Source organism: Triticum aestivum, chromosome 3D (genome assembly GCF_018294505.1).
Source record: "Triticum aestivum cultivar Chinese Spring chromosome 3D, IWGSC CS RefSeq v2.1, whole genome shotgun sequence".
In the NCBI taxonomy this organism is placed as follows: Eukaryota; Viridiplantae; Streptophyta; class Magnoliopsida; order Poales; family Poaceae; genus Triticum; species Triticum aestivum.
This window is the reverse complement of record NC_057802.1, coordinates 37,616,040-37,688,128: the sequence shown is the minus strand read 5'-3', so window position 1 is coordinate 37,688,128 and position 72,089 is coordinate 37,616,040. Positions and strand designations below refer to the sequence as shown.

At 49.3% G+C, this 72,089-nt stretch overlaps 1 protein-coding gene across 1 annotated transcript; it reads left to right on the top strand.

The window, feature by feature from the left end:
• The first annotated feature begins 40,892 nt into the window (after positions 1-40,892).
• On the top strand, positions 40,893-56,146 carry LOC123073987 (polyadenylate-binding protein 5-like). The gene is made up of 6 exons (XM_044496955.1): positions 40,893-41,019; positions 43,779-44,068; positions 44,169-44,552; positions 44,624-44,701; positions 56,001-56,090; positions 56,126-56,146. Exons 1-6 carry the CDS (start codon positions 40,893-40,895, stop codon positions 56,144-56,146), a joined length of 990 nt encoding a protein of 329 aa, XP_044352890.1.
• Positions 56,147-72,089: the final 15,943 nt, after the last annotated feature.

Genomic DNA, 72,089 nt, shown 5'->3' with positions numbered 1-72,089 from the left:
TTCTTCTCTTAGTTTTGTCGCCGAGTTCCTTTTGGCCGACTCTAACTAGTCGGCACGTCTCAACAAAGCCCTCTCCTTCGGCCTGCAGGCGGGTCGGGGGCGGAGCGCCGATTCCTCCCCGACCGGATGGAGCACGACCTGGAGGACCCCGACTTGGGGGCAACCGCCATGGACGACAACACCGAGGTGGGTGGTGGCCAAGCCGGCGGCGAGGCAGGCGGCTCCGGGCTTGGAGTCAGCTTCGACGACTGGCCGGACGACGACGAGGCATAAGTCCTCCCACGCCGCCAGCCGGCGTCTGGCCACGGCGCGGGTTCCTCCGCCGCGCCGCGTGCTCGGGGCGGCGGGCAGAAGCGTCGTGCCGCGTCGGGCTTATTCGGCAGTCGGCCGAAGAAGCCCAAGGGCGGGGCAGCGGCGACCAAGCGGGAAGAGGCGGCCGCGAAGGCGGCCCGTACCGCAAGGCGGTGAAGCAACCACAGACGGTGTCGGCGTAAGTTTATACTCCTTCATTTATTCTTTCTTCTTTTCTCTGGTACTTCCTAAATCCTTGTCCTTTCTCAAAAAATCAGGGCTCCGCTGTTGCTCGAGTGGGTTGCTGCCGCCTCCGTCGTCGGATCGCCGGGAGGATCCGGGAGCACCACTCGCCGCGTGGACCCCCGTGCCGAGCTTCAGGCGCGACGGAGCGGAACGCGCGGGAGGCGTGGGAGGAGCGGGAGGCGGAGGAGTTGAGGGCGGCCGCCGCCAAGGCGGTGCAGGAGGAGGAGGCGGCGAAGGCGCGCGCCGACGCAGCGGCCAAGGCCCAAGTGGAGGCTGCGGCCGCGGCGATGGCAGAGGGGGCCTTGCTAGTCACCCCTCTTCGTGTCGCGGTACTTGAGGCCCCAGAACCCCCGCCAGAAGGAGCCGGCGGTGACCAGCCGGGATTGGGGACGGAGGACGACGTCGTCGTCCCGAAGAGGGAGGCAGCACCGGCCACGCCGACTGGGGCGACCCAAGGCGGCCGGCCTAACTTACTGCCTGTGCAATCAGCCGGGGGCGAGCCGGCCGCGAGGACTGATCTGGTGGTCCAGACGCCGTCGCGCGGGGAAGGCTGCATCAGAGCCGCAGAAGGCCGCATCGGAGCCGCAGAAGGCCGCATCGGAGCCGCAGAGGGCCGCGGGCTCCAGCTCGTCAGCCCAGGACATGGAGGCGGCCAGCGCCAGCTCGGGGTGGACGCCGGATGGAGGGACGGCAGTGATGAACGTGGCCGTGCAGGACGTCTGGAACTGGCTTCAAGCCCAGGCTACGGCGCTGAGGAAATATAATGACGAGTTCCTTGCAACGCCGGTGGCCATCCGGGTTAGTCTTCTTGTCTTTGCTTTTTTATCTTGATTTCTTCCGTGGGGGCGCATCAGCGCACCCACTGGGTGTAGTCCCCGAGTTCTGAGTCAGCTGCTGAGCAGGCGGCTTGGAACTTCCTAGCGGGCCTTGTTTTGCTATTCTTGTTCTCATTTGCTCCTCTGCCTGGCTTGCAGGACTACCACAACCTCCGCGCGGCTGCCTTTAACTCCCAGGCTCGGGAGCTGACCCAGAAGACTGCTGACCTATCTGAGAGCCGGGGTAAGTGCTTCGTCTTTTATCTCACGTGGGGGCGCGTCAGTGCACCCACTAGGTGTAGTCCCCGAGATTTGGGCCGACTGCTGAGCAGTCGGGTCGGATCTTCCTTGACGACTTTTTCTTTATTGCTTCTTTCTTTTCTGCCGTCCCTGCAGCGGCCAATGCCAGTCTAAGGGAGCAGCTGGGAGGGACTCAGGCCGCCCTTCGTGCTAAGGAGGCCGAGTTTGCCGCCTTGGCACAGGAGCGTGACCGCCTGGCCAAGAGGTTGGCCGACCAGGAGGAGAGCCACAAGGCGGCCCTGAAGGCGGTGTGGGACAGCGAGGCCACCCTCCAAGCCGAGTATGAGACAGAGGCGGCTAGCTGGGCCGAAGCGAGGCAGACGCTGATCAACGGCTATGGCCAGATCGAAGACTTGGTTGACGGTAGGCCGCCGTCCTCTTCGTCCTTTCTTGTCGCTTGCCGTTTTAGCTCGTTTTCTGACTTGGTGTTCTTCTCTTCTTTCTCTTTCTTCCTTGCGCAGAGTACTTCCCTGGCTACTCTACCGCCGCCAACCAGGTCGTCGAGGCCCACCGCGAGGCACAAAGGCAGGCTGGCGCCGAAATCGCACCAAACGCTCGCCGGTCGCTGGAGGAGCAGCTCTTGGCGATCCAGGCCCGCCTCCAGCCGGCTCATCGCCTGCTCCGCCGGCTTCAGCGTGTTGGGGCGCAGGTGTTGGCCGCTCTCTGGCCTGGTGAAGTGATTCCCCGCACCCCCAGTCGGACTGCCGACTGGCTGGAGGTGGCGGTCGGCCGCTTCGAGGCCTGGAAGGCTTCGGCGGCTCGGTCCGGCGCCAGGCGGGCGCTGGAGTTCGCCAAGGCCTGGTATCCCGAGCTGAGTCTGGACCAGCTGGCCACCTGGCGGCAGGAGGCCGACACGGAGCTGGAGCCGGCGCGGCCGGCTATCATCCAGCGGGCTTCGGCGATCGCCGACTACACCGACACCAGCGCCTTCGCTCCTGAGGTGGACGACAACGGTGTTGCCCAGCCGGAGGAGTGGTTCGGGCTGAACCCGGCAGACGGCGAGGACTCGGCGGAGGAGATCGACTCCAGCGACGAGGGCGAGGAGGAGGAGGGAGGGTGAAGACGCCGGGCCAGATGGTGGAGCGGCCGGTCAGCCTCAGCTTGACCGTGCCTCCAGCAACAAGGCACGCGCGGGTGCACCGCCTGCAGCCGGCGATGATCAAGCCGAGACCCGCCAGCCGGCCACTCCTCCAGCCGGTGGCGCCGTCTCCACCGACCAACCCGGCTCCCACACTGCGCCCTTAGTCTAGTCTGCTGCCTCTATTTTCCTGTTTTACCACTCTTGGAACAGTATTTTGTTAGGTTTGCACAATTCCACCCACTGGGGGTGTATTCGAACTATATTGATTACCGGCCTGTTGGGGGCCTTATGTGTAAATATGAATTATGCATGCGTTTGGCTTTCCCTTGTTCTTTGCTTTTCATCCTTCTGCTGTTTCCTTTGCCGCCCTCCCTTGGTTGCCGCCTCCCCAGTCGGACAGTTGCTCTGCAATCTGTGGCTGGAGAAGTGCTTGGCCAGTTGGGAGGGCAAGTACTCTAGCTTTGTTGGATTATAGCGAAGTGATTGGGAGGCCAGCCAGCCGGCTGTTTTGACAGCCGGCAAGCGTGGTTGGAGGCCGTCTTTTCGTTATACAAGTTCGTTAGTCCTTAGCCGTTTTTCGTGTGGGCATCCTTTCTGCCTTTGGCTCTTGCTAGTCGGACAGTCGGTTCTTCGAGCTGCGACTTTCAACAAGAGAGGGCTCGGGTGCCGGCACACTACTTGTCTGACTTCAGGTAGAACTTTAATATAACTTAAGGCGGCCAGTCCCCGGGCCGACTAGTCGAACCCGGTGCCAGACAGAAAATCAAATGTAATAATACATTCATGAATATGACACTCGTCATTCATAGATAAAGGAGGGCAGTCCCCGAGTGCTCCTCGGGGGGCCCGTTGTTTCGTACTTAATACAAAAGGGTAGCATGATACATACTGCTTTCAACTGTAAAATCTTCTCAGGAGGTTCGCGTTCCATGGTCGCTCCGACTCCTTGCCGGAATCATCCCTCTTGCGTGCTCTTGGTTTTTGTGCGTCGATCAGGTAGTAGGAGTCGTTGCCTAGTGCCTTGCTGATGACGAAAGGGCCTTCCCAAGGGGCCGAGAGCTTGTGCTGGCCGGCTGTTCGCTGGATCAGCCGAAGCACAAGGTCGCCCTCTTGGAAAGATCTTGGCTTGACCTTGCGGTTGTGGTAACGGCGCAAACCCTGCTGGTAGATGGCGGACCGGCTGAGTGCTAACAGCCGGCCTTCTTCCAGCAGGTCGACGCCGTCTTCTCGCGCTTCCTTGGCCTCCGCCTCCGTGTACATGGTGACCCGAGGCGAGTCGAACTCGATGTCGGTTGGGATGACAGCCTCGGCACCATATACAAGGAAGAACGGAGTGAAGCCGGTTGACTTGTTAGGGGTAGTACGCAGACTCCAGAGGACAGCCGGCAGCTCATCGAGCCAGCAGCCGGCCGATCGCTCCAGTGGTACGACCAGTCGGGGCTTGATGCCGGAGAGGATGAGTCCATTTGCTCGCTCGACCTGGCCGTTTGACTGCGGGTGGGCAACGGACGCTAAGTCCAGTCGGATACCCTGCGTCGCGCAGAAACGTGCCAGTGCTCCTTTGGCAAAGTTTGTGCCGTTGTCGGTGATGATGCTGTGCGGCACGCCGTACCGAGTAGTGATGTCGGCAATGAACGTCACGGCAGTCGGCCCGTTCAGCTTCTTGATCGGCTTTGCTTCGATCCACTTGGTAAATTTGTCCACGGCGACAAGCAGATGTGTCAGGCCGCCGCGGGCTGTCTTGAATGGGCCCACCATGTCCAGCCCCCAGACGGCAAAGGGCCAGGTGAGGGGGATGGTCTTGAGTGCAGAAGCCGGCAGGTGTTGCTTGGAACTGAAGACTTGGCATCCTTTGCAGCTTTTGACTATCTCTTTGGCATCTTCCAAAGCAGTCGGCCAAAAGAAACCGTGGCGGAAAGCTTTGGCCACAAGTGATCTTGAGGCTGCGTGGTGGCCGCATTCGCCTTGATGGATATCCTTGAGGATTGCCACACCTTTCTCTGGCTCGACGCAGCGCTGGAAGACTCCAGTGACGCTGCGCTTGACAAGTTCTCTGTTTATTATTGCATATGCTCCGGCTCGACGTTGCACTAGTCTTGCCGAGATCTCATCAGCCGGCAGCTCTCTATTGACTAGGAAGTTGAGAATGTGCTGGGCCCATGATGGAGCTATGACTTCTTCTACTGTCAGTACGGCCACTGTGACTCGGGTGGGCGGGTTGGGTGGTGGGGAGTTGGAGTCGGCCACCGCTTCTTGTGTCGCTGCAGTCCCCGGGCCGACTGCTGCAGTCCCCGGGCCGGGTTCTGAAGTCCCCGAGCCGGGTGCGACTACGGCAGTCCCCGGGCCGGTTGTCGAAGTCCCCGAGCCGCCTGCTGGGTTCCTCCAGTCGGATCCGGCTGCATCGGCGGCAGGCGGTATGAAGATAGAGTCCAACTCTGGAGACGGCTTGATGGACGGTCTGAGGAGGCGCTGGAGAGAGACACCGGTCGGTATAGCCTGTCGGGTGGAGCCGATCCGTGCCAGGGCATCTGCTTGGTCGTTGTCGGCCCGTGGCACGTGAAGGAACTCGCACCCTTCGAAGTACCCACTGATCTGCTGGACGAGGAATCGATAGCTCGCCATGTTTGCATCCTTGGCGTCCCAGTCGCCAGATGATGCTGGACCACCAAGTCTGAGTCGCCATAACACAGGATCCGGCGTATGCCGAGCTCTTTGGCTAGCCGGAGCCCGTGTATGAGTGCCTCGTACTCGGCCACGTTGTTGGAGGCGGCGAAGTGGATTTGCAGCGTGTATCTGAGTTTGTCGCCTTTGGGAGAGGTGAGGACGATGCCGGCTCCCAAGCCGGTGCGCATCTTGGACCCGTCGAAGTGCATCCGCCAATGGGTAGAGTCGGGAGCCGGCGGTAGGTACTGGGTCTCGGCCCAGTCGACGAGGAAGTCGGCCAATGCTTGGGACTTGATGGCGGTGCGGGGCTGGTAGAAGATTGTGTAAGGTGCCAGCGCAATGGCCCATTTAGCCACCCGGCCGGATGCATCCCGGCTGCCTATGATCTCGGCAAGCGGGGCGGTGCACACGACCGTGATGGGATGCTCTTGAAAGTAGGGCTTCAGCTTCTTGGCGGCGAAGTACACTCCATAGCACATCTTCTGGTAGTGCGGGTAGTTTTGCTTTGAGCTGGATAGTACTTCGCTTAGATAATACACCGGCCTCTGGACTAGCTGGGCTCGGCCTTCTTCCGGGCGCTGGACCACGACAACTGTACTGACCACTCGGCTAGTCGCGGCAATGTAGAGGAGCATGGGCTCCTTCTCAGTCGGCGCCGCCAGGACAGGTGGAGTAGTCAGCATCTTCTTCAACTCATGGAAGGCTTGGTCTGCTTGGTCATTCCACTCGAAATGAGTGGATTTCTTCATGAGTCGGTACAGGGGGAGAGCCTTCTCTCCTAGCCGGCTGATAAAGCGGTTTAAGGAGGCCAGGCACCCAGTGAACTTCTGCACGTCCCGCAACTTGGTGGGAATCTCCATTCTCTCAATGGCCTTGATCTTCACAGGGTTGCACTCAATGCCGCGTTCGGAGACCAGAAAGCCTAGAAGCTGGCCGGCTGGTACTCCGAACACGCATTTCTCGGGGTTGAGCTTGATCTGGAATCGGCGCAAGTTGGCAAATGTTTCTTTGAGGTCCTCCAGCAGGGTGCCGCGCTTCTCTGTCTTCACCACAATATCGTCTACGTAGACGTGGGCATTTCTGCCGAGTTGCTTGAGGAGGCATTTCTGCATGCAACGCTGAAAAGTGGCACCGGCATTCCTCAAGCCGAATGTCATAGTCAGGTAATAGAAAGCTCCGAATGGTGTGATGAAGGCAGTCTTCAGGCGGTCTGCTGGGTCCAACTTGATCTGGTGGTATCCTGAGTAGGCATCCAAAAAACTCAACAGCTCGCATCCGGCCGTGGAGTCTATCACTTGATCAATCCGTGGCAAAGCAAACGGATCTTTGGGGCAGGCCTTGTTGAGGCTGGTGTAGTCTATACACATACGCCATTTGTTGTTCTTCTTCAACACCAAGACTGGGTTGGCAAGCCACTCTGGGAAAAATACTTCCATAATAAAACCGGCGGCGAGGAGCCGGGCTATCTCTTCTCCTACGATTCTTCGCTTCTCTTCTGACAGTCTGTGGAGGGGCTGTTTGACCGGCTTCGCGTCGGCTCGGACATGCAATTTGTGCTCGGCGAAATCCTTCGGAACACCCGGCATGTCCTTTGGGGACCATGCAAAGATGTCTCGATTCTCACGGAGGAAGTCGACGAGCTCGCCTTCCTATTTACTGTCCAGGTTTGCACCAATGACTGCAAACCTTTCCGGGTTCTCCGGGTCCAGAGGTATCTTCTTCGTCTGCTTGGCCCGCTGGAAGGAGCCCTGCGCATCATAATCCTTGGGGTTGGGGGACAAGGCCGGCTGCTTGCCAGCCATGGCCACAACTCGCTCCAGCATCTTCTTCTCTTCTGCCACTACGAGGGACTCGGCCAGCCGACTGCTGGCTGCGGCGCACTCGATGGACTTCTTGTAGTCGCCGGTCACAGTGATGATCCCCTTCGAGCTCGGCATCTTCATCTTTAGGTAGGCGTAGTGAGGCACGGCCATGAACTTGGCTAGAGCAGGTCGGCCAAGGAAGGCGTGGTAAGGGATCTCGAGATCTACTACCTCGAACCAGATTGCTTCTCGGCGAAAGTGATCCTTGTCTCCGAAGAGAACATCCATCTTGATCTTGCCGATCGGGGAACAGGACAGGCCGGGTACAATGCCATGGAACACGGTCCGGCTTGGCATGAGCTGCTTTGCCTTGAGGTTCAGCTTCTCCATGGTATCACGGTACAGTATGTTGATACTGCTCCCGCCATCAATCAGAACGCGGGAGAATCGGGCAGCTCGCCTCTCCGTTGCGAGGGTGACATCCAATACCAATGCGTAGGAGCCAGGGGACGGCATCACCTCTGGGTGGTCAGCCTGGCTCCAGTTGATAGGCTTCTCGGACCAATGCATGAACTCAGGGTTGCTGGAGGCAACTGTGTTGACCTCTTGGTGCTGTCGGCGCCGGTTGCGCTTGTCTTCAACTTGGCTCGTGAAGACGACGTAGGCGGCGTGCTCTTCAGGGAACTTATCTTGAATGGCTCCGACTGCTGGTCGAGCAGCCGGCTGCTGGGGGGCTGGAGGCGGCGGGCCGGGAGGCAGAGGCGGCACCAGCCCCTCGCCCTTGGAGATCCGTGTGAGCCAGTGGCACTTTCGGGTCGTGTGGTTGGACGGCTTCGCGCCGCTGCGGAATTTGCAGGGGGCATCGAGAGTCTGCTCGTAGGAGAATGCCGGCTGCCAAGCCGTCTTGCCGCCCTTCTTCTTGGGAGCGGGCCATTCTTCGGGCTGCTCGTCTTCAACTGTGGCCACCTGCCGACTGGTGGAAGGCGGCATAGGGGCCTTGCGCTTGTGGTCGTTCTGGTAGGGGCGCCGATTGGGGTCGCCAGCCGGCATCTTGGGAGCCGGAGCGAGCACCTTCCCAGAGGCGTCCACTCGGAGCTCGGTCTTCATCGAGGAGTCGGCCGTGGCGTATTCGTCCGCGATGATCAGCAGCTCGTCGAGGGTAGCCGGCTCATCGCAGAGGAGTCGGTGCTTGAGGAGAGTGCCCTCTCGGCACCCGACGGTGAAGTATTCGATGGCCTGAACCTCGTGCACCCCCTCGCAGGAGTTGCGGAGCTCAACCCACCGCGTGAGATAGTTGCGGGTCGACTCGTTGGGCCCTTGGACGCACAGGGAGAGCTGGCGGGGCTTGGGAGGCCGCTTGTACGTGATGGTGAAGTTGCGGACGAAGACCTCCGTGAAGTCCAGCCAGCTGTTGACGCTGTAGGGCTTGAGGCTGTTGAGCCAAGTGCGTGTCGTGCCTTGCGGCATGAGGGGGACGTACTTCACGGCTACGCGCCTGTTGCCGTTCGCTATGCTGACAGCAGTAGAGTAGTCGATGAGCCATTCTTCCGGCTTCACAGAGCCGTTGTACTTGGGCGTGTCTCTGGGGAGCGAGAACCCTTTGGGGAAGGGCTCGTTGCGGATGCGGGGGCCGAAGCATGGCGGGCCGACATCGTCTTCTTCTTCTAGCGCCAGGGATCGAGCTAGGCGGTCGATCCGGTGGCGGGCGTCGTTCTCGCCGACTCCTTTGCGGTGTCCTAGTCGGCCACCAAGAGTCGGATGCGTGACAGGCGGCGGGGTGGGATATCTCTTCCCTCGAGGCGGGGGAGGAGGCGGATTTCCTTGGCACTCCACTGCTCGAGGGCGGCCTTCCGCGTCGCGCTCAATGGTGATCCGAGTCCGGCTACGGCTAGCTGCCGGCTCGTTGTCTTTCCTTGCGCGGGCGCCGCTCGCAGTCGGTGACTGGGATGTCGCGGCGTGCTCTCGGCGCGAGGGGGGGCTCTCAGCGCGGGCTCCGGATTCATGCCGTTCTGTGGCCGCGTCGATCAGCTGCTGGATTCGCCTTGTCATGTAGGGGAGCTCATCAGCCCCCAGCCCGTTCAGCTCTTCAGCGGCCGCCTGAACGGCTCGCAGATTCTCGAGCAGGGTGGGGTAGACGGGGCAGTCTGCCCCTAGCATGCTGGCGATGGCCGTGCCGCGCTTCTTGAAGAGGCCGGCTCGGCTTGGCCCGCCAGGGGGCGGCGTGCCAAAGGCAGCGCGGTCGACTTCGCGCTGGTGAGCCTCGGTGAGGCATCTCATGGAGGCTATCTTCTGGCCTTCCATGATGAGGGCGAGGCGGCGTGCCTCCAGGGTCTCGGCGTCGGCGTCGGCCGGGATGGGGACGGATAAGTCATGCATCGCCGCTTGCAGGGCGTCGTGGGCGTTCTCGGAGGCTGATGACCAGCACTTCAGTGACAGCGCTGCTGCCGCTGTCAGCTCGAGGGAGAGGGTCGTCGAAGACTACAACATCGGAGGGTAGGCGTCGAGCGATGCCGTGTCGGAGTCGACAAGCATCGGGTCGGTGGAACCGACTGACTCCAAGTCTACAGCAGGCTCGCTGGAGACATGAAGTTGGTCGAGGAGGCTGACGAGGTGGCTCTCGGGGTAGTCCGTGCCTGCGTCGGACACGGGCTCGTCGGAGATGCGAGTCTCGCCGAGCAGATCGGCGAGGCAGCTCGCTGTGCAGGCGTCGTCGACGCCTTGCAGCGCGTTGGGTCAAATGCCGTCGGGCGCAGCAGGCTGGCTGCGCTCGCAGGGGAGGAAAAGGGTTCCCGTCCAGAATAGGTCTCCGGACGACGGTGCACCTGGCCCCACGGTGGGCGCCAAATGTCGGGTGGTAGGTGCGACATATGCCAACGGGTGGCTTATCATTGTGGGAGCCAGTAAGACGTCGCCGGTGCCTGGAAACGGGATGAGGCGAAGACATGCACGCCGGTGAATCTTACCCAGGTTCGGGGCTCTCCGTGGAGATAACACCCCTGGTCCTGCTCTGCGGGGTCTCCGCATGATCACTAGATCAAAACAAGTAGCTACAAATGCTCCTTGAGCTGTTGGGTTAGAGGGAGAAGGAGGGCAAGGCTAGCTCTCCTTTTCTCTCTATGTGGTGTGTGTAATTCTATGAGACCAACCCTTTGCATGGGTGTCCCGGGGAATTTATATAGGCCTACCCCCCAGGGGTACAATGGTAATCCGGCTGGGCGCGGGTCCCAGCCGTCAGTGTCTGTGCTCGCCGGCTTCTCAGCCGGCTGTAGGGGCCCGCCGACTGGTGGGTCCCGCCGGCTGCCGGCCTCTTGGCCGATAGGCCGGCCCCACCGCCTGGGGACCTTGTCGGCGGCTGGTTACTGTTGCCTCGCCCCTGATGACGAGGGCTTTGTCGAGGTAAGCGTGGCTAAAGTGTCGCCGCCTTGCGGGCTCTCACTATAGCCTCACCTCGTCTTGTCTTCTTAATGATGCACCTATTTCGAGGGAGGGAGATAGCCAGCTATTGGGAGCCAGCTACGCCCCTGGCCGACTAGGGGAGGCCGGGCCGCCTTCGAGTGTCTCTTTGGCTAAAGGGGCCCGCCGACCGCGGGCCGTACGGGCACTTGTCGTGGGTGACATCGAGGTCAACATGGCTACAGTGCCGCGTCGGACGGGAGATGGCTGACCCGTACGGCGCCCTGTGGCCATGCCTGCTTCGGGATTCGGGGGTAGTGGGCTGTACTGCGGCCATGCCCCGTCTTATCACCGTTATGTGCATGCAGTCTTGGTGGGTGCAGTCTTTGGCCGGCTTCTGGGGTCGGCATTCTTCATGGCCGGCTTCTGGGAGTCGGTCCTCTTAGGGCCGGCTTCCTGGAGTCGGCCATCTCGTAGTTTTCTTGGGGAAGGTTTCTGAGACTGGGTCGCCTTCTGGGAGTCGGCCCTGGGGATAGTCGGTCAGGGGAAGGCGGCCCTACATTTTGTACGCTTGAAGGCTTGAATGGCCTGATAATTTTCGAAGAGCCAGGGGGAGTCGGTTAGGCTACCCGTGGCCATTTACTCTGACAGTTGGAAGCAAATCCATGTGGGAATCTCACCCGTGACAGGACCTCGCAGAATTCTTTTCTTTTTACCTTGTCCAAGACGTACACAGCTGGTGCCATATCTCATGGTTTACCTTCATCTTGCACCTGCAAATCCTTTCTGATACCCAGGTGTGTCAAATCAATCCTAGATTTTAAGGTATCTTTCGTCTTGCCTTCAATATTAAGAAGTGTGCTGATAATGCTGTCACATATATTTTTCTTGATGTGCATCACATCAAGATTATGCCGCAGATCCAAATCTTTCCAATACTCCAAGTCCCACAAAGTGGACCTGCGGGTAAACAATAATCTCTCTTCTACCCTGCCACGCTTCCTTTTCCGGCTACCATTACCAGGATGGTTTCCTGGTGTAATATGCCTGACCTTCTCTAATTCCACTTGCAACTTATTGGCGGTGAGCCTCTTTCGCGCATCACGGTTTTCATGCTTTGCATTGAACACATGTCTTCGGTATTTACTAGGACGCGGCTTGTCCTTGGCAAGGAAACGGCGGTGTCCAATGTAACAGATCTTGCTAAGTATTGCGTATGACAGCGGATTCCTGTCACAGCGAACACATGCATTGTAACCATGTGTCGTTCGCCCTGACATAGTGCCCAAAGCCGGATAATCATGGATGCACCAAATTATAACAGCACGCAGAAAGAAATCAGCTGGTGGGCTACTATATAGGTCTCGAGTGAGAACACCCTTCCATAGCTGTTGAAGTTCCTCCACAAGAGGCTCCGTGAACAAATCAAAATCCTTTCTAGGAGTTTTTGGATCTGGGATGAGCAAGGCCATCATGTAGTTTGATTCTTTGGTGCAGACATTTGGAGGCATGTTGTCAGGGATAACAAGCACTGGCCACATGCCATATGTGGCGCTCTGGTGGACAAATGGGTTAAATCCATCTGAAGCTAAGCCAAGTCTAATGTTTCTCGGGTCAGCAGCAAACTCTTTGTGTTTATCATTGAAGCTTTTCCACTCACTACCATGAGATGGATGGCTCATTACATTCTGATCTCTGTACTCCTGGTTCCTAGAATACCACAGTACATCCTCTCTTGTTTCAGCATCATGAAACAACCTCTGCAATCTTGGTGTAATTGGAAAATGTCTCAGAACATTATGAGGAATCCTCTTCACAGCATCGCCATTTTCCATCTTGATGATTTGAATTTCGGGCATTCACTTAAGTTGGCATAATCCTTCCGGAACAGAACACAATTATTCTTGCAAACGTGGATCATATCATATCCAATTCCAACTGCACGAAGGAAATTCTTCATTTTACTGTAGGTGTGTGGCAGCTCAGATGCATCTGGGAAAGATTTGCGGAAAGCAGCCAACATCGCATCGAATGATTTGTTGGTCATCCGCTCAGATATCTTCACCTGAAAAAAGGTGACCATAGCTGAGAATACTGACAGCTTATTTCCTGGGGTGACAGCAACATTGCTTTGTTCCAACATGCGGGCCCACCGTTTTTCTTCTGCAGGTGAAAGTTCACGGAATGCACGCGCATTTCGTAGCATTGTTTCAATGTTGGTCAAACTCACTGGCTCCACCACCACCTCCTCCTCCTCTTCCACCTGAGCATCAGGCAGATCAAGATGGTGATATGCTGCTTCCACGTAGTCAATAACATTGACGTTCACAGCTTCACCATGATGAACCCACCTAGTATATGTGACCGACATCCCATACAAGTGTAGATGATTTTGCACAGTTGACTGGGGTCTTGTAACTGAATTCATACAACTGCTACACGGGCAGAGCACATCTGATTTCGGACCACCGTACTCAGCTCTGATAAAGTTCATGAAGTTTTCAACCCCCTCGACATATGCAGCGGAGAATCTTTGAGCAGAAGTTATCCAAGTCCTGTCCATCTGTTAGACATACAAATTAGTTCTTCTACTAGATATTACAGGAAAAACATATATGCTTTTTTATGAAGTCCAGAAAAAAATACCTGGGTCGATGTCTAAAGCTATGGCAAGATATTTGGACGAGCAGATCTAAGTAACGAAATATATGTAAAGCTAATTCAGCAAACAGATTTGAGTGCCAAATTATGGCAGGCTATTTCAGCAGACAATGAGGCCGAGCACACAGCCATCAAACTATCGAAGGCCATCGCAGCAACAGATTGGCTACTAGACCATGGCAATCTACGTCACAATAAATATATGGCAGGATATTTTAGCAACTAATCGGCCTTGGCATGCCATCTCAGCTAAGCAGATTGAGTGCAGAACAGGGCAAGGAAGCTTCTTAAGCAGAGCATATTGACAGTAAACTACTTCGGCAAACAGTGAGATTAACAGCGTCTATCAGCTAACATTCAGCGCTACACCGACATGAACGGGGCCTCAGTCTAGAATGCGCGTACCGTGGGAGAAGTTGACCGTCGTGCGTCTCCACACGAACGTCGCCAGCGGTGGCGGCGCTGACCGCCGTGCGCCTCCACAAGAACGTAGCCAGAGGTGGCGGCGCGGCTAGAGGACGGCAGTCTACGAGAGCGTACTGTGGGAGCGAGAGGATCGCCGAACCGCGGCGCCGACGTATCGGCGCGGCGGGGAGGGCGGCTTTGGTGGAGCGAATGGAGTGGAGGGGGACAGGGGGGTTTGGGGAATATTATTGGCTAGTTGGCCGAAGGGCGGTTGAATCGGATTTGGGGGAATTTTTGGGTGTGGGGGGGAGGATTTTCGCGCGGTGGGCGGGGGGAGTTTGGCGCATGGTCGGTTTCTCCAAGTGCAGTCCCACGTGTCAGTGAAGAGGCAAGCCGAAGCGCGTTCCGTTTGCGTGAGCCGTGTGCAGGACCGTACGTGTGTGGGGTGCAATGCGACCGCGACAGGAGTGCTGTGAGTGTACCGCCTTTTTTCCTTTTAAACAAGGTGCTTCGCCCCCTCAAAAAAAATTGTTGCTTCGCGCGATCCATTGATACTACTACTAGTAATCCGGTAATCCCAACTAAAACGGCGCGGCCAGGTCTTTTCCTGCGCGATATGCTGGAGGTTGGCTTAGTTGGGTTTTTTAGGACGAGTAATGCTACACCTACGTAATCCCAGTTACGTAATTAACGTAATGTGAAACGTGTGAGCTGTTGATTGTAGATTGGGGGGAGGGAGGGGCCCACCACCATGAAAATCAGGGGAGGAGAGAGAGAGGCAATTTACGTTAACCCTTTCGTAGGTTCCCGTAGATGTAGAAAGATGTGAAATGCGTGAATGTGTAGTGGACGTACTATTGGAGTGCCTAAGATAATTTGTGTATGTATAGACCCTATGTGTTTATTTTACTTCGCATGTTAGATTTGTCTCGGTTCAATAAAAAGCAGAGTTGGTGATGATGGTGTGCCTGTCATCCTGCAATATAGGCCGTCCGATCTATATCTAACGGATAGGAAGGAAACTATGACAATTTACCCGCACTCCTCTCCACATTTGCAGATAAGGCTTTCCCTCGTTCATCCTTTTCTCCCACAAGATCTTGATCTTCCGTGCAACGCACGGGCATCTTGCTAGTACTCCTACAATATGTATATTATTGTGAAAGTTCATATACACCGGCCGAGATTAATGCAAACACGGCAGATTTTCATTACATTTCGAACTTTTATAGGACAGAAAAATAAAAGAAACCCGACCCTAAACCTATTCTACGGCGGCGACCGACGTCCTCCATCTGCGATCTCTATGTACGGGGGCGGGGTTCAAGACCCGTGAAGTGAAGGTGCGGTCTCCGGCGAGGAAGAGTAGAACACGGGATACGGACCGGCCAGTTGGCACACCATGCCCTGCCGCCTCCCATGCCCTACTCATCCTCGGAGGAGTCCCCGACCTCGGCGGTGCCGGACGTTGGACGGCGGCAAGTAGGACGCGTGGCTGACGGTGCTCCCGTCGTCGGCCGCCAGCGTGGCCACCGCTTGTGCGGTCGCGTCCGCGTCCGGCTACGCCGCTATTGCGTCGCGAGAGGCGACTTGAGCGAGGGCGGCGACCTCGAGCTTCATCCCCGAAGACAAGCTCTCCCGCAGAGCGTTCGCACTTGCGGTCATGGCGGATGTGGTGCCAGGTAGGAGGACGATGCGCTATGGTGTGGAGGTTAGCTGGGCGTTGCCGCTTTAAGTAGCGCATTCCGGTGAGGCCAAGCGTCCGGGTGCGTCATTAAGTCGCCGGAGTTGGTTCCTCGGGCACCGAGCCTCTTAACGACGACATACGAACGGACGGCATGAATGCGGGCAGCTGGCGCCGGCTGGGAACGCACCGCGCGACGGCGCGAGGGACGAGGGTTTTGGTGTGCCAGGGTAGTCAGCTGCGGTCGTGGCAACGTTGGAGATGCCCTTTGCTCACATGCGATCCCCGCATGTCATTGAAAAAGCAAGACGACCCGGCATGGTCTCAGGTCCAGAGGATGCAGTTGGCCGCGCTACACCACTCCGCGGACGCGTCGCGGCGCCCCGTGCATCCTCGACGAGCCGGGTGTTGGGGTGTGTTTGGATTGTGGCCAAAGTGCACCTTACCAAAATTTTGGTCATGACCCAAAGATTGGTCTTTGTTTGGATGGTTGCCATTTTTTTGGCATGCCAATGAACTCTAGCCAACTCTAGTTCATTTTTCTTGCCAATGTCGGCCAAATCATGGGCAACCAATACCTCAACCAAAATTTTGGTCATGACCCAAAGATTGGTCTTTGTTTGGATGGTTGCCATTTCTTTGGCATGCCAATGAACTCTAGCCAACTCTAGTTCATTTTTCTTGCCAATGTCGGCCAAATCATGGGCAACCAATACCTCAACCAAAATTTTGGCTACCCAATGCTTTGATGGGGCAACCTTGGGCACAAACCAAACATACCGTTGGTCGTGCCACAGCACTAACGCCACCCTCGGCACACTGAAACCGACCGTGTCTAGCGACGATATGAGCGTGTCGCTCACCGCGGTCGCCGTGTCCAGAGGCGGTGCTGGAGCTGCGCCCCGTTGTTGGCCCCAACGACCCACATGAACGGTTGTCGGTGGCGAGGAGGTCGTGGGCCAGCTCCTCCATTGGACTAGTCTGCGCTACGTCGTCCCGACGGGTGTGCCCCACATGTCGGTTTCCCTGTTTTCCCGGCCATATTCGAGCGTCAGTGCTCCGCGTTGCGCATTAGGCCTTTCACTATGTAGGCCAAGCGAGACAACTTATTGTTTATTTGAGCCGTTCAAGTATAATCATGTGGCGTTTGCTTATTTCTCATTCCTCTCCAACCCTCTTCTCCATCGATCATGTCGCCCTCCAGTCGAGTCCATCCTCCCGCATGCCTCATTTGAACATTCCGCCGAGTATCATTCGCATGTACCCACCCTAGTCCTCTTTCAATAGATCTCCGGACCCCGAGATGAAATCGAGAGGGAACGAGTGGGGGCACGTGATACCTAAGGCGGATTCAAAATTTTGAACCGGTGATCATAGCATCCGCAAATCATATATAAAGGGTATTCAATGTTCGTTTCGTTTTTGAACGTACAATATACTCCCCCTATCCTTTCTAGTTTACATATAAGTTTTATGTGTAGTCAAAGTATCTCTACTTTGATCAAAAAGGTATCAACATTCAACAACGCCCAATCAATATTGTTAGATTCGTACGTACTCCTAGATTTGTACTCGAGATGGTTTCCAATTTGACTATTGACAAGATTAATAGTACATGAGATGTATAATGTGAAAATTATATCATTGGAAACTCCTTTCACATACGAATTTGACCGTATGCTTTGTGTAAGTTGCATGTCATATATTATTACTCTAACATTTGGTCAAAGTTAGCCTCGAAAAACGCATTAGACCCTGTATGCTTTGTGTAAGTTGCATGTCATATATTATTACTCTAACATTTGTGTAAGTTGCATGTCATATATTATTACTCTAACATTTGGTCAAAGTAGTATAGTGGAAGTGGATCCTCTGACGTAGGTATCCCTGCCTTACCCTCCCTTTCGGTCACTTACTGGCGGACCCCATGCTTGCTAGGCCCCGCATGTCAGTTACTCAATGGGTTCGGCCACGTCAGGGGATCCTCATCCGTAGTATACTCCCTCTGTTTTTATTTACTCCGCATAAAACGGAGGGAGTGGTGGTATAATAAATGACGCGGGCGGGGGAGGGGGAGGGACGTCGGTTTGCTCTCAACTGCGGTCCCACAAGCGAGCGAAAACGCAAGACGAAGCGCGTTCCATTCGGTGAGCGACGTGGAGGGTCCAGCGTGCCGGGCTGCAACGCGAACGCGACAAGAGCGATGTACAGTCAAAACCGATTGACCGGTCGTCACCGGAACCACTATTCACACCAGAACCTTCGCTGCTCGGCCTACGCCAGCCACTGCCCTAAAACCACACCAAATCTCCAGCCCATTCCCCCACCTTTCGATCCCCTAGCCCGCATCAAGCGTCCCCTAGTTCGCCGGAAAGCCATGGTGCGCCGCAAGATCACTTACTACAAGATGCTGACGCCGGAGCGCCGCGCAGAAATCGCGGCGGCGGTCGGCGCCACAGACCTCCGTTCCCAAGCTCGCTTTGCGGCGGGCCAATCCCCGAGTTCTCTGGAGCCAAGCTACGAGGAGGAGGAAGCCGATCCAATGTTCATGGCGGAGGTCGCGGCGCAGAAGGCCCCCGATGGGTATGAGACGATGGACGTCGACTTCGTGCCGGCGTCCGAGTCCCCCATGGTGCAGGCGGACCAGCGGTTCAACATGGCGATACTAAAGGAGGACCGGGAGGCAGAGGCTCAACTCGACGCGGAGCGCGCGCATGCCGCTGCCATCGAGGCTCTCCTGCAGGCGGAACCGGATGTCGTGGATGTGAACCGGGCGGCGGAGGCTCAACTTGAGGCGGAGCGCGCGGATGCCGCTGCCATCGAGGCCCTCCTGCAGGCGGAACCGGACGTCCTGGACTTGAACCGGGCGGCAGAGGCTCGACTCGACGCAGAGCGCGCGGATGCCGCTCTCATCGACGCCCTCCTGCAGGCGGAACCGGACGTCCTGGACTTGAACCGGGCGGCGGAGGCTCGACTCGACGCGGAGCGCGCGGATGCCGCTGCCATCGAGGCCCTCCTGCAGGCGGAACCGGACGTCCTCGACTTGAACCGGGCTGTGCTCTCGTCCGTGCAGAGCGCCCGCACGCTCCGCTTGAACGAGTAGCTGGAGGCCGAGGACAACCACGGTGCGGAGACACACGTCGGCAGCGACGGCTGGTTCGCGCCGGCAGCCAAAGACGACGAGGCCGTCTCTTTCCGCGAGCAGTGATAGTTTTTCTTTATGTTGTTGTTTTTATGGATCTTTTGCTGTGTAAAAACATATATTTGTTATGCAAGTCGCCTGACTTGGGTCAGTCTACCATTTCAGGCGGTTGGATGAATATCCTACGTCTCCTAACCCTTCTTTCCTTCTTCCTCACCTCTTCTTCTTCCCCAACAGACCACCGCACGGGCCGTACGGATACTCCCCAACATGCGGTTGGATAAACATACTCTATGAACGAAAATTATGTGTCAGCGATAGGATGGCTGAGTTTGGTTTGTTCACATGCGACAGCACGTGTCAGTGAGGGTGCGTTCCCTTGGTTGGGTTTGCGGCGTGCAGGAGCGACTGTGTGAGGGTGCGGTGCGACCGCGGCGTGCAGGAGCGACCGTGTGAGGGTGCGGTGCGACCGCGACAGCCGTGCGCAAGTGTACCTCCTTCTCATTTTGAAAACTTTAGGCAAGCTTGGCAAAAATGTGTGGCGAAGTTTGGCAATGCAAGGCCTAGACCCAAACAGGATAAGTACGTACGTACTAGGAGTACTAGTGTTAAAAAAGAAAGGCGGGGTTTTCCTTCGCGGGATTTAATCGATACAAATCCTCGTTTCACGTGTCAATTAATGCGTATTTTTTCTCCAAAGACCAAAGAGCTAACCATCTCACTCCTCATCGCTTGATTAATGCAGCGCCATGCAAACCAACCTTCTCACTTCCGCATGCATGCAGGGGATATTAATGTCCTTGGTTGCTAACCCCATCAATTTTGCCTCGATTAGTGTTAGTGGCCCTTTGCAAATTGTAATTTTGATATACTGGCCTTGTGTACAAAAAAATGGAGGTAGTAACTATATTTGACTTCCTTCCCCATTGCGGTGACGTCGACGATATCTTTTTTTGGTGGTTTGGCGAAGTGCGTTCGACGGAGAACACCATTGAGGGAGACCACGGTAAGTCGTTCGCAAGTGCCGCCTGCAAGCCGAGACAACCGCCTTATTTGCATCCAGGAAGTCCTTTACTAGTACTACTAGGAGTACTAGTGCGGTGAGATGGTTTCTCGAAGAAGACGATGGAGAAGCGGAGTCAGCGAAGAGTGAAATGATGGTTGCTTCGTCCGTGCTTTTGTGATTTGACGCCTCACTGCTTTGTGATTTGTGATAGAAGGGACAGGGGAGTAGACTCTGTGCTCTATACTGTACTACATGCGTCCAAGCATGGGAGAAAGAGGAGAGACGTTGCATTTTTCTATTCCTTCAATCAATCAATCAGGGAGCTTCGGTTCCATCTTTTTGGCTTTGGCAACACCGTCCACAATGGTTCCCACGATGCCAAAAGCTATTTTCACATTTGGCTACACATTGTGGATGCCCTTAACCGTACCACTTGGTTTTGCTCCTGTGTGCTATCTATACAAATCTCAATTATATTGATCTAAAAAATTATAGAATCAAGATTAGTAAAAAGGAGGTGATTTTGCCGCGCGGATGGCGGGGGAGGTTTCTTATTTGAGCAATGCTACATCCACGTAATGGTTTACGTAAAGTTACGAACTGATGTGATGTGGGACTATTTGATTGGATTAAAGGAGAGGATTAGGCCCACCCCACCTGAAAATCAGGGGGGCATATATAGATTAGATGGAAAGTATACGTAGCAGCTACGTAGCCCTTTGTAAGTCTAGGATTAGGCTTCTTATTTTCGGAGGACGTTGTCCTGGCGGTTTGCTAACATGCGGTCCCACGTGTCAGTGCTTTACCAAGCCGATCCGCGTCCCACATGAGGCAGAACAACGGCAGAAGCAACACGTGGTTAAGTTGAAGAAGATGAGGGAGAAGCGGATTCAGCAACGAGTGAAATGATGTGATGGTTGCTTCGTCCCTCCAACTTAACTGCGGGAAAGGTGCAGCTTTGTGATTTGACGCCTCATTGCTCATTACTACGCCGGCGCCATGACTGGGGTGCTTCACCCCGGCTGCTCTGCACTGTATTCCGGTATGGCACGTGGACCCGGTAGCTTGATGTCCCACATGTCGGCGAAAGGGACTAGAAGATTTATGAAAGCGAGCGCTCCACTCTTACGACGGAGGAGTAGACGACACGACGGCCCAGTGAACTGTCACTTGTAGTACTGTATAGTACTATAGTTTTGCTGTTTCGCACGATCCATCGATACAAACCCGATTAAACAGGAAAGGGCGGGATTTTTCCCGCGCGGTAGATGATACTGGCCATACATTTCAAAGGCAATTTTAATGTATGCAAACTGAATAATTATAAGTAACAATATGATATCTAGTAAAACTAAAAACACATATGATTTATTGTGTTAGAGTGTAGTAGTAGTGCTGTATTGCATAGTTGTTAGATGTAACATGCGAGAACGTGTAGAGATGTAGTTTTGGAGGGCCTACAGAGAGAAAAGCGTAATACGGTCACCGAACTTCAGAATAAGCTGATTACGGTCACTATATACGTTTTGCGGTGATTATACGGTCACTTGCTCACAGTTCAGCATCGGATTGCACTCTGTTGACCGGCCAAATAGTCTGCGTGGCGCCATGTTGACTAGTTAAATTGACCACGTTCCTTGTGGGTCCCACCTGTCAGTTCGCATAGGCAAAAGGTCAGATAAACACAAATTTACGCAGGCGCGACAAGGCTCCAACCCGTGCGCGGGAATCACCTGGTTGTGTATGTGTCTGTCAGGGCCTGATGTGTGCGCATGCACGTGTAGGTTGAGCACTTGAGCGTGAGAGTGTGTGTTGGTCGTGTGGTGTACTGGTGTGTGCATGCATGCGTGCGTGTGTGCGTGTGAGTGTTGCGTGCGTGCGTGTGAGTGTTGCGTGCGTGCGTGGCTGCGTGTGTACGTGTGAGTGTTGCGTGCGTGCGTGGGTGCATGTGTTTGTGTGAGTGTTGCGTGGATGCAGTTCGTGTGCATGCGTGCGTGTGTGTATAATCACCACACCAGCTCCTGTGTGTTAAAACAGACGGCTCAGCATACCAATACAAGGCCACCTTGTCCGCTGTGCCCGCGGTCATGACTTCGAACCACCGTCCAAATATTTTTTTGTCGTTTGTTTTCATTCTTACTAGCAAGATGCCCGTGCGTTGCACGTAACATCAAGATGCATTTGTATGACTTGTTTATCTTGTGAGAGAAAAGGATGAACGAGGGAAGGCCTTATTTGCAAATGTGGAGAGGTGTGTGGGTACCTTTTTGCAAAATTGCCATAGTTTCTTTCCTATCCGTCAGATATAAATCGGACGGCCTATATTGCAGGATGGCAGGCACACCATCATCACCAACTCTGTTTTTTATAAGAGTGTATTTTATGTATTTTATAAGAGTGTAGATGTAGAGTAGATACAAGTCGACAGGTGGGCACGATGGTAGTGAGATAATGTGATGCAACACTAGAGGTGCCACGTGGAGCGTTTAACTGGTCAACTAGTCATGTCATGAGCAAATACAGAGTTGTACGGTGAGCCCGTGACTGTATAATAACCACTAAACGTAAATGGTGACCGTAATGAGTGGATTCTGAAGTCCAATGTACGTATCGTGCTTTCGCTTCAAATACAATGATCGTCATTGCATATATCGCGAGAGAAAGATGAAACATGCGTGAATTTTCTGGGGGCTTACTTTTAGAGGACCTGGAGATAGTTTTGTGTGCATACGTGAAAGGGGCGTACAGGGGGGTATGCGATGGAGAGAGAGATGCTCTTCGTTTCTCTTTATTATGACTAACTTTGTATATAGTATAAAAATATACAAATTCACAGTGCGGAATAAATATCATTGTGGGCACCATGCAATGCAAATTAGCGTTCGTACTCCTCCATATAACTTGGTAATGTTGTATATATGTAGAAACTCTAAAATAAAGTTTTGGCCACACTTTATTCAAAAGGAATGTTGTATGCGAAATAAACGTGAAGAGAGGGCTTTTTATATCAATGGGGTACGTGATGTAACATGTGTGAATGTGTAGTTGATGCATTTGGCGGGGCCTAGAGAGGTATGTGTGTATTACGTATTCGAGAGAGGCATGGATAGAGGGGCCGATGGGGGCGTGGGAGAGATAGCACGAGAAATGAGTGTGGTCTAGAGAGAGAGAGACGAATATGACGTCACGACAGGAGATTCCATTCCCTTGAGTATTTATATGCAAGGGGGGAGGGAATAGAGGCACCAGGAGAAATTTTCTGTGTGTGTGGTGTTTGTGTTGGTATGTGTGGGTGTGAGAAGATAATGAGACGTGGGGGCAGAGGGTGTGTCACCGCGTGCGGTGGGTCGAGGTGAGGCCCTTCGTGCGGTTCCGTCCTGCGCCACATTGGTCGGCCCGTGACGCATTTAGGAAGACCCATGGATGACTAGTCGTACAAGACAACGATAGCAGAATTGTGAAGGTCTCTATGTCCACTGACAAAGCCGGCTAGGATTTGTAACCCTAGGTTCTCAGACTAAGGTAACCGCTTTATCTCTGATATTACTATTCATCCAACCTAACTTTAAGGGGCATCCTATAGAATGCTCTGCTAGAATCGTACTCGTCAATTAGGAAGAGAGGTGTGAGACAATGCGTGAGAGACAGGCGTAAAGTTAATGTGCGTACATGAGACACGTAGGCAGGTCCATCTATATAGAAAGGGTCGATGAGGATTGTGCGTGTGTATGTTTGCGAGAGGAAGAGTGCTTGTGATAAAGGTTAGTGAAAACAGTTGTAAATGGTTACGAGAGGGAGGGAGGGTTATATCTAGAGCATGTGTACGAGAAAGACACCTCGGGAGAAAGTGTGTGAGCATGTGTGAGAGACCACCGATGGAGAGTGAAACTACACGTAAAAGACTGCTCTACACATTGATTAAAGATATAAATTGTATCCAAATATTAGGATGGGATCATGATATTTGCAATTCGCGTAAGGAGCGGTCATTCATCCATCAGACATCTAGATTCTATCGAATTTGAGCATGTCTATGTTATTATTCGACACAATTGATCCACATAGTTAGTATTTTGAACTCCACACAATGCATCGCTTTAGCAATCGAATATAAACGTGAGTATAGTTCATGTTGTGTGTGTAAAGCACATTATACATACGAAAGTTACACAATGGACATTATAAATAGCTACCTATGAACTAGCATACAATTGAATTAAACTTAAGGTGGTTTTAAAAAATCGAATTCAACATGAAGTCCATTCAATTATTTGAATTTGATATCATGGCATTTGTAAACAATACCTAAATTATGGGGGCACCAATCTTTGCTCTGATTTTATACATAATAGCATATGTAGTCGTGTACAAAATAGATTCAAATTTAGCTCCTCCATTCCAAAATAATCGTAGTTATAGGATTTTCAAGTGTCAAAATTTCAAAAAGAAACGGACAATTTAATGAGGTTTTCAAACATACAAGGTCAAATATAACATTGTCTATTTAGGTCAATCCTCATAGTTCAAGAGTACTCTAAACGTGAATGCTTGTGTTTCAAAATTTCGAACGAAGCACCAAAAGAGCCTCTACTCGCCCGAAACCGCGTGAGACCAATGTTTGGTAGTACAAGGAAATTACTTTTCTAATAACTCCGACCCGTGAAACCTACCGGCCCGACGTCCAAAGGTCTAAACCGGGGTAGGTTTGTAGCTTCATCTAGACGCCACGCAACCGCATCCGAAAAACATTCATACACAATGGCCGCCTAAGCACACATGCGCGCGGCCGAAATCGCTCCCGCCCACTATTTGGGACACCTGTGATTACCATCCTACCCCCGACCCGCGGTAGGTCCGAAATTTAAGAGGGGGGCAAAGTTTGTACTTTCCCCAAATTTCAAACAAGCGCGTCCCATCTTCTGTTCAAAAAAGCCAAAAACAAGCGCGTCCCAGACCGAAACATGGTTCCCCCCCACCCGTCCGATTCCCCATTCGTACTCCGTGGGCGCCAAAACTACCTCTCCACCAACCGCGAAACCGCGGCGTCCTCCGTCCGCCACCCCATCCCACCCATCAACCGCCGCCCTCCTCCATCACGCCAGAGTCGATACCCCGACGTCGTCGTCCACCGCTAGTAGTTGAAGCCGAGGCCGAGCCGTCCGTATCCGAGCTAGTTCAACCACGCCGTCCTGCGCCGCACCGCTACCGCTCCAACTTCGCCACCCTCCACCGCACTGGAGCTGTTCCTGCTACGCCGTCTTTCGCTGCCTCGGATCTGCTTCCCCTCCGCCGACATACGGCCATGGCAACACAGTCAACAATTTGGCCATGGGTTCGTGCAAGCCTGCACCCTCCAGAACATCGGTTTCCCCAGTAACAAGAAGAAGATCGGCGCGACATGTGGAGGTGACCACACCGGTAACCGAAAAAGGTACTCCTCTTCCCTTATTCGTGTAAATCTTACGTCTCTGCTTGCACGGTATTCATCCCACAGAAGACACTAGTTGACCGCTTCTTCTTGATACTAGATGTTCCTAGTAACTCGCGATGCACAAGGTTTCTCCTCATATACTATTTCACCTTAGCTAGAGGTCCGTCGCCCTCCCTGAATTTCAATTTCTGGCCAGTTGATTCCCAATTAACGGAAGCATTCCCCAGCGTAATAGGCGCTAGTACGCCTATTACGCCGGGGAAGCAGCGCCATGGTGTTTATCTTAGGGGTGTGTGCGGCCTAGAGCTACTGGCACCCGATCTGGAGGTCGGCCGGGATTAAAGGGATGGCCTGGGGGCGCTACCAAGCACGGCGGTGGTGTGAGGTCGATGGGAGGGTGGGGCGGCGGAGGCAGGGGTCTGGGCCGGTGGTCGCTGGCGGTTCGAGAAAGATCGTCAACAGTGACTGGCGGGAGGTAGACGAGGGCCATCTGCCCGTTCCTTATAGATTAGACGGTTCATTAAAAAATCTACTGACCTATTTATTTTTAGTCGACTGTTATCTTAGATATGACCACATGTGGTGGTGTGCTGGAGGGGTACCTGCATTTCCTGTGCTCATATATTACAAAATCATACGGAGTAGAATCTAATTTTGTTTGCCATGCAATGTTGTAGAGCTGTCATATGTCTCCTGTCATTTATTTTTCAGCCACCTGCTATCTGCTACTTTTACAGTGCACTAGTTCTGCACACACTTCACCCTTACTCTCACTATTGTGTTTTTATGCAAGGGTATTTCAGACTCTGCTGCCATGAGAGAAGCCAAAAAGAAAAGAGAGAAGTCGCTCCAGCTTCGTATGCGGGTAGGCAAGACACGTTACAGCGCTATAAAGGGTGCAGTGTCAGCAGATGGAGACGGTAAACATAGCTCTAGAGTTGATGACCTCGCTCGCAATGAACCACCATCCCAGGTGCTTGCTTTAACTTCACGGTGTCATATGTGGTTGCATGTTCCATATGGTGTCTAGCTTGTATTCGAAAGGCCGAAGTCGGTAAGATTAGGAAAGATATTTTTTTTACATGAACCACCATCCCGTGAGCACTAGAAGACAAATAGCTAGTCAGGGCACTGGCCAAGCCAGTGACAAGCCCAGCAAAGATAGGCATCACCTGGAAGCCAACTAAAAAGCTGCGATGGTGGCGAAGCAGCGCGCCTCCCACCAGGCTCTCAGGTCCTAGATGATCATGCTCACCACTCCAGCCGGATGTCTAGGTTGTATTGCTTCCAATTTGGTTAAATTGCATCTGCTTAGCTTGCACATTATACCTTTGAATATGACATACCTTTTTGTTTTTGGTACATACTAGTACATCTGTGTATTAACCATGTTCCTACATCAAACTAATGTTCTTGTGTATCCCTCATCAATCACTTATGACGAGGCAGGCAGGCAAGGGGACTACTCCTCATTTAAAGAATGCAGCGTCAGCCTCCCGACATGATTCTCAAGAAACAGAAATGCTAAATGAAGATAGTGAACGTAGCTCTGTAGTTGATTACAGCATTTCCCCTACACTAGCATTGCAGGTGCTTGCTCTAACTTGGCAGCGTGATATGTGCTTGCATGTTGCATATGGTGTCTAGATTGTAATTCTTCCAATCTGGTTAAACTGCATGTGCTAGTCTACTTAGCTTATACATTATACCTGTTAATGTGACATGCCTTCCTGTATTTAGTACGTAGTACATCTGTCTATTAAGCATGTCCTTACATAAAACTATTTTTTTTGTATCCCGCATCAATCAACATGACGAGACACCTTTAGTATATGAAGTGCGATATTAGTTGCATGTTTCATATGATTTATAGCATGCGCTGCTTCTAATTTGTTGAAATTCCATTTATGATGGGACGCTTTTAACTTGGCAGAGTCATATTGGTTGCATATTTCATGTGGTGTCTAGCTTGCATTGCTTCTTATTTGCTGGAATGGTTTCTGCTTAGTTTACAGAAACAGTTGTGAACATGCCATGCCGTCCTGTTTTTCTTACATATTCCATCCTGGTATCATGTGTTTGCCTTACATCAAAGTAGCGATTGTCAGTATCACGCATGAATGAGTTCTGAAGAGAGAATTTTATTGCTTTTTCTTGTCGGTTTTACTTGACAATTCAAAATCAATAAAGCGGAAGGAAGTTAGCAAGGCAGCGGATAAAGGTGCTCCTTCCGAACGGAGGGCCTCTACAGTTTCTACTCCTCCACACCCCCAAGATGATTTCAAAGACAACACATGCATAGACACTCAACAAAGTTGTGTTTATGATGAGCACGTCTCCCCTAGTGCAGCATCACCGGTGCTCCCTCTAACTTGGCACTGTTATATGTGGTTGCATGTTATGTGTGATGTCTAGCCTGTATTGCTTCTAATTTTATTGAATTCCATCTGCTTACTTTACACATTATACTTGAATAAGACACGTGTTCCCATTTCTAGAACATACAATATCTGTCTATCACACCATGTTCTTACATCAAATTACTACTGTTGTGTAACCTGCAACAATCACTTATCATAAGACACGTTTGACCTCGGAGTATGATATAGGTTACATCTCACATTCTTTTCTAGCTTGTTCTACTAATTTGTTGAAATGGCACTTATGACGAGACAGTTTTAACTTGGTAGAGTGATATTCGTTGCATCTTTCATATGGTGTCTAGCTGTCATTGCTTCTAATTTGTTGAAATGCCTTCTCCTTAGTTACACATCATAAGCTGTGAATATGCAATGCTGTGAATATGCAATGGCACTAATGACGAGAGACCTCTAACATGGTAGTGTGATGTTGTTTGCATCTTGCATATGATTTATTTCTTGTACTGCTTCACATTTGTTTAAACGCCATTTATGATGAGACACTGTTAATTTGGCAGAGCGATATTTGTAGCACCTTTCATATGGTGTCTACCTTCCATTGCATTGCTTCTAATTTGGTGAAATGTCTTTTTCTTAGTTTACACATCATAGTTCTGGTTATCTCTTCCGTCCTGTTTTTCATACATATTACATCCTCCTATCATGTGGTTGTCTAACATCAAAGTTCAGTTCGTCTGCATCACGCATCAATTTGTTCTGAAGAACTAAATTGTTATTCATTTTTCTTGTTGGCTTGACTTAACATGGCACAGAGAAAGAGGAAGAAACACAGAATGGCAAGGAATGAGAAGCGGATGAATCCTGCAGATTCTGCTGGTATTGATGGTGCAATAGAAGGTCAAAGTCCAGCGGAAAATTCTACAAACACGGCATCCCATGCTACATGAGTTGCAAAAAAATCCAAACAGAAACAAATAGCTGCCACCAAACAAGCAGAGACAGCCCTAGTTCTTGCAACACCTACCATAGTACTACCAGCTGCACGACTTACTCGTGCGTCAACTGAGCTAGCAGCACGTTCCCAAGCTCCCTTGCCACCTGACACTACTTCCCAAGCACTCTTGACACAAGACGAGTTGGCAATATCAGATGAACCTTGTGAGCTTCAACAGCAAGAAGGTAGTTGCTGGAGTCAAGTTACAGTTGCATGCTTCTTTATATGTAGTCTCACAGTTTGATGTACACTAACACTTCCTATGTTCGTTGTTGGACTAGCACCTAGGCGCAAGAGGAAACAAACATCAGGGATAATGCTCGATAGGTTAACTAAATATAGAGGAGGAGGAATGCAGATCCGTTTTGAGGCAGGTTTAAAAAGGCCACGTGATGCTACAGAGTCAGCCAAGTTAGTATCAGAGGCAGCGGTTGCCGTTAGGTGTCATGTACGTATCCTCCCAACATGGATTCAATACAGGAATGACAAAGACGAAACCCAGTTCAACACCTTCCTCGACCATTTATCTGTAAGTATGGTTATGTATGGAAACTAGTAATATCGTCTTGCTCTGTCCCATACTTTCTAGGTTGCTGATAATGAGACTCCCATAATTTTCAACAGATGAGGTTCAAGTTGGATAGCCAAGATGATGCAACCAGACAAGCTTGCACCCATGTTTTCAAGTCTGCTCTGCGACAGTATCGGTATAACTTGAGGAAAACTCACTTTGAAGGCAAGGCTAATAGTGAACTTTCCCAAACATCTCCAGTGGAAAATATATCGGATGAAGAGTGGAGGGGCCTTGTTAAACACTGGTCTGATCCGAAGTATCAGGTACATTATATATATGTGATCAGATCACATGTTGAAGTCCTATTTACACATGTGCCACACAAATTTATCTTCTTATGGTGAACTGTTCAAAGAACAAGGCCAACCGTACGAAAGTGAAATTCCAACAGACGACAGGATCTCGTAGCTATATTGCACACTGCGAGGCTCTTGTAATTAGCTGTTGTTTCACTCTTTTCGCTGTACCATATTATCAGATCTATATTGACTTGTTCGAAATGCAGAGGAAAGCCCGCAAGGACCAAAAAGTACCTGAACCAAATGTTGTGGAAATCTTCAAGGACTGTCACACCAGCAAGAAGAAGGGCATGACTACACCAGTCAAAGCCGTTGTTGTAAGTCCTTAATCCTCATGCCTTTTAACTACTACTTACTCTGACTTGTGCCTTGAACTGCATGGTTTGCAGCCAATGTCTATTAATCTTTTCAATTTTATACACAGTTGTCTTAGCGTATCATTGCACCTTACAAGGTTTAAAAGAGAGGAGTGATGTTCCTTTGATCTTGACCCGTAATCTAGTTCCGTGCTGGACTTGCCCACACAACGTTACAATTGCATGTTTGTCTGTTCTCAGTTGTTTTGTGATATGAATGATGTCGTACTATGCTTACCGTATTATAAACTTCGTCTCTTTATCCTTAGCCCTCAATACAATGTGAAGAAATAGACAATACATTAGCGATGGTACATGGTCATATGTTTGGAACCTGGTTTTATTATGTACTTTGCAATAAAATACAACTAATATTTTACATGGGTTCACTAGAATAAGTTCTGTATATAGACCAAAGCTATTTTGTTTGGTTTTGCTACCTCCTTAATATCTTCTGTTCTGGTACTACTAATGTAAAACCTTAACTTTTCTGCGAGCTATGGAAAAAATGGTGGAACCGCCACCTTCTGAAGGTGGCAAGGCAACTATAACCGCAATGTCAGCTCTTGCTGTAGTGGGTCAGTACCTATCCACTAACAGTGCCAAAAGCACGTTCCTGCGTAATACTGGGTTGGTTGTTAAGGCAATATCGTCCAAACTGCCTCATGATCAAGATATGCAAGCTCAAAGCAATGTTGTATCTGCGCTCCAGACACAAGTCCATTCCCTAACAGAGACCCTTTGTGAAACAAGGAGAAACATTGCTCAATGTCGTCAAGATATGCATGGTTTTGAAACCAGACTATTAGACATTTGCTATGTTGTTTAGGAGCCTAGGGGAAATGAAGGCGAGGGTTATGGTGCTCCATTGGACAATACAGCATGAAAACGTAACAGTCAGGTCAAATGAACTGAGCTTCTGAACTTCTGGTGGTGCATTTATCTGCTAGACTGTTAAGTTTTATGCCAACCTTCCTTTTGTTATATAGTTGTAATTTGTTTTGGTGCGATACAAAATTTATTCTTAACGTGCAGCCACCGGCTGAAGAAAACAGCAAGCCATTTTTGTATAGTGTAGGGTGTTCCCTATATTTGCTGGTGGCGATCTTTGATGCCGAGTGGATGTAATCTGTGCAATCGCCCTAATAGCCTAGCGTTAGTTTCGGCCTTATTTATTTCCTAGTCTTCTTTTTCCCTGGTTTGCTAGTGGCCGCAACTACCATGGGCCATATACGGGCCGTAGGATTCATGGGTCTCCTACGGGCCATAGGATCCATGGGTCTCTCCTACGGGTCGTCGATAAATGGGCCTGTAATCGGTGGGCCTCGGGCCGTCAGATAAATGGGTCTACATGGGCCATAATCGGGCGTAATTGGTATCGGCCCAGCACGGTAACAGGCCGTTAACAGGCCGTAGGACAGCAAAGGCTTAATTCTGTCACAGGCATAACGGGTCATTAATGGGCCAGAATATAGGACGGGCTGGAAACGGCGCAACGGGTTAATAGGCCAGAAACGGGCCGACTCTTGCCATGGGCCGAATTTGGCCCATTAGGGTAACAGGCCAGTAACGGGCCGACTCTTGCCATGGGCCGAATTTGGCCCATTAGGGGAACAGGCCAATAACGGGCCGACTCCTGCCATGGGACGAATTTGGCCCATTAGGGGAACAGGCCAGTAACGGGCCGGAAGTAATCGAGGGCCGAAAAGGAGCCCAAGAACGTATGGGCCGTCAATAGGCCGAAAGCTAACATGGGCTGGAAACGGCCCATGTAAATCACGGGCCGTTAACGGGTATAAAGAAAATTACTGGTCATTATGGGCTAGTCACCGTGGGCATGTAAAGGGCCGAAAGATACGAAGGCCTCATATGGGCCGAAAGACGTCGTGGGCCATACATGGGCCGAAAGTGAAATGGGTTGGTGTTATATTCGACGGCCCACATGACGTCGTTGGGCCGATTTCCTTTAGGGCCTAACAGGCCGTGAGTTAACGGGCCGTAAAATGGGCTATTTGCAAAGAGACCGTTAACAGGCTTTTCATGGGCCAGCCCGTTAACTTTTGACCAAGCCAAACGGGCCGGCTTTGTAAGCTAAATGGGCCAGTGGTGGGCCGTGGCACATGTCGACATATCATAGGCGCCTATCTGACCCACTGACGAGCTGACACATGTTTCGTTCGGCCAATAAGAATTTTACACATGGAAATTTCCCATTGGTCGGGGCTGTTAATGGGTTACCGGATCCAAAACCCGACCCGATAGCTTAACGGCGTTCCGTCACGGTGGATGCCATGTGTCGGTCACCCTTGACGAAAGCACTTCTGTGACGTGAGATTTATCTTCATTTAAGTGGACACTTCCGTGATGATAATTTTGGTAATGTCATGGAACACTTCTATGACAGCACAGGTATGACTATCTTGATTCTGTCACAAAATCGTCATGGATGTACATGCATGACAAAAAACGTGACCTACTGTGACAAACACGTATCATCAGGAAGTGTATTTTTTGTAGTGTTTAGAGTCATTTGGAGCAGAATTTGACCTGTCCGGATGATTCGGATGCCAACCCGGATGATCCGGATAACGTCCGGATGACCTGGGTAAGGACCTGGAGGATCTGGCTAGCTCGAAAAACAACCAGAGCAGAAAGGGGTCCAGATGTCCGGGAGGAACCCCGGACAACGTTTGTGAGAAGGATACTGCGAAACGGCCGGATGATCCGGGACCATGTCCGGATGATCTGGGCACTGCCCGGATGATCTGGAGGTATGTCCGGACGATCTGGCTCTGACCAGAGGGCTGCTGATGCCATTGGAGAGGTTAGCCAGATGATCTGGTACTGGATCCGGATGATCCGGGCATTGCCCGGATGTTCCGGGACTAAGGTCCGGATGATCTGGCTAGGACCCAGAATGTCGGACACAAAAGTTGTAGGTTTTGGTTAGGATTTTCCTAGGAATATTTTGTCCTTTTGAAACACTTCATGAAGCAGTGTGTGCACCAAGAGATAGTGACCTAATGATGAGACTTGAGTAAAACTTGAACATACCACTTGGATCCCCTCTTAATAGTGCGGGATCCCTATTACTCAAGAAATGCATAAAAGAAACGAACACTTCTTTTATTGATGGTCCTCTGCTTGAGCCATATCTCATTTGATGTGTCCATGATCCCACTTTATACTGCCAAGGGAACTAATATCATGTGTACATACTCAGCAAACATAATTAGTCCCCTATATGTAGTTTGTCATCAACATCAAAATATATTTAAGGGCAAGATTGCACTTTAACTAACTATTGCCCCAAACCTCCCTAAAGCAACTCAAATGAACTGGGCCGACACACAGTAGAAGAAAATATGGTTGAGGTCCTCGTCTACCCCACACAACGGGCACTGCCATTCCCAGGGCCGTTTTGCCTGAGCACTTGGTCACCCAAGGGCAATCTACCCCTATTAAGCTGCCACAATAATATTTTGATCCAATGTTGCAGAAGCACCTTCCAAAGTCTAGTCAACTCGTCATGCCCAAATCCCGCCGCAAGGCGATTGTATAATGACTTAGTTGAGAATTTTCCCAAGGGCCCAATTTCCATGACGTGATATTCGAAGCCACGGACAAGGTAACACTTGTCACAATGGAGGAGAGCGCTAATCACACGGTGGATTCAGGGGGACAGAAAGAGTGGCGGAATGAGAGGTTCCTCTCCGCATCCACAACCGCCAAGCCCACCAAAATAGAAGGTTGATTCGGAATGGCGAGGATCACTGGGAGGAGTGGTTGGTCATCAAGCTAAACTATTCAACCAAAAATGGGTGTCCATTCCTCTCTCGATCATCACCAAATCCCAGACGGAAAACCGGTTTGATAGATGAATGGCTTGCCAAAATCATGAGCCTATGGTCATGGAGCAAAGAGCGAAGGACCGCCCGTTGAGATATTTGTCCCTAATTAGATCCATTTTCTCATCAAGCATAGGTTCATACAACGAGTAGAAGTGATGACCAGACCCCCCTGGTCCTTTGTCATGCAAATGTCCTATCATTTGACCATATGTTATTTTTGCTTGTTCGCCTCACCTTGCCAGAAGAATATGGATTGATATTTGTCCATCTCCGCATGGGCTCCTTCAGGAAAAAGGTATAGCCCCATCGCAAACATAGGATGGCTAGCCAAGGAAGATATAATGAGAGCCGATTTCCCGGCTTTAGAAGCCAATCTTCCTTTGCCACGGATCTACCGAGTATCTCACCCTCTCCATCACCAGTCGCAGATTTTTCATACGTACCATCGGGTCACTAACCGATACACTGAGGTCCAAATAGGGGATGACCCCAGAAGCAAACTAGGATGTTGGCTGCGGAGGATCGCTCTTGCTCCGAATAACGCAGTACCATCACATCACTTTTTGCGAAATTAATCGTCAAACCCAATATCTCTTGGAAGAAAATAAGAAGGAACTTCAAATTCATTATATCCATTGGAGTTCCCTCCACATAAGGATGGTGTCGTCTGCATATTGGAGGCGCAAGACTCCACATACAACAATCAAGTAGGCAACCACCCCACACAGATGGCCAGCACATCTCGCTTTATCCATAATGGCTACTAGGCCATCGATAACAAGATTAAACAAGAACGAAGAGAGTGGATCATATTGCCTCACCCCCTTTTTGAGTGCTTAAAAATGGGCCCGCCTCCCTATTAATGTTGATGAAAGTGTGCTCACTCCTGACAAGTTGCATAATGCGCGTAACTCATCTATATCGTTGAACCCTTTGCGCTAAAGGGAATCTCTGCGGAAATCCCAACTAAGCGTATCATAAGCCTTATTGAAAACAATCTTGAAAAAGACCGCCTTTTGAAAATTAGTATTAACCTCGTGAATTATTTCAGGTAGTGCCAGTAGCTCATCATGAATTAGATCACCCTTAATGAAGGCCAACTAGTTTTGATGGGTAATTCTAGCCACTATAGGTGCCTCCTTAATGGCGTGCGCCTTGGCTAGGACGTGGAAGATCACGTTAATAACTATGATCGGCCGGAACTGGCGAATGTCCATCGGCCCAACTACTTTGGAGATCAACATAACCACTCCATAGTTAAGGCGGGATGTGTCGAGCACTCCTTTATAAAAGTCCCGGAATATAACCTTCACCACCCCTTTGATGACCTTCCAGAATTTCATTAAAAAAAATCAAACAGGAAGCCCAACCAGGACCATGACAGAGTTGGGTTTCATCGAGTTCATTGTTGCTTCAACTTCTGCCTCAGAAAAGGGCTCCATGAGCCTCATATTCCTCCCCCTCAGAGATCCGCATCTTGAAGGGCCATACATCCTCCCGAAGATTCTCCCTAGCCCATTGTTGACCGTTGAAAAGGTCTTTATAAAAACCACCAACGTGAGAGCGGATCTCCACCTTGTCCTGAAGCATTGTGGGACCATCCCAAAGGACCACAATTGAGGATCGACGATGACGGCCGTTGGCAATAGCCTGGAAGTATGCCGTGTTGGAGTCACCCCTAAATGTCAAATTTAAACGGCCTCGAAGACGACAGTAAATCTTCTCGTTCCGGAACAACGTCAAGAGGCTATCCTCGAGAGCATATCTCTCCATCCATTCCTCCGGATCTAGACCCGCCGTGGATGGCCGATCATCAAAGGACTGGATGGCCAAGGAGCTCTGCCTTGCGGATCCTCAAGTCTCGCCCAGGTTGGCCCCCCAACCCCGCATGAATTTCCTACATAACTTGGTTTTTTTTCTTCGATAAAGGACATTTCATTGAATTGATATATCGAGGTGATACAATCGCATTTAAAGAATTCCCAGCCTCTACATAACTCGATGCACACAGCCAAAAAGTCCAACCGACCCAAAAAATAAAATTGTTTTACAACTTAAAAAGATAAATTAGTCCAAGCCTATGATGTGGCGGATCCTATCCGGAGATCACACCGCCATCCATGGGGGAAGAAAACCTCCCTGGTCGTACGCTCCAGCCGCGTAGACGCCATCATAAAAAGGTCCCTGTCCTCTGGCCTCTGCAGGATAGACCAAATACGGAGCCATCGCGTACATACATGAATAACCTGCATAGGAGATGAAACACATTTTTTATTAAAAAACCACATCATTCCTGGTAAGCCCCAATGCCCAGCATAAGGCAGCCGCCCCCACAAGAATATGTGCAGAAAGTTGTTTATCAATACCCTTCAACCAGTTGCCGAACATGTTACGAGCACTACATGGTGGGTATAAATTTGAAGCTACTTGAACTATGGCCCAAACCGCCCGAGCGAACTTACACTCAAAAAATAAGTGCTTAATAGACTCGTCATGTTGGCAAAAGACACACGCCTTGGTGCCTTGCCAGTTGCGTCGTGCCAAATTATCTCTAGTTAAGATGACCCCCCTATTTAGGAACCAGAGGAATATCTTCACTCTTAGAGGGATTTTAAGATTCCACAAATTCCTGTTATCAACCAGAACATCACAATGAACCATTGCATCATACATGGATTTGACTGTAAACTTGCCATTCTGATGCAAATTCCATCGAAAGATGTCCGGTTCATCTGACAGCTGGATAGCCTCTAGACGTATGAGTAGCTCATTCCAAGCTGCCAGGCGAGGTCCTAAAAGGTCCCTACGAAAAGAAATATCAGGGTTTTCTTGTCCCAAAACTTGTTTGATGGTGACAAATTTATGTCTAATAATCCTATACAAACTCAGGTATTGCACCATGAGTGGTATGGTCCCTAGCCAGGTGTCTTCCCAGAATTGAACCTGGGAGCCGTCCCTAACCGAGGAAGTCCCAAATTGGAAAAAGAATTCCTTGGCCTTCATGACTCCAGACCAAAAATGTGAGTCACCGGGTTTCCAATGGACTTGAGAAATGGCTTTGGATTCCACGTACTTGTTACGAATGATTTCCTGCCATACTCCATTCTCAGTGAGTAGTTTATAAACCCATTTGCTGAGAAGAGCAATATTTTTAATCTCAAGGTCCTGAATTCCAAGTCCCCCTTGACTTTTAGGTCGACATAATACCGTCCACCTAGCCAGTCGATATTTCTTTGATTCATTATCACACTGCCAAAAAAAACCTGGATCTAAAGCAATCGAGACGCTGAAGAACCCCTTTCGGTAGATGGAAGAATGACAACATATATAAAACCATGTTGCCTAGGACGGAATTGATCAAGATCAATCGCCCCCCATATGACAAGAGTTTGGCTTTCCAACTGGCTAGCCGTTTCTCAAGTCTCTCTTCCACGTGCTTCCACTCAGCAATAGTTAAACGCCGATAGTGTATAGGGATTCCCAGATACCGAATCGGGAACTGCCCGAGCTGGCATCAAAAAATGTCAGCATACTCAGGTGCATATTCTGCAGCATCCCTAAAGCAAAAAAGTTCGCTCTTATGAAAATTGATTTTGAGTCCAGAAAGTTCCTCAAATGCACATAAAAGCAGCTTGAGATTTCTTGCTTTATCTAGATCATGATCCGAGAAAAGTATCGTGTAATCCGCATATTGTAGGATAGATAAACCCTCTTCTACCAAATGAGGAATGACGCCGCTAACCTGACCGGCCACCTTAGCCCGCTCAACAAGGGTAGCTAACATGTCAGCCACAATGTTAAACAAAATGGGTGATGCGGGGTCCCCTTGGCGAAGCCCCTTCCTTGTCTGAAAATAGTAGCCAACCTCATTGTTAACTTTGATGGCCACACTACCTCCAGGAACAAAACTCTCAACCCATCAACGCCATTTTGGTGAAAACCCCTTGATGCGTAAAGTTTTCAACATAAAGGGCCATTTAACTTTATCATAGGCTTTTTCGAAATCTATTTTAAAGATCACTCCATTCAAAATTTTGTGGTGAAGCTCATGTACCGTTTCATGCAGCACAACCACACCATCTAGTATGTTGCGTCCTTGCATGAATGCATTTTGAGTGGGCTTGACGACATGGTCAGCCACCCCGTTCAACCGGTTAGTTGCGACCTTCGTAAAGATTTTGAAGCTTCCATTGAGAAGGCAAATCGGTCGATATTGTTGAATACGACTGGCCTCCTTAATCTTAGGCAGTAGGATAATCTCCCCAAATTTTAAGCGGGAAATATCAAGGTCTTCGGTATGCAGTTGGTTAAACAACCGAACCAAGTCCGCCTTAATTACGTCCCAAAAGCATTGATAAAACTCTGCCGGAAAACCATCCGGTCCTGGAGCCTTGTTGTGTTCCATTTGAAACACCGCGGTTCGAATTTCCTCTTCAGAAAACGGAGAGGTTAAGAATTCATTTTCCGCTTCTGAAACTTGAGGGATGTCATGAGTGATAGACTCGTCTAGCTCAAAAGGTGTTTCAGTGGAAGGGCCAAAAAGCTCTTTGTAGTATTTAGCAATAAAGTCTCTGAGCGGTGCTTCCCCCTCAATACGGCCTTCCTCCTGGTCAAGAGCAAAGATACGTTTCTTTCTATGTCTGCCATTGGCCATCATTTGGAAGTATTTCGTATTATCATCACCTTGAACGAGCGAATCGGCCTTGCAACGTTGGTACCATTTAATCTCTTCCTCACGAAGCAGGCGTGCAATCTGCTCATTAAGATGGCTTTTTTGCTCAATCTCAGCAGCAGAAAGAGGCCTCACCTCCGCAATTTTATCGAGGGTATTGATTAAAGTAGATAGCCGCAACTTTTCTTTTTTGTAAATGCCAGCAGTGTGTTTAGCCCATCCACGAAGAAATCAGCGCAAGGCGCGAATTCGATTGTTCCATCGTTGAATGGGCGTGTTGCCGCGAGGTTGACGCACCCACACTTTCTTGACCATGTCGAGGAATCCCTCTCTTGTGGGCCATCCCAATTCAAATTTAACCTGATGACGGTTAGAACTTGCAGTTGTTTGTCCAAAATCAGTTAGCAATGGAGCATGATCCGATAAGGCCTCAATCCTTTCTAGTGCCTGTACCGAGGCTAGATAACTTGGTATAGTGATGCCAAGTGTATAACACCGACATCGATCGGTGGGGGAGTCGAGCGCCTCGAACCACTTGGACTTGACCGCCTCGGCAAAACCGGGCTGGCATAGCCAAACTCAAAATGGAACTATGGCGGCGGCCGAGGACTAGTTTCCCTGTATGACAACAAGGGGACATGATCTGACCAGTGGCGGTGCCAGCACCAGGAGGCTGTGCGTTCAAATGCAGTAATCTTTTTGAAATGTCTTATTTTCTTGTATACATATGAATAAAATTACGCTTTCAATCAAAAAGGTTATGGGGTCAGCTGACCGCACATCTTACATGTAGAATTGCACTGTATCTGACCCGACCCTCCTAGTCAGTAGTCACTGCCCGAAGAGCTGCTAGGGGAAACTTATGCTCCCTTCAAACGCCACACTCATAGTATCGTAGTGCTAAACTCTAATCTTTGTCTATTTTGCTCTTTGAAATTTTTTGAACGCCATCTTCAAAATGCTGAGCCGACAACTGGAAGGAGTCTAAGCCATCAGCACACGCTGTCTACGCTTGATCCAGTTTAGTGATATATGGCCCTGAAACTGATCGAACGAACTAATTCCTATAATATGTGGACACAATCAGTCTCCAGCGTGAATATATCTCCATCAAAAACACACTCGTCTCCTCGACCCCAAAATTAGTGGGCGCAGATCTGCGCCGGTGCGCCGGCCCAACTGTTGGGCCGGTCCAGCACCAGCCATTCGATGCGTGAGACGGGGTCATCAGATTTGCGCAATCGATATCCCTCTGAAAAAATCCTACCGCACCGCACCCGTCCCTTGCCGCACCGCCCCCGTCCCTTGCCGCACCGCAGCAGGCTGCACTTTGCTGCGCCCCCGCCCCCCGCCGCAGGCTGCACCTCGCCAGACCCCCGCCCCTCGCTGCACCGCACCGCGGGCCATCCAACGCCGGCCGTTGACCTCGCAGCACCCATCCCCCACCCCCCCTCCCCCCGCGGATGGCAGCTAGCCACCTCCGCTGTCAGCCGCAACTTGGCGATGTAGTTCGTCCCAACTCCGTCGCTGCCGGCCATCGACACATGCAACACTCGCCGCAGTTGTAGCTAATCCGTGAACGCTGCCGGAACTCGCCGCCGCACTTGAAGCACCATGGCCTCGTGAATGGATGTAGCAAAACACATCGCCACTGGCAGCACAAAAACGAGGTTATTGCAACAAAAATGCCGTCCTCGTTGTCGCCGGTCACAGCTCGGTCGTAAAAGAGCGCCATGGCCGCATGATTGGATGTAGCAAAACACACAAACGGTAGTAGCAAAAAATTGACACGGTTATAGCTTTTCTCCCAATGGTTGAAGCTTTCCCCCGGAGGAAGCTTTTCTGTAAACGATTGAAACTTTTTTCGTTTTGAGCAGCGTTTGGGTGAAATCTTCCTCTATCGTTCGGTTGCAGCAAAATCACAGAGACACGCCATGGCCGTCGTCGAGGAAGATTTCTCAATCTCTGGTTGAAGCTTTTTCATCTGCGGGTTGAAGCTTTTTGTCAAACGGTTGTAACTTTTCCTGTATTTTGTTGTCTGGTTGAAACTTGTTTATCTATTGGATGTATCTTTTTGTGTCCATGGTTGTAGCACGGGAAAATGCCGTTTTCAACTCTCCCAGTACCGCGGTTGCAGCTCCTCCCTGTGGCCATGGTTGTAGCACGGGCACCTCGGTCCTCCCAGCGTTTTGCCTGTCGCTGGTTGCAACAAAAGGGGAAGTGAGGAGGAGGAAAAGGGAAGAGAGGGAGAAGGAAGAAAAAGGAGGTGGGAAGGCGAGCAGCGCTGCAACCTATATCCATGGCTGACGGCGAGCTGCTCCACGCGCTACAATGGGGGAGACGAGATTGGGTCAAATGGAGGCGGAAGGAAGAAGAAGCAAAGAAAAATAAAGAAAAAAGTGAAAACGGTTGGGTCAACTAAACGCGCGCGTGCCAGCGTGTCCCGCGCGTGAAAAAAGGAAGCGACCTGCCGAGCGCTTCGGCCGGCGCACCGTCCCCAAACACTTACCAAAATTAATGTCCAACACTTATCATCATACAAAGAAAGGAAGTAATTAATGCATAAATTAATGAGAAGCTGACTATAGGACTCGAGAGCATATCTATCCTAGAGCATTCACTGATAAAAGCCCCTGCTCGAAGAATCGATCCTGTGCCTTCCGTTGCCTTGAGAGCCGGCACTCTTGCTCGATTGATCGACCGATGCTGTGCCCGGCCACTGGTTGGTGGGCATCTTAAGCAATGGAAGGTCGCCCGTTGTTGGCCCCGGCCGTGACGCTGTGTCCTCCTTGACCGGCGTTGGGCTCGAGGGCCTCGCGATACGTCGGCGACCTAGACGATGGCATGGCGGAGGGGCAGCTCTACGCCCTTTTCTGCCAGGTGGCGCCCGTGGCGTCCCTCCGTATCTGCCGGGACGTCACTGGCAGGTCACTTGGGTACGCCTACGTGAATTTCTACAGTAGGGAGGACGGTGAGTTTGTCTTCATCTCTTTTTTTTCTTTTTTTTGCGGGGTTGTCTTCGTCTCTTTGCATGTTCATCTACTCAGGCTTGGATCGGGGTTACAAAGAACTTACGAGGTTGCGTGGCTTTAGATCTATTTGGTTGTGAAGTCTGTGATTTACTTGATTTCCCGTAGAAGATGTGGCACACCATCGGTTGAAGTTCTATTTTGGCATTTTCTTGTTCTAGTCAACCGAGGCGAGGGTCTTTTGATGGAACGTGCGTAGATAGTGTGTTGACCTGCAGTTTCTAGAACAATGTGTCACTAACATAAGTAGTGTTGGAATCCGTAACCGATTCGGGTTTGCGGAATCTGAAGCTATCGGAATAGGATATATGATTGGCAAGGGCAAATGGACACACACAGTGGTTGCAATTAAATGTGTGTTTACCTACATACCATATATTTCTGTCGTAAAGAAACTGACATGTTCCTATTATTGATGATGTCTATCTTATTCAGGTCGTAACACTATGGAATTGAATCGATTGGCAAGTTGAATTGTAGTTTGTTGTTAAGTTGGGTTGGTTGTTTTCAAATTAGCCAACATTAATTGGTGTTTGTGTCTGAGTGAAAGGCTTCATAGATTGCTTGTGTTTATTATGAACAGAAGAGAATAGGAATTTGGGCTAAAATTCTGTTAAGAGTTCTCCATAGCTTGTGCACCATGGGGTAGAAAAACGCCGTAGAAAATAGTGTTGTCAATCCGACTCAGAACCATATGTATGATTTGGGAAAACTAAGTAGACACACGCAATTGTTCCAATTAATATGTGTTTATCTGTTCGCTGAGTTATGCCGGAAACAAAATGACATGTTCATATTAGTGGTGGTTGTCTATCTTATTTATGGTTTAACATTTGGGAGTTGAATTGTTAGCGAGAGGAATTGTAGTTTTTATTAAATTAGGTCACATGATTTGTTCTCAAGTCAGCCAAGGTTCATCATTGTTACCAATGAGGGAATGACTTCATAGATTGCATTTAGAGATTAGGAAGAGAATGGAATTTTGACTAAATCTCGGTAAGACTTCTTTATAGATTGGGTTTATGCACATTCCATAAAAAAACCAAGACCCACGCTTCGATAGATCACAACAAGAAATATAACTTCAAGGCACTGTAGGTTAGGAAGAGAATGGAATCAGCAGTTTGTAGAACATGTTGCCGAGCACTGAGATCAGTGTTGGAATCCGTAACCGATTCGGGTTTCCGATATGGCAAAAAATCTTCGTGGAAACAAATGCGGTTGAAATACGACTCAGAGTCAGATGTATGATTCAGAAAAGTCAAGTAGGCACACACACCGGTTGTAATTAATGTGTTTTTATCTACCTATATATTTTTTTCACAAACTAAATGTTCCTGTTATTGTTGATGTCTATCTTACTTACGCTGTAATACTTGGATTGAATCGTCAGCGAGAGGAATTGTAGCTTTTTGTGAACTTTGGGTTGGATTGTTTCAAGTTAGCTACATTAATTGTTGATTCCATCTGAGTTTATGGCTTCATAGATTTCTTCTAGTTATTACGAATAGAAAAGAATAGAATTTGGGTTAAAATCCTATTAAGATTTCGGCGTAGATTGTGCACCATGGTGTAAAATTCGATGAGGAAAATAATGTCGCCGAATATGTCGGCATCCGACTCAAAATTGGATATATTATTTTGAAAAAACAAGTAGGCACACACAATTATTTCAATTAATGCATTTTTTCTACTTGTGGGATTCTGTCAAAATGTTATTTTCATATTATTGGCGTCATCTATCTTACTTACGGTCTAACTTTTGGGAGTTGAATTGGTTAGCGAGAGAAAATTTAGCTCTTTGTAAGATTGGGCCACACAGTTTATTTATAAGATAGCCAAGATTCGTAGATTGCACACGGGAATTAAGAACATAAGAGAATGGAAGTAGAGCTTAAATTTCCTTATGATTTCATTGTAGATTGTGCACCATGCATGGTGTAAAACATCATCGTGGAAGTTAACATTGTCACAATCCGACTCAGACTCGGATGTGCATATGGTTAGGAAAAAACAAATAGCTAGAATTTGGTCACAATTAATGTGTGTCTATGTTCTTATTTCTTTCTATCTAAACAGAAGGACATGTTTCTGTTATTGGTGTTGTCTATCTTTTTTATGGTGTAACATTTGGGAGTTGACTTGGTTAGTGAGCTATTTTTTTTAAGTTTAGTCCATGCAGTTTGTTTTCTAGTTTAACCAATATTCATTGTTGTTTCCATTGATGCCTTCATAAGTTGGTGTGGCAATTTGGAAAATATATACAGGAGGGAACTGAATGTGGATTAAAAGTTCGTTAAGAATTTTTCTAGTTTGTGCACCATGGTGTTGAAGTGTGCTACATTACACTAGGTAGTATGATCACGATGGCCCCATGGATTTCATAGTTAACCTAGTCAAATTTTCATGAGTTTATTCATGCTCCACGCTGCCAAATTAGTGAAGAGCGAAATTGTACATAGTTCAAATTGGATATTAGCTTTGCATATCGGACATCCGATAATTGTCTGTTCGATGAACATCCTGTCATATATAATACACCATGTTGTATCGTGGCAATTATACATATACATACATACCTACACTATTGTTTTTATCTTAACCTGAGTTCTTTTTCTTTGTATGTTTGCTTGCCCTACTAGATGATTTGAGTTTAATACTACAATTACCTCTAATAATTTTGTATGTGATTGTTTTGCAGCCAAACGTGCATTAGACTCTTTTACCCCTGCCAACAGGAAGCATATCCGAGTTATGTTCTCGAATAGGGACCCAACGCTGCGATTGAGTGGAAAGGCCAATATATTCATAAAAAATCTTGTGCCAAATATTGATGGCAAGAGCTTGAGTGATATGTTTGGTCGCTATGGCACTATACTATCATGCAAAGTGGCCACTCACTTTAACGGTCAATCAAAAGGGTACGGATTTGTTCAGTTTGCAGAGGAGACATCTGCCAATGATGCCATCGACAACTTGAATGGCAAGTTGGTGAATGGCAAACAAATTTTTGGAGGTCTCTTCATTCGTCGTCCGGAGAGGCATCCAAATATCAGCTTGAGTAATTAATTATACAAATGTATATGTGAAGAACTTGCCAAAGGAATTCACTCACAGTGACCTTCTGCAAGAGTTTGGTCCATTCGGTACAATTACTAGCGTTGTAATCATGAGAGATAATGATGGAATATCCAAATGCTTCGGATTCGTTAACTATGGGCAATTAGAATGTGCTGCAGAAGCTATGAAAAGTCTTAATGGGAAGATGATTAAGGATACAATTTTGTATGTTGGAAGAGCTCAGAAAAAGTCAGAAAGAGAAGCAGAGCTGAAAGAAAACTTTGAGCGTGCGAGAAATAAGAAATTCAAAAAGTTTGAAGGGCTCTGTCTATACGTGAAGAATCTAGATGATAGTATTAATGGTCTAAATCTTAGAGGGTTATTTGAATTTTTTGGTGAGATAGGATCATGCAAGGTACTTCTCTCTTTATTTGCTAGCTAATTTTGTTTCTTAGTATTATAGCTCACCTTCTTAACATTTTTTAGGTTATGGTTGATTCACAAGGAAGGAGCCAGGGTGATGACTTTGTGTCATTTACAACTATTGAAGCTGTCCACAAGGCTGTAAGTAACATGGAGTGATAGGTGTGTTGGGAAAAGTGAGGAAAGAGATATCCTCCACAGAAAAGGTCGAGGAAGATGGACGCGGGTAGAAGGGACGAGACTCATCAAAAGTCACATCCCGAGAAATACGCATCCGACGACCGATAGGATCCCAACAACGAAAACCCTTATGCTCATCACTATAGCCTAAGAAAACACACTCAACACACTGAGTGGTCAGTTTGGTGCGTTCCCGAGGGGCAAGAAGAACATAGCAAACACAGCCAAACAAGCGAAGCGTCGAATAATCAGGAGAACGATCAAAGAGACGCTCGAAAGGAACACCACCCTGGAGAGCAGCGGACGACTGAAGGATGATGAGATAGGTGGAGGTGAATATAGCCTCGGCCCAAAAATGAGGTGGAAGAGAAGCGGCGATCATCAACGCACGAGCCGTCTCAAGAAGGTGGCGATGCTTTCGCTCAGCCACGCCATTCTGAGCATGAGCACCAGGACAAGAGAACTGAGGAAGAGTGCCCTACTCAGCAAGAACACCACACAACATCTTGGAAATATACTCGCCGGCGGAGTCAGCACGGAACACACGAATAGGTGAAGAGAACTGAGTGTGAACCATGGCAGCAAAACGCTTATAGATGGAAAGAACCTCACTGCGAGAAGTCATAAAATAAAGCCAAGTGTAATGAGAGAAATCATCTATGAAAATAATATAGTATCGATGGCCCCCTTTTCAAGCGAAGGGAACCGGACCCCATACATCAGAATGGACCAAATCAAAAGGACGTTGAGACACCGACTCACTAGTAGGGTAAGGTAACTGAATCTGTTTTCCTAGTCTACATCCCTGACACTCTAAAGAGAAATCTCCTGAGACAGACCCCAGAAGACCGCGATGAACTAATGACGACAAGCGAGACCCACAAAGATGACCAAGTCGATGATGCCACTGCTGGAAGGAGCCGGTAGCTGAAGCGACACAAGCGGGTAGACTGGCGATAGTGGTGGCAGCGGAAGGAGCACGAAGCCAGTCTAGCTCCCAAAGACCCTGAGAGTCACGACGGCGAGGGCCAGCCCCAACCAAAATGTGCGTTCGACGATCCTGAACAGAACAAGAGTCAACGTCAAGGATGACGCGACAACCAGAATCAGTAAGTTGACCGGCAGAAAAAAGATTCATGGTAAGTCTTGGAACATGAGCAACATCAGGAACAGAGTAACAAGGTGTGGTAAGATTGCCTCGACTAGCAACAGAAAGAGGAGTACCATCATTAGTGAGTACATGAACAGGAAAATCAAGCGATTTAAGAGAGGACAAATCTGAAGAATGAGAACACATGTGAAAAGAAGCTCCGGAGTCCAGAACCCACGGGGATGTACCTGACTGTGTAGAGGGTGGTTGCTTAGTGCGGGAAGCATCAGTCACAGAACCTGCAGTACCCGTCGAAGGAGAACCTGAAGCGGCAAGCAGACGCTTAAGTCGCAGAATATCCTGCTCAGTCAAGGCGGTGGCTGAAGATGTCGAAGTAGAAGAAGTCCCTGAAGCTGACGATCGCGCCTTACGCAGGTGTTTCTTCTTCTGGAAGCACTGAGACTCAACATGACCATCCATCTTACAGTAGCCGCAGTGAGGACGAGACCGACCCTGGCCGCCCGTAGGAGTAGGCAAGAGCGGCGGAGCACTCGAGTGGGAAGGAGTCGGTGCAGCAGGCATAGCAGGAACTCGAGTAGCGAGCACAGAGGGAACCTCAAGTAAACCAGCGCCACGGAGGCGAGTCTCCTTAGCACGGATCTCAGAAAGCGCCTCCATGAGGGAGATACGACCACGAGCAAACAACTGAGCGCGCCGGGGCTCAAACTCCTTACGGAGTCGAGACAAGAACTTGTAGACACGATGAAACTCCAAATCAGCCCGCACAGCCTGGCAACACTGACAAGTATGACAACCAGCAGTGCGGAGAGAATCAAGCTGACGCCAGATAGCAGAACTCTGTGCATAGAACTCATCAACAGTGGAGTCACCCTGCTGAAGAGCATGCTCCTGACGAACCACAGACAGGTATAAGGCATCACCAGAGGGCTGATAGCGCTGACGAAGCGAGTCCACATCTCAAATACAGTAGAGAGGCCGAGAAACTCAGAGGCAAACCGAGGCATAACACTAGCAGTCAAAACAGCTGCAGCACGAGCATCATCATCAAGCCACTGAGTGTAAGCAGACGGAGCTGCATGATAAGTCTGAAATGCGTCCTCATAGGTCTGAACCTGCTCATCATAAGCAAGAATGGCAGTGTCATCAGCCAGCTTAGCTGCATCCTTTGCAGCCTGATCAGCGTCAGCAGCAAGAACCGGTGACATCGGCGGAGTAGGAGCCACAGGAGGAACTGGACACGGCGGACTGAGGACCTCGCCAGAAAGAATACCCCAAAGACGAAGGCCACGCATGTGACTGCGCATGAAGCCAACAAACTCGATGAAGTTAGTGCCATCAAAAATCACCGGACAACGAGGAACTGCGACATAGCCCGTAGATGTAGACATAGTACCCTTTTTTCAACGGAAGCAGACGGAAAACTGAACAGCCAACGCACACGCACAACTAGCAGAAGTGGAGACCAAGTCCACGTGGGCGAACACTACTTCCAGCACCAACGATGCAGCAAGGGCGAGCAGCGGAGACCAAGTCCACGCGGGCGAAGACCACTTCTAGCACCAACGATGCAGCGAAGACCAAAACGGGTGGCGACTGAGGCGGGAGTCTCGATCGGAAGCAGAGGACGATCCAGAAATCGGCAGCAGCGCGCGACCTTCTCTGCTCGATCTGGGCAGGGAAATCGATCGAGGCGGTCGGGCCGAGCGATCAGGGGCGACGGCGGGAGTCTTCGATCGGGGGTGGCAGCTATCAGGCGATGGCGGGCCTCACGAGACAGAGGCGGACGAGGGCGGGTCGAGCAGATTGATCTGGGCGACAGGAAGTCTCGATCGGGGTGGGAGGGAGAAAAAACTAGTAGCAGCCTGAGGATTTGGCCACCATGGAGAGTCAGCGCAGCCAAGGATGGAGGCGTCGCGACGGAGGTGGATCTACAGCACGAGTTGCGCGTGCTATAAAATTGACCTAGCTCTAATACCATGATAGGAATATGCAACTTGTATTTCCAGATGGCCATAGGCCAGTATATATACATGTACAGGTGTGGAATATATGCAGGAAACCCCTTATACAATAGGGTAAATACGAAAGGTTACATGGCTCTATATATATAACTCTGACACTAGCAACCGTGGTACCACAAAATTTTGCTCCCCGTCAGTTGTACGTCGGCTCAGGAGTGCCTCGCATGTTCCCACCACAGGTTCCTGCAGGCTTCGGGTATCAGCAATTCCCACAACAGCATTTCACTCCTTGGGTTCCTAGCGGCATGACCCCATATACGTATAACATGCTGAAGCCACTGTACCATGCTGCGCGTGGTGTGCATCAAGAAATCAATCTACACCGACAGGTATTATGGCATGAGAGATGACCATTTTTTGACTTAATGTTTTTAATCCTTAATGCATCAGCTGTTCTTGCAAAGTGCATCCAGCCGTGCCCATGTTCAGATTATGTCACAAGTAGTCAATTCACCAGACTTTGGTGCTTTCACTATGCAAATGGTGTACCCAAATGCGAACCAAGCCTTCACATACCTGCCGAATGGTATAAATGTAAATACCAACTCTGTGATGGTTCCCCCGGGCTTCGCACAAACTGATAATACTGTCTGGTGCTCCGTTTATTCCAAGCAAGAACGCCACTACCACTGCTGTAGATTCTTCTGACTCGGAGAAACAACATCTCGTAAGGACAACCGAATTATATTAGGACGTGCTAATTTCACAGTTACAAGTTTTACTTGTCATGCATGTTTATAAATTGGCCATTTATGTCAATGAAAGGTGATTTTCAGTTTGGTTGTATATTTTGTTTACCTTGCAGACTCAAGGCGAGAAATTGTACCCACTGGCTGAACAGCTTGAGCCGTTATCAGGAGGGAAGGTGACAGGGATGCTGGGTGAAGCAATGGAAGCTCAGCAGAGAAGCAAAGTTGAAGAGGCCAGCGATACTGTTGACCTTGCATCCGTACCATCATCCTTGACCTTGAGTGCTTTGAGCGATGCTACCCACCCCACTTCTGCACCATCGTCCACAAGTGCTTCCGGTGACGCTGCTAAGCATGCTTCCACATCGTCATCCTCGAGTGCTTGAATGCTGATTCCTAACATCTCTATCGACCTGGAAATTAGATGGTTGGACAATGTTTAAGAAGATTCCTGATTTGATGTTACTTCATGATATTTTCAGTCAAGAGTTTTATTCTTATTTGTTTGTTCTTAGGTTAAAGTGCAACTGCATTTCCACCAATATTCAGGATAACTTTAGACGGTGTCCTCTCCCTTACGGCAAGGTAAGTTTTAATGGTATCGGTTTAATAATCGGGACGACAACAACCAAAAGTGCAAAATAGGGTGCTATGGTAAATAGCTGCAGCCTCTAAATCGGCTAGATTATTGGCACTAAACATGAGCTAAATGGCGCTAAACTGGGACAAGTAGCATTTGCTTTTCTCTTCTACTCCCTCCGTAAACTAATATAAGAGTGTTTAGATCACTATTTTAGTTATCTAAACACTCTTATATTAGTTTACAGCGGGAGTACAACTTACCTGCTAACATTTTGTTGGCCGAGCTCCAGATATAAGGTACCCGAGAGCTCGGTCTATGAAAGAACTTTGCATATTTTGTAACACAGTATCCTTGGGAAAAAGCCCTCTGGGGCACGCGGCAGCGGCATGAACATGTGCAGTAGGCTGGTGAAGGTGGTGAGCGACCATAGGAAAGTTAAGATATTGTGAGCGGCATGAACATGTTTCAAAGGAGATGTCGTTTACCTGGATCTGCTAAAATGTGTGGAATGAATAAATTGTCTTTTCTAAACAGGAAATGTAGAAGATTAAATTTGGACAAGTAGCATTTATTTTTCTCTTCTCTACAACTTATCTCTCATGCATATTAATATCCAGCACACCTTCCTGGGGAAAAAACCCACTCCTCCATGACACAACTAAAATCCTAAGCCCCCTCGATGCCGTGCAACGCCCAAGGGTGTACGCGGTGTACCGTGTACCACTAGCCCGTGCCAAACGTAAGTGTGCCAGCGGGTTGCAGAACTTGTTGACGGTGGCTGCATGAACATATGCAGTGGGAATGCTGAGGGTGGTGAGCGACCACAGGAACGTTAAGAGTATTGCGATCATCTCACGATTGCTAGATGTTTCATGTGATGTAGTACAACTGTTATGCAGTTTGTATGCAGTTTGTTTCATGGAAACCATCCCCACAAATCACGCCAGGTGATCAGCTTTTTGTGCTTCCTCCATATTCTTTGGTTTTTATTCCAAAACTAAAGAAAGCATGCACCGAAAGCATGCATTGTGCTGAATCATTTTCTCTCTTCTAATTCAACGTGTGTCCCAAGCATTTTATATGGACCAACGAAGAACTTGTATTAATTGGAGGGTAATAAAAAGCATCTACATAGGGCGCCCCAAATCGGCCTAAAATGCCTAGACTGCCTGCCCGGACACTGACGGTCACGTTTTTTTTTAACCCAGACGGAAGTCTCAAACGGGCCTCAAACGCCCGGGCTGATCGGCACCCTCATATCTAGCCCAAATATGGGGCCGATATGGGGTGGCCCGGGCGTGTCAGCCTGATAAGCCCGGCCCACCACCGACCCCACGGCTGTCCCTTAAAAAAACCCATTCGGCTCATTGCTCCAAAACCTAGCTCACTCATTCTTCTCTCTCGCTCCATCCTCTCCTCTCCCCGCATCGTTTCCGATCGAATCTGGCACAATGTCGAGCTCCGGCAGCCACTCCGACTTCGATCCGTACTATGAGCTTGCCCTCCGCATCGCCTTTGGAGCGGTCCAAGGTGGAGACCGGGGGAAGCTCCGGATCTGCAACCTCGCCGCAGCATAGCTTCCCCGTCGGTGCAGCTCGGACGCCGGCGTTGGCCCCTTCCGCCCCGTGCGCAGCTCCCACAGGCGGACAACGCAATCCGCGCCTCCCCTACACCGTCCCCTGCCCCCGCCGGATGCTGCTTCCCCACGCAGGCAGCGGTAGGTGCATGTGCCCGCCCCGCCGGCCACCGGACGCGCACGCCAGAATCAGAGGCGCGCGCCGCCCGCCGCAAGCGGCAGCGGCAAAGGGAGATGAGGGAGGCGGAGTAGTCAGTGCGCCTTCGCCAGGGGATGGAGGCGGAGCCCGACGAGGACGCGCGGCTCTTCGAATGGGTCTACCGCTGGTAGCTTACGACTGCGAAGACGGATGCGCGGCGGCTCCGGCGGAAGAATGCCAAGGCGCTCCAGATTGCCATTGAGCAGTCCGAGCGTGAGGCGGCTCGGCTCGCGAAGCTCAAGCGTTAGCAGTACAGGAAGGTTCGACGGCTAAAAGGGCTCGTCATCCTCTCAGACACCTCCGATGACGACGACCACCACGGCTCCTCGTCGGACGGCTCGGACGATCTGCCACCAGCCGGCGATGCCTACTACTGCGCTGACGACGAGAAGGGCAAAGGGCCGGCGAGGGGGTGGTGAATCTCCGCCGTCTCTGTCTTCAATTACATGTTTTTAGTAATCTAGTTTAAATTTGTCCGTCCTTTATGTGAATTATGTGAACTATGGCGATCTTTTGGACATCCGTCGGTGATCTTTTGGAGATTGAAATGTGCATTCCTCTGTCTGATTCTATGTTTATGTGACGATCTACGTTGCATGCTAGTATGGATATGAGGGACGGGAAATGAGATACACAGATGTGTGGACGGCAGGATTTGAGGAGTGCCCGGTCAGTGCCCGCGGACGTGCCCAAGCGCGTCTATGAGCTTTTGAGGGCCTGGATTTGCAGGCCGTGGCTGTAGATGCTCTAACACCATGGGTCATGCGAACACATCACTACCACCATGAGCCCTCTAATTCTACTAGTACCACCAGTATGGCTAGTCCAAACCTAAAACTACGTTCACATGGCGTCGAGGTGAGCGGTCCCACTATTAGCAGTACAAGTACTCTTGGCACGCAACTTCCGCTATGGGTCGTCTCGGCCCTAACTAACGGTACTTGTGGGTCATTCGGACAATGACTACCTGTAGTGGTGAGTCCGAACAAGCAAGGCCCGTAGTTCTGGGCCATCCTCTAGAGGTACTATTAACTCTGTGGTTCTTTACGTCTAAGACTATGGTCATCCACAAGTCGTCCACAACGAGTAAGACCAGTACTCATGACAAAAATTGATTGTCACCTACTTCGAACCCAAAACTACATTCAGAACTGCTATGACCACTAAGATCTGTCAGTTCTATATTGAGTTAAACTGAGAAGTGTGCAGATAGTCTTGGCAGTGAACACCGCTACGGCTTGTTTGGACCTAGAGTAGTAGTTTGGGTGTGACACCTGTACTAGTAGTATGGTTCATCTTATGATCATTGTGGGTTCGGACGACTAAGACCGGTCATAGTCGGCTCCGAGGAGTATGATCACGCGGACACATCACTACCACCATGAGTCCTCTAATTCTACTAGTACCACCAACTATGGGTAGTCCGAACCCAGAACTACATTCACATGGCGGACAGGTGGGCAGTTCCACTACTAGTAGTACAAGTCAGATGATTTTTCACAAAATGCATTACAGGATTTTTCACACAAAGTAAAATGTACTGTATTACACACAAAGTAACTCTGATGTCGCAACAAAGACACTACAGGATTTTTCCTCTCCACAAAATGCATTTAACATCAAGTTTATCCCAACTAAACCAATAGTCTATTTTACAAGTCACCAACCACCAGCAGGTTTAAAGCATGAATGATGCAATCAGACATCACCAAAAGATTCAGCACATGGTTCCCAAAATCAATCAGTAGGGGACACTTTTACAGTCATTGTAGGCGACCTTGAGTCATACAATACATCTGCACACATAAGAGATGCATCAACCTTTAATCTTATATAAATCATGCAAAATTCTATTCATTCACAATCACGGAAAAATCGTCAGAATAATAATGAAAGGGCCAGCAAGTACATATATTGCGGAGAAGGAACTTCAATTAAGTAAACAAAGAATTCAAATGTTCAATGATGAAAGGAAAGGCGAAGTTGCTCCTTACAAGCATAGGTCAGGCAGCTTTTGCTTGTGTAGCGGCCTGCGCCGGCCTCATCTTCACCACCGCCAAAGTGCACGACGGCTACAGGCTCACCCGTGCAGCCATAGTAATGGCCGCAATCTCCCATGCGGGACCCCGCAGGAAGATTACACTAGTAGAAAAAGGGGCTTTCGTTCGGGCCTGGCCAGCCCACTAGTCCTGGTTCTGCCACGAACCGGGACCAATGGAGGCATTTGTCCCGGTTCAAGAGCCCAGGGGGCCGGCCGGGTCCTCGTGGGCATTGGTCCCGGTTCGTCTGGGCCCATTTGTCCCGGTTCCTAGCACGAACCGGGACCAATGGGCCTCGCTCCTGGCCCACAACCATTGGTCCCGGTTCGTGGCAGGAACCGGGACAGAAGGAAGGCCTTTAGTCCCAGTTCCATCCACGAACCGGGACAAATGAGTTGCCTATATATATACCCCATTGCCGGCGAGCAGAGCACTCCATAGTGCTCTGTTTTTTGCTGGCCGGCAAGGGGGAGGGCATTGGGTGCTCTAGCTCACCTCCTATGCACATGAGGTGTTCGATGAAATGCCCGAGCCACACTAGTTAAGCTTTCTCCTCTCGAAGCTCGACCTCCGAGCTCCATTTTTCCCGAGATTTGTCTAGGTTTATATTAGCGGTCCGTCACGCCCCGTCCCCGTCCTCACCTGTGGGTTGAAGCTTTTTGTCAAACGGTTGTAACTTTTCCTGTATTTTGTTGTCTGGTTGAAACTTTTTTATCTATTGGATGTATCTTTTTGTGTCCATGGTTGTAGCACGGGAAAATGCCGTTTGCAACTCTCCCAGTACCGCGGTTGCAGCTCCTCCCTGTGGCCATGGTTGTAGCACGGGCACCTCGGTCCTCCCGGCGTTTTGCCTGTCGCCGGTTGCAACAAAAGGGGAAGTGAGGAGGAGGAAAAGGGAAGAGAGGGAGAAGGAAGAAAAAGGAGGTGGGAAGGCGAGCAGCGCTGCAACCTATATCCATGGCTGACGGCGAGCTGCTCCACGCGCTACAATGGGGGAGACGAGATTGGGTCAAATGGAGGCGGAAGGAAGAAGAAGCAAAGAAAAAGAAAGAAAAAAGTGAAAACGGTTGGGTCAACTAAACGCGCGCGTGCCAGCGTGTCCCGCGCATGAAAAAAGGAAGCGACCTACCGAGCGCTTCGGCCGGCGCACCGTCCCCAAACACTTACCAAAATTAATGTCCAACACTTATCATCATACAAAGAAAGGAAGTAATTAATGCATAAATTAATGAGAAGCTGACTATAGGACTCGAGAGCATATCTATCCTAGAGCATTCACTGATAAAAGCCCCTGCTCGAAGAATCGATCCTGTGCCTTCCGTTGCCTTGAGAGCCGGCACTCTTGCTCGATTGATCGACCGATGCTGTGCCCGGCCACTGGTTGGTGGGCATCTTAAGCAATGGAAGGTCGCCCGTTGTTGGCCCCGGCCGTGACGCTGCGTCCTCCTTGACCGGCGTTGGGCTCGAGGGCCTCGCGATACGTCGGCGACCTAGACGATGGCATGGCGGAGGGGCAGCTCTACGCCCTTTTCTGCCAGGTGGCGCCCGTGGCGTCCCTCCGTATCTGCCGGGACGTCACTGGCAGGTCACTTGGGTACGCCTACGTGAATTTCTACAGTAGGGAGGACGGTGAGTTTGTCTTCATCTCTTTTTTTTCTTTTTTTTTGTGGGGTTGTCTTCGTCTCTTTGCATGTTCATCTACTCAGGCTTGGATCGGGGTTACAAAGAACTTACGAGGTTGCGTGGCTTTAGATCTATTTGGTTGTGAAGTCTGTGATTTACTTGATTTCCTGTAGAAGATGTGGCACACCATCGGTTGAAGTTCTATTTTGGCATTTTCTTGTTCTAGTCAACCGAGGCGAGGGTCTTTTGATGGAACGTGCGTAGATAGTGTGTTGACCTGCAGTTTGTAGAACAACGTGTCACTAACATAAGTAGTGTTGGAATCCGTGACCGATTCGGTTTTGCGGAATCTGAAGCTATCGGAATAGGATATATGATTGGCAAGGGCAAATGGACACACACAGTGGTTGCAATTAAATGTGTGTTTACCTACATACCATATATTTCTGTCGTAAAGAAACTGACATGTTCCTATTATTGATGATGTCTATCTTATTCAGGTCGTAGCACTATGGAATTGAATCGATTGGCAAGTTGAATTGTAGTTTGTTGTTAAGTTGGGTTGGTTGTTTTCAAATTAGCCAACATTAATTGGTGTTTGTGTCTGAGTGAAAGGCTTCATAGATTGCTTGTGTTTATTATGAACAGAAGAGAATAGGAATTTGGGCTAAAATTCTGTTAAGAGTTCTCCATAGCTTGTGCACCACGGGGTAGAAAAACGCCGTAGAAAATAGTGCTGTCAATCCGACTCAGAACCAGATGTATGATTTGGGAAAACTAAGTAGACACACGCAATTGTTCCAATTAATATGTGTTTATCTGTTCGCTGAGTTATGCCGGAAACAAAATGACATGTTCATATTAGTGGTGGTTGTCTATCTTATTTATGGTTTAACATTTGGGAGTTGAATTGTTAGCGAGAGGAATTGTAGTTTTTATTAAATTAGGTCACATGATTTGTTCTCAAGTCAGCCAAGGTTCATCATTGTTACCAATGAGGGAATGACTTCATAGATTGCATTTAGAGATTAGGAAGAGAATGGAATTTTGACTAAATCTCGGTAAGACTTCTTTATAGATTGGATTTATGCACATTCCATAAAAAAAAACAAGACCCACGCTTCGATAGATCACAACAAGAAATATAACTTCAAGGCACTGTAGATTAGGAAGAGAATGGAATCAGCAGTTTGTAGAACATGTTGCCGAGCACTGACATCAGTGTTGGAATCCGTAACCGATTCGGGTTTCCGATATGGCTTTGTGTCATTTACAACTATTGAAGCTGTCCACAAGGCTGTAAGTAACATGGTTTAGTTGTATGCAAACGTGCCCAATGCATCCAGTTGACTAGTTTAGATTATTAAATCATCTTTAATCAATGTGATAGATTTTTTTTGACTATGATCAATGTGATAGATTGACGGGATGAACAGGAAGATAGTTGGCAAAAAGCCATTGTATGTTGGTGTAGCTCAATGCAAAGAGGAAAGACGAGCGATGCTAGTGGTAAGTCTTTCCCAAGTGATCATTTTGTACATTAGGTGCCTTCTGCTGATAAGTGATAAGTAGTGACTTCTTTTAATTAATCTTATATGTTGATAAGTGATGTTTGAGTTCTAATATTGCTATGTGTCCATGTCTACTACATGTCCAATTATTTACGTATTATTTGTTTCATTTTTACACATAGCTGATGAACTAAAAGAAAATATGTTCAGTTATAAATAAGTTGTATATTGTCCCATCCTAAGAATAACATAGACTGAGAATCAATGTGGATGTGTGTTAACAAAATAGTTATTTTTTTACCGTCCAAATAAAGTTAAGTAAAAGAAGTTCTCTCTTGTCACCTGTGTGTCATTGAATATTTGAACATTAGATCTGCAACTATTTCAAGAATATATACAAGGGACACAGCACAAGCTTAATGCTACTGACATTGTTTCTAGGCACACTTTGCCCGTACTCAGAACGAAGGAATTCTAGCTGATAGGAATATGCAACTTGTATTTTCAGGTGGCCATAGGCCAGTATATATACATGTACAGGTGTGGAATATATGCAGGAAACCCCTTATACAATAGGGTAAATACGAAAGGTTACATGGCTCTATATATATAACTCTAACACCCCCCTCAAACTCATGGTGGATTAACAACATTGAGTTTGGAGAGATAGAAGCCATGTTGCGCTCTAGTTTGGGCCTTCGTCAGAAAATCCGCCAACTGTAACTCGGAAGGCACATACTGAAGAGCAATAACCTGATCCTGCACACCAGCGCGCACATAGAAAGCATCAACACCAATATGCTTGGTGAGCTCATGCTTCACAGGATCACACGCAATGCTAATAGCACCTGTACTGTTAGACAAGAGCGGAGTAGGTGTAGTAACAGAAACACCTAAATCCTGAAGTAACCACCGTAACCAAGTCACCTCTGCCGTCAAAAGAGCCATAGCTCGTAACTGAGCCTCTGCACTCGAACGGGAAACTGCAGTCTGTTTCGTCGTCTTCCAGGCAATGAGAGAACCACCAAGAAAAACATAGTAAGCAGAAAGTGAACGGTGATCAGAGGGATCACTAGCCCACGTAGCATCCGAATAGGCCTAAAGCTGTAAAGAACTAGAGCGAGGAAAGAATAGACGGTGAGAGATCGTGCCCCGAAGATATCGAAGAACACGAAGGAGGTGACTATAGTGAACCGAAGTGGGAGCGGAGACAAACTGACTCAGAATATGAACCGGATAAGAGATATCCGGACGAGTGACAGCTAGATAGACAAGACTCCCAACAAGATGATGATAACGCGTCGGGTCAGGCAAGGGGTCACCATCAGTATCACGGAGGTGAACATTGAGCTCCATTGGAGTCTCAACAATGCGCTCATCGGTAAGAGCAGCACGAACAAGAAGATCCTGTATATACTTTTCCTGGGATATAAAAAAGCCATCAGAGGTAGAAGAGACTTCAATCCCAAGAAAGTAGCGAAGAGGTCCAAGATCGGACATAAGAAACTGCTCACTAAGACGGGCCTTTACAAAGGCAATATACTCGGGGTCGTCGCCAGTGATGATCATGTCATCAACATAGAGAAGAAGAAGAGTCCGACCACGAGGAGAAAGGTGGACAAACAATGCTGGATCATGAGCACTCGCTGAAAAACCAGCGGCAGTCACCACAGAGGCAAAACGCTCAAACCAGGCGCGGGGGGCTTGCTTAAGGCCATAGAGAGAGCGACGAAGACGACATACCATGCCATCAGGAACAGAATACCCAGGTGGTGGCTGCATGTATACCTCCTCACGCAGCTCACCGTTAAGAAAGGCATTCTTAACATCAAGCTGAGATACAGACCAGTGGCGTGCAGAGGCCACGGCAAGAAGTGTGCGGATAGTGGTCATATGGGCCACAGGAGCAAATGTCTCATCATAATCACGACCATGCTCCTGCTGAAAACCACGAGCCACAAGACGAGCTTTTTAACGCTCAAGAGAACCATCGGAGCGAGTCTTAACCTTGTAGACCCACTTACAAGTAATGGGACTGACACCTGGAGGAAGAGAAACAAGATCCCATGTACCAGTGCGTTCAAGAGCAGCAATCTCCTCTGCCATCGCAAACTGCCATTCAGGATGAACAACAGCCTCACGATAAGAAGTCGGCTCAAGAACAACAGCACCAGCGGTGGAAAAACCAAGGCGATCAACAGGCGGAAGCGGACAAGGACGCAAGCCATAGGTAGGCTGAGACGAGGAGGACGGCACGTCAGCAGACACATCCACATTACGTGAACGACGAGTGTAATACTGAGGCAAAGATGGAAGAATACTAGGAGGAATAGCCGAGGAAGAATCAGGAGGTGGAGACGAAGAAATCGCCGGGGATGAAGGTGCAGAATCTGGTGACATGCGAGGTGAGGAAACCGTGGGAGATGGTGGCGGCAAATCGGCAAGAGGTGGAGAAGTAGAGTGAGCAGGACGAAGAGACAAGGGCTCAACTGGAGTGATAGGTGTGTTGGGAAAAGTGAGGAAAGAGATATCCTCCACAGAAAAGGTCGAGGAAGATGGACGCGGGTAGAAGGGACGAGACTCATCAAAAGTCACATCCCGAGAAATACGCATCCGACGACCGATAGGATCCCAACAACGATAGCCCTTATGCTCATCACTATAGCCTAAGAAAACACACTCAACAGACTGAGCGGTCAGTTTGGTGCGTTCCCGAGGGGCAAGAAGAACATAGCAAACACAACCAAACAAGCGAAGCGTCGAATAATCAGGAGAACGATCAAAGAGACGCTCGAAAGGAACACCACCCTGGAGAGCAGCGGACGGCTGAAGGTTGATGAGATAGGTGGAGGTGAATATAGCCTCGGCCCAAAAATGAGGTGGAAGAGAAGCGGCGATCATCAACGCACGAGCCGTCTCAAGAAGGTGGCGATGCTTTCGCTCAGCCACGCCATTCTGAGCATGAGCACCAGGACAAGAGAACTGAGGAAGAGTGCCCTGCTCAGCAAGAACACCACGCAACATCTTGGAAATATACTCGCCAGCGGAGTCAGCACGGAACACACGAATAGGTGAAGAGAACTGAGTGTGAACCATGGCAGCAAAACGCTTATAGATGGAAAGAACCTCACTGCGAGAAGTCATAAAATAAAGCCAAGTGTAACGAGAGAAATCATCTATGAAAATAATATAGTATCGATGGCCCCCTTTCGAAGCGAAGGGAGCCGGACCCCATACATCAGAATGGACCAAATCAAAAGGACGTTGAGACACCGACTCACTAGTAGGGTAAGGTAACTGAATCTGTTTTCCTAGTCTACAGCCCTGACACTCTAAAGAGACATCTCCTGAGACAGACCCCAGAAGACCTCGACGAACTAATGACGACAAGCGAGACCCACAAAGATGACCAAGTCGATGATGCCACTGCTGGAAGGAGCCGGTAGCTGAAGCGACACAAGCGGATGGACTGGCGATAGTGGTGGCAGCGGAAGGAACACGAAGCCAGTCTAGCTCCCAAAGACCCTGAGAGTCACGGCGGCGAGGGCCAGCCCCAACCAAAATGTGCGTTCGACGATCCTGAACAGAACAAGAGTCAACGTCAAGGATGACGCGACAACCAGAATCAGTAAGTTGACCGGCAGAAAAAAGATTCATGGTAAGTCGAGGAACATGAGCAACATCAGGAACAGAGTAAGAAGGTGTGGTAAGATTGCCTCGACTAGCAACAGAAAGAGGAGTACCATCAGCAGTGAGTACATGAACAGGAAAATCAAGCGATTTAAGAGAGGACAAATTTGAAGAATGAGAACACATATGAAAAGAAGCTCCGGAGTCCAGAACCCACGGGGATGTACCTGACTGTGTAGAGGGTGGTTGCTCAGTGCGGGAAGCATCAGTCACAGAACCTGCAGTACCCGTCGAAGGAGAACCTGAAGCGGCAAGCAGACGCTTAAGTCGCAGAATATCCTGCTCAGTCAAGGCGGTGGCTGAAGATGTCGAAGTAGAAGAAGTCCCTGAAGCTGATGATCGCGCCTTACGCAGGTGTTTCTTCTTCTGGAAGCACTGAGACTCAACATGACCATCCATCTTACAGTAGCCGCAGTGAGGACGAGACCGACCCTGGCCGCCCGTAGGAGTAGGCAAGAGCGGCGGAGCACTCGAGTGGGAAGGAGTCGGTGCAGCAGGCATAGCAGGAACTCGAGTAGCGAGCACAGAGGGAACCTCAAGTAAACCAGCGCCACGGAGGCGAGTCTCCTCAGCACGGATCTCAGAAAGCGCCTCCATGAGGGAGATACGACCACGAGCAAACAACTGAGCGCGCCGGGGCTCAAACTCCTTACGGAGTCGAGACAAGAACTCGTAGACACGATGAAACTCCAAATCAGCCCGCACAGCCTGGCAACACTGACAAGTACGACAACCAGCAGTGCGGAGAGAATCAAGCTGACGCCAGATAGCAGAACTCTGTGCATAGAACTCATCAACAGTGGAGTCACCCTGCTGAAGAGCATGCTCCTGACGAACCACAGACAGGTATAAGGCATCACCAGAGGGCTGATAGCGCTGACAAAGCCGAGTCCACATCTCAAATACAGTAGAGAGGCCGAGAAACTCAGAGGCAAACTGAGGCATAACACTAGCAGTCAAAACAGCTGCAGCACGAGCATCATCATCAAGCCACTGAGTGTAAGCAGACAGAGCTGCATGATAAGTCTGAAGTGCGTCCTCATAGGTCTGAACCTGCTCATCATAAGCAAGAATGGCAGTGTCATCAGCCAGCTTAGCTGCATCCTTTGCAGCCTGATCAGCGTTGGCAGCAAGAACCGGTGGCGTCGGCGGAGTAGGAGCCACAGGAGGAACTGGACACGGCGGACTGAGGACCTCGCCAGAAAGAACACCCCAAAGACGAAGGCCACGCATGTGACTGCGCATGAAGCCAACAAACTCGATGAAGTTAGTGCCATCAAAAATCACCGGACAACGAGGAACTGCGACATAGCCCGTAGATGTAGACATAGTACCCTTTTTTCAACGGAAGCAGACGGAAAACTGAACAGCCAACGCACACGCACAGCTAGCAGAAGTGGAGACCAAGTCCACGCGGGCGAACACTACTTCCAGCACCAACGATGCAGCAAGGGCGAGCAGCGGAGACCAAGTCCACGCGGGCGAAGACCACTTCTAGCACCAACGATGCAGCGAAGACCAAAACGGGTGGCGACTGAGGCGGGAGTCTCGATCGGAAGCAGAGGACGATCCAGAAATCGGCGGCAGCGCGCGACCTTCTCTGCTCGATCTGGGCAGGGAAATCGATCGAGGCGGTCGGGCCGAGCGATCAGGGGCGACGGCGGGAGTCTTCGATCGGGGGTGGCAGCTACCAGGCGATGGCGGGCCTCACGAGACAGAGGCGGACGAGGGCGGGTCGAGCAGATTGATCTGGGCGACAGGAAGTCTCGATCGGGGTGGGAGGGAGAAAAAACTAGTAGCAGCCTGAGGATTTGGCCACCATGGAGAGTCAGCGCAGCCAAGGATGGAGGCGTCGCGACGGAGGTGGATCAACAGCACGAGTTGCGCGTGCTATAAAATTGACCTAGCTCTAATACCATGATAGGAATATGCAACTTGTATTTCCAGATGGCCATAGGCCAGTATATATACATGTACAGGTGTGGAATATATGCAGGAAACCCCTTATACAATAGGGTAAATACGAAAGGTTACATGGCTCTATATATATAACTCTGACACTAGCAACCGTGGTACCACAAAATTTTGCTCCCCGTCAGTTCTACGTCGGCTCAGGAGTGCCTCGCATGTTCCCACCACAGGTTCCTGCAGGCTTCGGGTATCAGCAATTCCCACAACAGCATTTCACTCCTTGGGTTCCTAGCGGCATGACCCCATATACGTATAACATGCTGAAGCCACTGTACCATGCTGCGCGTGGTGTGCATCAAGAAATCAATCTACACCGACAGGTATTATGGCATGAGAGATGACCATTTTTTGACTTAATGTTTTTAATCCTTAATGCATCAGCTGTTCTTGCAAAGTGCATCCAGCCGTGCCCATGTTCAGATTATGTCACAAGTAGTCAATTCACCAGACTTTGGTGCTTTCATTATGCAAATGGTGTACCCAAATGCGAACCAAGCCTTCACATACCTGCCGAATGGTATAAATGTAAATACCAACTCTGTGATGGTTCCCCCGGGCTTCGCACAAACTGATAATACTGTCTGGTGCTCCGTTTATTCCAAGCAAGAACGCCACTACCACTGCTGTAGATTCTTCTGACTCGGAGAAACAACATCTCGTAAGGACAACCGAATTATATTAGGACGTGCTAATTTCACAGTTACAAGTTTTACTTGTCATGCATGTTTATAAATTGGCCATTTATGTCAATGAAAGGTGATTTTCAGTTTGGTTGTATATTTTGTTTACCTTGCAGACTCAAGGCGAGAAATTGTACCCACTGGCTGAACAGCTTGAGCCGTTATCAGGAGGGAAGGTGACAAGGATGCTGGGTGAAGCAATGGAAGCTCAGCAGAGAAGCAAAGTTGAAGAGGCCAGCGATACTGTTGACCTTGCATCCGTACCATCATCCTTGACCTTGAGTGCTTTGAGCGATGCTACCCACCCCACTTCTGCACCATCGTCCTCGAGTGCTTCCGGTGACGCTGCTAAGCATGCTTCCACATCGTCATCCTCGAGTGCTTGAATGCTGATTCCTAACATCTCTATCGAGCTGGAAATTAGATGGTTGGACAATGTTTAAGAAGATTCCTGATTTGATGTTACTTCATGATATTTTCAGTCAAGAGTTTTATTCTTATTTGTTTGTTCTTAGGTTAAAGTGCAACTGCATTTCCACCAATATTCAGGATAACTTTAGACGGTGTCCTCTCCCTTACGGCAAGGTAAGTTTTAATGGTATCGGTTTAATAATCGGGACGACAACAACCAAAAGTGCAAAATAGGGTGCTATGGTAAATAGCTGCAGCCTCTAAATCGGCTAGATTATTGGCACTAAACATGAGCTAAATGGCGCTAAACTGGGACAAGTAGCATTTGCTTTTCTCTTCTACTCCCTCCGTAAACTAATATAAGAGTGTTTAGATCACTATTTTAGTTATCTAAACACTCTTATATTAGTTTACAGAGGGAGTACAACTTACCTGCTAACATTTTGTTGGCCGAGCTCCAGATATAAGGTACCCGAGAGCTCGGTCTATGAAAGAACTTTGCATATTTTGTAACACAGTATCCTTGGGAAAAAGCCCTCTGGGGCACGCGGCAGCGGCATGAACATGTGCAGTAGGCTGGTGAAGGTGGTGAGCGACCATAGGAAAGTTAAGATATTGTGAGCGGCATGAACATGTTTCAAAGGAGATGTCGTTTACCTGGATCTGCTAAAATGTGTGGAATGAATAAATTGTCTTTTCTAAACAGGAAATGTAGAAGATTAAATTTGGACAAGTAGCATTTATTTTTCTCTTCTCTACAACTTATCTCTCATGCATATTAATATCCAGCACACCTTCCTGGGGAAAAAACCCACTCCTCCATGACACAACTAAAATCCTAAGCCCCCTCGATGCCGTGCAACGCCCAAGGGTGTACGCGGTGTACCGTGTACCACTAGCCCGTGCCAAACGTAAGTGTGCCAGCGGGTTGCAGAACTTGTTGACGGTGGCTGCATGAACATATGCAGTGGGAATGCTGAGGGTGGTGAGCGACCACAGGAACGTTAAGAGTATTGCGATCATCTCACGATTGCTAGATGTTTCATGTGATGTAGTACAACTGTTATGCAGTTTGTACGCAGTTTGTTTCATGGAAACCATCCCCACAAATCACGCCAGGTGATCAGCTTTTTGTGCTTCCTCCATATTCTTTGGTTTTTATTCCAAAACTAAAGAAAGCATGCACCGAAAGCATGCATTGTGCTGAATCATTTTCTCTCTTCTAATTCAACGTGTGTCCCAAGCATTTTATATGGACCAACGAAGAACTTGTATTAATTGGAGGGTTATAAAAAGCATCTACATCTGGGCGCCCCAAATCGGCCTAAAATGCCTAGACTGCCTGCCCGGACACTGACGGTCACGTTTTTTTTTAACCCAGACAGAAGTCTCAAACGGGCCTCAAACGCCCGGGCTGATCGGCACCCTCATATCTAGCCCAAATATGGGGCCGATATGGGGTGGCCCGGGCGTGTCAGCCTGATAAGCCCGGCCCACCACCGACCCCACGGTTGTCCCTTAAAAAAACCCATTCGGCTCATTGCTCCAAAACCTAGCTCACTCATTCTTCTCTCTCGCTCCATCCTCTCCTCTCCCCGCATCGTTTCCGATCGAATCTGGCACAATGTCGAGCTCCGGCAGCCACTCCGACTTGGATCCGTACTATGAGCTTGCCCTCCGCATCGCCTTTGGAGCGGTCCAAGGTGGAGACCGGGGGAAGCTCCGGATCTGCAACCTCGCCGCAGCATAGCTTCCCCGTCGGTGCAGCTCGGACGCCGGCGTTGGCCCCTTCCGCCCCGTGCGCAGCTCCCACAGGCGGACAACGCAATCCGCGCCTCCCCTACACCGTCCCCTGCCCCCGCCGGATGCTGCTTCCCCACGCAGGCAGCGGTAGGTGCATGTGCCCGCCCCGCCGGCCACCGGACGCGCACGCCGGAATCAGAGGCGCGCGCCGCCCGCCGCAAGCGGCAGCGGCAAAGGGAGATGAGGGAGGCGGAGTAGTCCGTGCGCCTTCGCCAGGGGATGGAGGCGGAGCCCGACGAGGACGCGCGGCTCCTCGAATGGGTCTACCGCTAGTAGCTTACGACTGCGGAGACGGATGCGCGGCGGCTCCGGCGGAAGAATGCCAAGGCGCTCCAGATTGCCATTGAGCAGTCCGAGCGTGAGGCGGCTGAGGCGGCTCGGCTCGCGAAGCTCAAGAGTTAGCAGTACAGGAAGGTTCGACGGCTAAAAGGGCTCGTCATCCTCTCAGACACCTCCGATGACGACGACCACCACGGCTCCTCGTCGGACGGCTCGGACGATCTGCCACCAGCCGGCGATGCCTACTACTGCGCTGACGACGGGAAGGGCAAAGGGCCGGCGAGGGGGTGGTGAATCTCCGCCGTCTCTGTCTTCAATTACATGTTTTTCGTAATCTAGTTTAAATTTGTCCGTCCTTTATGTGAATTATGTGAACTATGGCGATCTTTTGGACATCCGTCGGTGATCTTTTGGAGATTGAAATGTGCATTCCTCTGTCTGATTCTATGTTTATGTGACGATCTACGTTGCATGCTACTATGGATATGAGGGACGGGAAATGAGATACACAGATGTGTGGACGGCAGGATTTGAGGAGTGCCCGGTCAGTGCCCGCGGACGTGCCTAGGCGCGTCTGTGAGCTTTTGAGGGCCTGGATTTGCAGGCCGTGGCTGTAGATGCTCTAACACTATGGGTCATGCGGACACATCACTACCACCATGAGCCCTCTAATTCTACTAGTACCACCAGTATGGCTAGTCCAAACCTAAAACTACGTTCACATGGCGTCGAGGTGAGCGGTCCCACTATTAGCAGTACAAGTACTCTTGGCACGCAACTTCCGCTATGGGTCGTCTCGGCCCTAACTAACGGTACTTGTGGGTCATTCGGACAATGACTACTTGTAGTGGTGAGTCCGAACAAGCAAGGCCCGTAGTTCTGGCCATCCTCTAGAGGTACTATTAACTCTGTGGTTCTTTACGTCTAAGACTATGGTCATCCACAAGTCGTCCACAACGAGTAAGACCGGTACTCATGACAAAAATTGACTGTCACCTACTTCGAACCCAAAACTACATTCAGAACTGCTATGACCACTAAGATCTGTCAGTTCTATATTGAGTTAAACTGAGAAGTGTGCAGATAGTCTTGGCAGTGAACACCGCTACGGCTTGTTTGGACCTAGAGTAGTAGTTTGGGTGTGACACCTGTACTAGTAGTATGGTTCATTTATGATCATTGTGGGTTCGGACGACTAAGACCGGTCATAGTCGGCTCCGAGGAGTATGATCACGCGGACACATCACTACCACCATGAGTCCTCTAATTCTACTAGTACCACCAACTATGGGTAGTCCGAACCCAGAACTACATTCACATGGCGGACAGGTGGGCAGTTCCACTACTAGTAGTACAGGTCAGATGATTTTTCACAAAATGCATTACAGGATTTTTCACACAAAGTAAAATGTACTGTATTACACACGAAGTAACTCTGATGTCGCAACAAAGACACTACATGATTTTTCTTCTCCACAAAATGCATTTAACATCAAGTTTATCCCAACTAAACCAATAGTCTATTTTACAAGTCACCAACCACCAGAGGGTTTAAAGCATGAATGATGCAATCAGACATCACCAAAAGATTCAGCACATGGTTCCCAAAATCAATCAGTAGGGGACACTTTTACAGTCATTGTAGGCGACCTTGAGTCATACAATACATCTGCACACATAAGAGATGCATCAACCTTTAATCTTATATAAATCATGCAAAATTCTATTCATTCACAATCACGGAAAAATCGTCAGAATAATAATGAAAGGGCCAGCAAGTACATTTATATTGCGGAGAAGGAACTTCAATTAAGTAAACAAAGAATTCAAATGTTCAATGATGAAAGGAAAGGCGAAGTTGCTCCTTACAAGCATAGGTCAGGCAACTTTTGCTTGTGTAGCGGCCTGCGCCGGCCTCATCTTCACCACCGCCAAAGTGCACGACGGCTACAGGCTCACCCGTGCAGCCATAGTAATGGCCGCAATCTCCCATGCGGGACCCCGCAGGAAGACTACACTAGTAGAAAAAGGGGCTTTCGTTCGGGCCTGGCCAGCCCATTAGTCCTGGTTCTGCCACGAACCGGGACCAATGGAGGCATTTGTCCTGGTTCAAGAGCCCAGGGGGCCGGCCGGGGCCTCGTGGGCATTGGTCCCGGTTCGTCTGGGCCCATTTGTCCCGGTTCCTGGCACGAACCGGGACCAATGGGCCTCGCTCCTGGCCCACAACCATTGGTCCCGGTTCGTGGCAGGAACCGGGACAGAAGGAAGGCCTTTAGTCCCAGTTCCATCCACGAACCGGGACAAATGAGTTGCCTATATATATACCCCATTGCCGGCGAGCAGAGCACTCCACAGTGCTCTGTTTTTTGCTGGCCGGCGAGGGGGAGGGCATTGGGTGCTCTAGCTCACCTCCTATGCACATGAGGTGTTCGATGAAATGCCCGAGCCACACTAGTTAAGCTTTCTCCTCTCGAAGCTCGACCTCCGAGCTCCATTTTTTCCGAGATTTGTCTAGGTTTATATTAGCGGTCCGTCACGCCCCGTCCCCGTCTTCACCGCCGTCGATCGCCCGCGCCGATCTCGTCGCCGGGACCACCGTGGTGAGCCTCTTGTTCTTATCTTCTTTCTGAAAAAAAAATCTTACTTTACATAGATACTTGTCTAATTTTCTTACTTTTGACACACATAATTATATATAATGCACGCAGATGAACTGGCAATGGATGTACGGTGACAGACACACCTCCGAGTACATTAAGGGCGTGCATAATTTCCTCGAAGTGGCAGGCAAACAAGCAGAATGGTTTTATGTGCTCTCCATGCCCTAGCTGTGGGAATACGAGGTCTTACTCTGACTCGAAAACCCTTCACACCCACCTGCTTTATAAGGGTTTCATGCCACACTATAATGTTTGGACCAAGCACGGAGAACTAGGGGTTATGATGGAAGACAGCGAAGAAGAAGAGGACGATGACAACTATGTGCCCCCTGAATACGGTGATGCTGCAACGGTGGAAGCTGCTGAAGATCAAGAGGAACCAGAGTCATTGTTGATGCAAGGGAAAAGTGCGAAAGTGAAAAGGAGAAGCTGAAGTTCGATCGCATGTTAGAGGATCATAAAAAAGGGTTGTACCCCAATTGCGAAGATGGCAACACAAAGCTCGGTACCGTACTGAAATTGCTGCAGTGGAAGGCAGAGAATGCTGTGCCTGACAAAGGATTTGAGAAGCTACTAAAAATACACTACAACATGCACCAAAATTCCCTACCGTATTGGGAAAAAGTCACCATTGCCGACCGACAATACGTCAGAAAAATTTCTAACAGACTGTGGGTCCGGAAACATCTGTTCAGTTACACACTATCGGTCGGGAATGCTATAACATATATCATCAAACAGTCGGTCGGGAAATCCTTTATGGCCCACGGACCATCGGTCGGTAAATAACGCCGACCGACATTCTGAAGCTAACTGGGCTTCGCGCGCGAACGGCCAAATTTTAGCGCCAATAAACGGCCCAACCCGCGAACATTTTCCCCCCAAAACCCAATCTCCTTCGTTCCCCTCGCACGTGCACGTACAGGACAGTCAAATCCCTAGCTCGATCTATTCGTTCCCCACGCACGCCGCCAGTGCTCCCGCTGGTCGATCCCACGCCGTCCCACTGCCGCCCCACGCCGCCCTCCCTCTGCAGCGCCGCTCCACCGTCGCCCCACGCCGCCCTCCCTCTGCGGCGCCGCTCCACCGCCGCCCTCCCTCTGCAGCGCCGCCCCACGCCGTCCTGCCCCGTCAACGTCGCCCAACGTCGTCTTGTCTCTCCACCGCCGGCCCCATGCCCTAGTGCTCTCTCTCTCCGGGCGCCTCTCTCCAACCAGCAGTAGGCGTGTGAGCATCTTGGGAAGCGGCAAGCCACCCTCCCTGGACTGACCTCCCCCATCTCCACCGTCCAGCTCTCGAAGACACGCAGCGGCAGCGGCAATGGTCGATGCGGCTGAGGTACAACTCTTCCCTCTCTGTCTTTACCTCCCTCCCCCCCTCCCCCTCTCTCTCTCTAGGCTTTGTTGTGAGAGTGGGCTGGTGGGGAACGGGGAGCTCCGGCAGTAGGGAACGGCTACACCTCTTGCTTTTCTTCTCCAGTTTGATGTGTACTGCAGCTAGTCTGATTGTGAGATACTATGCAGGCAGAAAATGTGCTAATCAATGTACAGAGTAGAAGCTTGGTGGTAGCAATATGAACTAATTCTAGAAGTTGAGCTGTTGTGTCCAAATTTTGTTTTTTTCCCATTGCAGTTCTGTCCTTTAATTCCACCGTCCCGATAGAAAGGAATTTGTAGTCATCGGTATCGAGTTTTCTTGTCTGGATGATCTGAAGACAAATGAATAAGAGTTTAACTATAAAGTTAATACACAAAAAGAGCGCTGAGGAGCTAAATATTGTCATGCATATGGATTGACCTTCCAACAGTATGTATTACTTCATTAAAAAGCATCATCTTGACTTTTAGAATCATGTTTCCTTTAAAAACATGCAACTCGGACATACATCCAAAAAACTGGAGTCTCTGAAAACATATAACTTAACTGACCTGATGTTATACCTAAATTTCAGTAACAAAAATTTTAAACTTGAGTTTCTCTTTTGTTTACTGAAGTAGATTTTGCAGTGAAAGAAAACATGGCAGAGAGCTGTAAATATATAAAGCACAGCATCTCAAAAGTTGTAGTCTACTTGTTCATCTGTCTTGTTTTTTCTACAGGTAACATAGAGGAGCACTCCTGGTAACATTGAGCCGACAAAGAGAAGTTGTAGAATATTTGCTGCAACCACTAGGTGAGTTTCTCTTCCCCACTCAAGTCCAGAGGCCCTCCATATGTGTGGATGTCATGAATATGTAGAGATGCCTCCTCATGTTTGACACTGACTTTTATATTGTCTAATTATTTTGGTTATTAGGATTCTTGCTGCCAACGACTCAGCTTCCAGCAGCGGTGCAGCGATCCCCCTCCCTGCTTGTCGCTGCATCCTCCACCAGTTGGTGAGTCAACCACAGCTTTGATCCATTTTATTTATGGTGGTATCTGCCTTTACTATGTGTACTACCATTGAATTGGTTCTATGATTCTTCGTTTCTTTTCCGCGCCAATTTATTTACAGTACTTAAATTGATTCCTTGCATTCTCTGGTTTTGATATTATTCGTTCAGGATTTAGTGTTGACTTGGTAGTAACCAGTTGTGAAGCTAAGATACCATGGATAAAGGTTGGATGGATGCGCCTAGGTATAACGCCGCATATATATTTTGTTTTGCTTATATGCTGAAACTATATATAACACACTACACATGTACACTTGCATGTAGGCATACAGAGAAGTACTTACAAGGGCTCGCCAAATTCCTAGGCTATGCATTTAATAAATCATCGGTTGAGAATAAAATCTTATGTCCTTGCAAAAACTGTGTGAACTCGTACTGGAGAGAAGAGTCTGATGTCCGTGAGCACCTGGTATGCGAGGGATTTGTAGATGGCTACAAACAGTGGATGTTTCATGGAGAACGTGTCTCTTCTTCTTCCATTCCTCCAAATCTAGATGAGGGTGACGATAGGGATGAGGGCGATGATATATCTGATTTGCTAAGAGATCTTGCTGCTGGTTTGGATAAATGGGGAGATCTTGAAGATGATTGTGGTTTAGATCAGGATGATTCTTTTCTAGAATCTCTCCACAAACTTGAAGTTGATTCTAGACAAGAGCTATATCCAGGGCCGTAAGAATTTCTCAAAGCTTCGTTTCCTAGTGAGACTTCTTCACACCAAACTGCTTGGAGGGTGGTCTGATAGAAGTTTTGATCTGCTGTTAGATCTACTAAAAGATGCTTACCCTCAGTCCGCAATACCCAAAAACTCCAATGAAGCTAAAAAACTAGTCAAATGCCTAGGACTTGGGTATATTAATATCCATGCATGTGAAAATGATTGCATTCTATTTTGGAAGAACAATGCCAATGCCAATTCATGCCCAGAATGTAAGGCTTCAAGATGGAAATCTGAAAGGAAGAGTGTAGATGGGAAACATGTCCACAAGGTTCCTAAGAAGGTTCTTCGTTACTTCTTCCCAATAAAGAAGAGGCTTCAAAGGTTGTTTGTGTGTTCCAGAACTGCGGCTCTCACAAGATGGCATGTAGAAGAGCGCACACAAGATGGCTTGATTAGGCATCCTAAAGATTCCCTCTTTTGGAAAGATTTTGATGAAAAAAATAAAGATTTTGCAAAAGACAGCAGAAATCTTAAGCTTGTAGTATGTGCCGATGGTTTTAATCCTTTTAGATCCATGAATCTCAGCTATAGCATTTGGCCAGTATTATTGATTCCTTATAACTTTCCACCCTGGATGATTATGAAGCAATCAAATTTCATCCTATCACTGTTGATTCCTGGCAGAAATTCTCCTGGTAGTGATATTGATGTCTATCTTGAGCCACTAGTTGATGATATGGTCGATATGTTTCTTGATGGTGTTAGGACCTATGATGCTTCAACCGGAGAGTATTTTTAGTTGCATGCTGCCATAATATGCACAATTACGGATAAACCGGGTCTTGGGTCTTTGGTTGCCTGTGCTTCCTCTGGAGAAGGAGCTTGCCCTGAATGCCACTCTCAATTATGTTCTCTTAGGCTAAAAAATGGTAGCAAGACTTGCTATACGGGGCATCGTAGGTTCTTACGTGCAGATGACCCCTTGAGGTATGATACACGCACATTTGGTGACATATAACGTGGGACAGCACCCGTTCCACTTTCCGGTAGGCCAATCAATTACATGACATAGAACGTGTTGCCAATGAAATGGTAAAAACAATTACCCCAATTATAAATGATATGCCACTGTGATTCAGTGACTAATGCATATTGAAATAAATAAATTATTGTAGGCTGTCAAACTTGGGCATGATCCTCGGAGAGATGGAGTTTATATCGAAACACATACATGCAAGAAAGGGGAAAGGAAAGGGAGTTATGTGCCACAGGCAGCAACAACAATTGTATGTCTCTTTGTAGAAGTAGAATTTACAGAGCTCGTAAATATCATTTTGCAGAAAGAACTCAAAGAGAATGCTGAAAAGCACCCTGAATGGAAGGAAAAGAGCATTCAAGAAGGTG

Excerpts from the sequence above, each read along its gene's own strand:
- LOC123073987 (XM_044496955.1), top strand. The coding sequence starts at position 40,893 with ATGGCGGAGGGGCAGCTCTACGCCCTTTTCTGCCAGGTGGCGCCCGTG. Across the intron at positions 41,020-43,778 it reads TTTCTACAGTAGGGAGGACG|CCAAACGTGCATTAGACTCT; the intron begins GTGAGTTTGTCT and ends ATTGTTTTGCAG. Across the intron at positions 56,091-56,125 it reads AAAGACGAGCGATGCTAGTG|GTGCCTTCTGCTGATAAGTG; the intron begins GTAAGTCTTTCC and ends TTTGTACATTAG.